A 72,089-nucleotide genomic window follows, 5' to 3' on the forward strand; every position below is an offset into this window, starting at 1 on the left:
TTCCCAAGCCTAAGTCCCAAGTAAAAGTATATTCATATTGTCTCTGTTTTCACATAATTTTTCCCAAGCAGAAAGGCCCATCTATTTCCTCACCTGCATCTGTCTTATTTGCATGCAGATGCTGCACTACTACTGCTTGTTTCACTCCTGTTCCAAGAGGCAGCCCCAGGTCCCTGAACACTCTACCAGCTGTCTTGGTGCTGGACACAAGGCTGGTTGGCCCTTCCTTCCTTCCTTCCTTCCTTCCTTCCTTCCTTCCTTCCTTCCTTCCTTCCTTCCTTCCTTCCTTCCTTCCTTCCTTCCTTCCTTCCTTCCTTCCTTCCTTCCTTCCTTCCTTCCTTCCTTCCTTCCTTCCTTCCTTCCTTCCTTCCTTCCTTCCTCCCTTCCTCCCTTCCTTCCTCTCTTCCTTCCTCTCTTCCTGCCTTCCTTCCTCTCTTCCTACCTCTCTTCCCTCCCTTCCCCCCTCCTTTTCTTTAGTCTTTCCCTCTCTCTTCTCTTTCACCCTACTTCTTATTCAGAATCCATCAGTGTGTTTATAGAAGATAAAGGACTAACTCATACTGATTTCCATGCCAAGTATAAAATTTACCAATAAAACTTAATTTTGTGCTCCCTTTCCCTAGGAGCATGGCACCACACATAGAAAATTAGGCCTTGAAATTTTAATTCCAGACTATAGGAAAATTCTCCAAGTATCCCTGAAATAACAGCTGTCTGGAGTGGGACTTTCCAAGTGCCAGTAAGATCATCAGTGGTACTTAAACACATGTTATTTATCCATTAGATAAACATATGGAAACTAAATTGCTGAGGCTGCTATTCCATCATTCCAATTGGTGCTCAGCTACGGTGTATGTATCATAGAGTCACAGAATTGTAGAATCATGGAGTGGTTTGGATTGGAAGGGGACCTTGGAGATCATTTAGTTCCACTTTGCCTGCCATGGCAGGGACACCTTCCACTAGACTAGGCTGCTGAAAGCCCCATCCAGGCTGGCCTCAAACAGCTCCAGGGATATAGGAAGTATTAGCAAAGGTATGTATTGGGACATTGTTAAAGAGTTAGGATGTTTGCCTTTCGGGACAAGAGAGATTTTAGTCTCTTACTGATAAGGTCATTATAAAGTATGTGATTTCACAGTAGCTGCAAGGAATCCCACTGACCTGCTCCTACCATGGTGCTAATTGCAGGATGATGAAAGGATGTGCAGGCTGCAGTGAAAACATCAGTGTGTAGGGAAACACCTGGATGCAGTCCTGGCCGTGTCTTTGTGGAATGCTGAGCTTACAGAATGAGCATTTGTACGCTATACATGTTGTCTTTTCATTACCTGAGCAGATACTGGCAGGCTCTGGGTGCATACATAATCCCCATACACACTCAGATGGTAAATCTGGCACACACAGACAGAAATTCTATCCCCTCCCTCTAAGTCTAAAGGGAAGTAATCAGGGAAAATGAGGGATGCCTCCTGTTCCCACATCCCTTATTGCACAGTGACGTGGCTTAGGAATGAAGGAATGCCGGGCAGCCCTGTGTCGTGTCGTGTTGTGCACTGGTGTGGTATGCACATCCACTCTGCTGATATGGACTGATTTATGTTGTGCTTTAGACTTCTGGGTTTATAGACTCTACCTACAATAAATGTATTGGATGCAACAACGTTTCCCCTTCAATTTCCAAGGACATAATACCATTTTTAGGGTACCCAGCCACTAAGTACAAAAGCAAAAGTGTGTGTAAAACAGAAAATATTTTTTAATAGAAGAGGTGGAAAAACATTCTCCTCTTAATCTAAGGAAATAAAACCTTGTTAGGAATTGTTATCAACATGACATGCATCTATTTGAAATAATGTACATTTGGAAGCCTCCTCTGAGGGCTCTGTTAAGAATTTATATTTCGTTATTAATAACTGGGAAAATGTAAATAGGATTTGCTAAGGAAAATAACAATACAACATATATGGCATGATAATCATGTTACCAGAAATGGTTTCACTATTGCTTCATACTCGGTAGGTCCTGGAACACATTAGTAACGGAGACTGAAAACAAGCGAACTATGGAAAGATAAGCATAATTCCATCTGTTAATGCAAAGGAGATTTCTTCATTACCTGGTGACTCAATACTATATAAAGGACTGCAATATGTGTTAGTTATGGCAGTTGCCATTGAAAACAAGAACTCACTAGCATCTCACTGACCACTGCAATTCCCAGGATATGAAGTGGTCTGAGGTGTCCCTTGCCAACTGTGAGGAAAATTTGGACAAGCATGAAATGAAGCTGAACTGTGAGAGGAGTTCCAAAGAAGAGCAAGTGTTTCACAAGGCTCTCCACATCCCTCTCAGTCAGAAGCTTGCTGAGAAATGGCACAAACCAAAGACTGTAAGTGTACAGAGTTCCACAGCTGATCCATTTGGGATAATTTTTCAGTGTTAGTTAATTCATCTTAGTCTACTGCTATGTTAGAGGTACAGAAATGTTGGAAGAGATGGGTACTCTTCCTTAGTATTCCTATATCTCTTATATTTCTGCAAATTGCAAAGATGAATTAAAAGAGGCCCTAGTTACATGCTTAGATCACCTCCCTTCCTCCTCCATAGTTTACCAGGTACAGGGAAAAAAGAAGTGGTGCAAGAGAAATGCTCTTTTCCCATCTTTACACAAAGACAAATACAATTCATAGCTGTAAACCAGTAATAAACTCAGAGCACAAACCTAGATACTGTAGGAAAATTCAGGAGTCTGTTCCTGTTCTGTTACAACTCACTCATGGCAACAGTAAAAAGGGTCAGTGGATATTTTTCTTGTCATAGATTCTGTAAAACACTGCTTTCACTTAGTTCAGTGCTTGTAGCATTCAGCAGAACATCTAGTTCACCACTGCCAGAGGCTGCCCTTGAAGTCCATGGTCATCGTGGTCTCTGCTCCTCCCTCTCTGCCATTAACATGCAGCCTCTCAGACACCTGTATCCTACAGGGAAAGGTTGAGGGAGCCTCTGTTCGAAGTTATGTCATGGCAGATGATGGTGGCTCAAGGAGTTGGCTGCTGGCTGCTCACAGCAGCAGCTAACACAAACCTTACTATGACCCAGATAGCAGCAGGAAAGGTGACTTGGCATTGTGTTGGATGGCATAACCGTGATGAGCTGTGTAGCAAATGCAGAGGGACACATGGAAATGGAAAGTGAAACTCTGTGCGAATATCAACTCATTAGGAAGTTGTCCAGTACATGGAAAAGTGAAAAGGAAAAAAACAGGGAAAATAAAAACTTGAAGAGAATTATATTAATGATAGTTTGAAACTAGTTTAGCAACTAGTTTGCTTCTTCCAAATAGCAAAGCTGGAAGTTAACTGCACAGGATTTCTCCTGCAGCTCTGGTGATACACACTGATGAGTTGAACTGTAACTCAGTATAGTTACAGTCTTTGGCTTGTGCCATTTCTTACACGGACAACAGGTTTATACATGCAAATAAGAAGTGCTGGACAAGAATGGCAGTAGGGGAATGAAACCAGGAGGGGAGACTTCTGTAGGGAAAAATATACAGCAAATCTGGATTGAAGACAAGCTCATGTATAGGGACAGGAAGCTCACTGAAAGTGTGAACAAAACCTGGCATCAACAGATACCTATGTCCCCAAAAATAAATTGGCAGCAGGGAATTTTCAAGATCCTGAAATGAATTTAGCTGCACTAGCAAACTCCTGAAACATTCTCTGTCTTGCTTTCAGCCTAAACCAACTGGGCTTCTTCCCAGCTGTTCTGAAGATTTGTCCAGGGAGTAGGACCCAAACACTCTCAGCCTGTCTTCATAGGAGAGGTGCTCCAGTCCTTTGATCACTTTTATGGCCTTCCTCTGGACCCACTCCTGTGCTGAGGTGCCAGAGCTAGACACAAGAGGGGTCTCATCAGAGCAGAGTAGAGGGGCAGAATCACCTCCCTTGACCCTCTTGTCACACTTTTTTTTGATACAGCCAAGGATACGGTTGATTTTTGGACTGCAAGTGCACATTTCCGGCTCATGTCCAGCCTCTCAGCCACCAGTACCCCCAGTACTTCTCATAAGGGCTATCCAATTGTTTCTTTGCTGAAAGATTGGATTCTGCAGAATCAAAATAAGTGAATCATACAGACACACAAATATGTCAAGTATGTGGAACAGGTATTTGACCTTCGCCCTGTTGCTCTGTCCTCAGACTGGCTGTATCTATACCAGGTTTAGTGTATGACTGATGTGAACTCATCAGGAATTACCTTGTGCACACCACACCTCAACCTATTTACTTTGAATAGGCCGGAAGCAGGGACCATATTACACTGTTTGTATTGATTTGGGAACCACACCTTATGATTACCTTATCTTTGGGCTATGATTGTGAAGCATCCTCTTGTATTTACATTTATGCCACTGGTTTTCTGTGTAACTGGGGACAACTTAAACATCCTATGGCTCCATTTCTTCATCTCTAAATTGGCAGCAATTCTTTTCTCATGGGATTGTTATGAAGACACATTAATTAATGTTGATAAACAGAGGATATCCTGGTGTGAATGAGATAGATACATGAAAAGTATTCTTGTTATTCATATTATGATAGCATATATTGCTGTACAGACACAGGGAATATACACACCAGCTCAGAACGGGTGAAGCTCACCTAAACTATACATAAGGAAGGGATTGATTTTCATTAGTCACCTATCACCTAATAGTTACTGTTCTAGGCTTTTTATATTATTGATAGAGACAGAAAACCTCAGGCAATGATTTTTTTTATCTAAGGGTGATAGCAAACATCTTCTGCAAGTATCTATTTTTCCCCCCTGGCTATGGAACCTGGAGCAGAAAATTTGCAAGTGCACAAAGGAGACTAAGCACAAATTTGCCATTTTGATCAAGCAACTGCCCCTATTTATTACTTATTCATTAGAATTATGAGGTTAAAATATCACCTATATTGTACCCACCATATCCTTTAAAGTCAAGTTGGACAGCCACATAGCAAAAATTATGAGTGTGCACCCAGCTTTATTATTGCCCATGTGAGTTCTTATTGCCCTGACACAAAACTGGAGAATCATCTGGAAACTCCAGAAACTTCAAATTCTGCAGGCATGAGCTCAGGTTTCTTCACTGAATGCATTGCAAGCCCTAGCCTCAGAAATTGAATGCAGCAAGAATCCTTTCAAACTTAACATCAGAGCTGAGCTCATATTTGGAAGAAGGAAAGGAGGAGTAGGAAAAGCTGAAGGAGGTGGACTCACCTCAGGTACCCATTTAAACATCAGTAAGATCAGTGAGTCATTGTTATAGGTCACTATACCTGTACAGGAATATTATCTTGGCTGCCTCTAGCCATAACATGGACCAGATGCCATTTCCCCTAGCCTTCCCTTCTATGGCCGAAGCATTTTTCATGCAGCCATATCAGAGTGTTTTAAAACTGCCAATATCTGACTTGCCTGCAAGATATTTTTATCTAAGCTTATTTTGCAAGGCCTTTATAGTAAGGGCTCTGTTCCTGCTATTTCTAGAATAAAGGTTCCAGTTCTAGTAACTGTGGCATACAGATAAAATATTACTATTTGCAACTAATAGAATATTTTCTCAACTTCCTATAATCCATAGTTGGGATACAATGGATGTATTCCACTCTCTCATAGGTGGAATTTCATTTGTACATGTGTTAGATACACAGAATATTCATATTTTGAGATACAATGCAAGATATTTCAACATTTTTTTATATTGTTATGGAAGTAAAATTTCTATACATTCATATGGAATCTGAGCCCACGTGGCAATAGAAGTTGCTGTAATTGCTATATATGGTATAGTGTTTGAATTTCTGGGAAAAATGGTCTTCCAAAATTCCTGTTATGACCATGTTGGATATTCTGGCTGCATTGTAACTGCTGTTATTATTATTAATCACGGTATTGCCATTCTTATAAGATGTGTGGTTATCATTACACTGGTACATTCACAAATATTCCTTTACAGTATGATTAATCTGTATTATTCATTAATTTGAGTAAATTTGGGATTATAAACACTACCCAATTATAAATCCTGTATGATGTACTGTGAGATAGCATATATTGAAAGTATAGCTCAGGTCATGTAACATTGTAACATGTGTCCTTTTGCATATATCAGAAAAAAGCCAAACAAACCAAAAAACCAAAAAAGCAACAAGAAAACTTAACTACATCTAGGAACAGATTTCATTTTTACTTGTCATACAAAAACTTTTCTGTCAATTCTGACACATTAAATGCAGTACACATGGAACAGGATACAATTTGCATCCCATCTAGCCACTTCACAAGTCGCCAAGTAAAGCTATCCCATTTGAAACACTTGAAGTAATATTATAATTTAATGGATGCAAATCTTTAATTATATTGGTAATATTAAAAAAACCCAAACAGCACAGAAATTGAAAACTCGGAGTCCAAGAGTAATAAAACATTAAAATACTTTGCCAAATGACTCCCTTAAATATTAAAGTTGATTTTTCTCTAATCTTGAAAGATTAATTAATTTAATGTGCATTAGAGAAAACATGTTCAAATGTTAAATTGGTTGATTTCTCAAATGAATCAGGTTCAGGACTCAATTAAAAAGGCAGAAATTGGATTTCATTAAAAGAAAAATAAAATATGTAAGCAATTAATGGCCACCAAAGGGTACTATGAAATACAGACTTTGTTAGATAGGCCCAGTATTTGAAGACCAGAAATCTGACCAATAAAGGTAATAGTACTAGCATATAAGATAAAGCTTCTGAAAGCATCTGAGTTATGTCAATTTAAAAAATTCGAGGTGCAAAAACTAGTCAATTTAATGTATATGGACTAACAAGTAGCTAATTGTCAGTAAGGGTAACTGCAAATGGACCATAAGCTGTATGGAGTACAATAGTTTCTGAGAAACCATTGGCAGATCTGGCATTCACATTTCTACAAAAATACTGAAAACTTGCAAAAACTTTGGTGATATAACATCTGGAATGCACCTAACACTAACCTTCAAAATAAAACTAATCTGGTTTGCAATCCAATAAAAAATCAAGAAGTTACTAAATGAAGAAATATTAATTGATTTCCTACCTAGAGAAGGGATTACTGACAATAGACTGATTTGTACAATGGGGCTGACTAAGTATAAAAGCTGCAACTGGAAATTCTGACAAGAACAAATTATGATAAGTAAATCTTATAAGAAATTAATTCAGAAAAAGAGAGAAATGGAAACTCTTGTATGCCACAGAGACAGAAGATACGACTTCTTTTGTGTGCTGCAGAAAGCTACATGGAAGCTCATAGGCAGCCAGTCTGGGCTTAAAGCAGAGCAGAGATGGTGACAGCAACCAAGAAGGATGTTTTATTTGCTTCTTGACACAATAACCAGCAGGTCTCAGGGCTGTGTCCTCGGTGCTGCAGTCACTGAGCAGCTCTGGGCTGGCTCTGGGTTATGTATGCATGGACCTGCACTTTGGCAGAAGTTGCTGGTGCACTCCCTTACCCGTGTGTCAGCAAAATACAGGAGATAGGTTTTCTTATAGTCAGGTACTGCCCTGCACTGCCTTTTTCTTTAGGTACCCCTATTGTACTGTGTAAAACTATAAAAAAATCCTAAAAGTATCATTTCCCTTCTGTAGTTAAATAGCCTCTATGGAGTTTGAATACAGCCCTGTACCTACAGATACCCTTCCTAGAGCATGCTGGTATAGTGAATCCTACTATATATCACATATACTGTATAGATACCAGTAGTGTTGCATGGTGTTATTCTGTCCAAGATGCAGGACTGCATTTGTTGAATTTCATAAAGTGTTTGTCAGCCCATTTCTTCAGCTTGTCAAGGTGACTCCTACAGCAGACATATCATCCAGCATGGTGACTGCTCCCTACATTTGGATAGCATCTGTGAACTTGTGGCAGATACACACTGTTCCATTGTCAAAGCCATGAATGGAGATGTTAAGTAATATTGCTTCCAATATGAATTCCCAAGGAATACCACTTGTAAACAGACACCACGTCATTTTCAGCCTGTTACTTCAGTCTTTTTTTTTAATCATATTAATATACCCAGCTAGTTAATTGAACTAATGAGTAAACCCACCTACCTGTCGAGTTTAGCTCTAAAGATGCTGTAAGAGCAGAGACAAAAGCTTGCCAAAGTGAAGTGCATCCACTTCTCTGCCTTCATCTTCAAACCCAGTCATTACAATGAAGAATGTAATTAGGCTGGTCAAGAACAATTTGCCATGGGTAAATCCATACTTTTTTTCCCAATCACTTTCTTATCTCTTATGTGCCTGTACATGGCTTACACAAAGATTTGCTCCTTAACCTCCAGAAAGATGGAAGTAAAACCAGGTGGTCTCTATTTCCCCAGTTCTTCCTCCTTGTCATCCTGGAAGATAAGTGTGACATTTGCTTCTGCAGTCACTGGGAACTTCTGATCACTGTAACCCCTTGAAGAGGTAGGGAACAGCCTTGCAGTGATATGAGTCAGGCTTCCTACTTGGCTCTGTGTTCAAGTTGCTTGAGTAATCCCTAACTCAGTCTTCCTCTAATACTCCACCAAACATATGGAGAACAAATTTTGCCAATAAAAACTGGGATGTAAAAACCTCCACCTTTTTGACTCCTTCATTACTACCTGTTCACTGGGCCTTATTCTTCCTCTTGCTGCTTCCTTCATGTACTTCAGCAAGTTTTACTCTGGCTAGTCCTTGGTTTTCTTAATTTAGTCAGTTCAGACTTGGGCATTCCTTCTGTATTTATCCTGAGCAGCCCATGCCTTCTTCTCTGTCCCATAGGATCCCTTTTTCCTACGTAAGCCCTGTCAGGAGTTCCCCATTCAGATAGTCTGGCCACCTCACATCTGCATCATGTCCTGCAGACAGAAGTTGATATTTCTCATGGTTTGAGACTCACTCTCCTGGGCTTTTTCTTCCAAAGGAGCAGCTCCTGGGAACTTCCACAACAATAATCTCCCTGAAGTCCTCTTCTTTTAAGTTCTGAGTTGATATCAGTTCTTGCCTCTTGCTTTCCTTCTTCAAATCTCATGGCTTACTAGGTCTAGACCAAACAATCCTGGTTCTCTTGTTATTAGAATCAGCTAGGCAGAAATAAAACCAAATTTTATTATTCAACAAGCTTATTTTAAAAGAATATTTTTTTTTTCATCTTGACATATAATTGAAATTGATTCTCAGAGTACACTACTGTAAACTTTTTATTGTAATCTTATAATCCAGCATTCTTGGCCTTTCTCACATTGACCACTTTCCCAATGAAAAGGCAAGTAGTATACTTCTCTTGGTGATTCTGCTGTAAACAGTATAAAATAGGTGTCCATAAAACTCTACTGAATTCAGCGGAGTCCTTTTCATTTACACAAGATCTGTTCCAAGTATTGATTCATGAACTCTTGAAATACAGATACAGTGCTATCCTTTTGTGTCCATGAGCCTCTCATTACTTGTGATTTTTTGGCAGGTATTACAGTATCTGACTGGCCTTTGTCATTTGGACATACTTTAATATTGCCTCTAACAGATAGATTCTCTTCCAATGTCAGGCTTCCCAGTTTTGGGTTTAAGCATCCTGCTCCATTACATAGATAAGACCTAATATTTTGAGACAAGACCTGAGGCAAAATAAAGATTTGTGGGTAGATGCAGAGTTCATAAAATGTGCACACAGATAAAATGTGCACACAGATAAAATGTGCTTATTTTGTGTACCTACTCATATGCAGTAATTATCTTTTAAAAACCACGACAGTTTAAGGTGTCAGCTTCCCCTGTGGGAGTCCGTTTATCTGCCACGTAGAGCTGTGACTCTTACCTTGGGGACAGGTGACTTCATTCCCACCAGAGCTTTGTAATCCTGGTAAAATCTTCCTGAGTATTAATTGCCTCTTGCGCTAAGAATGGATGGCTCAGAGGCTAACACCAAGCCCAGTGCCACAACACCCTGTAATGGGCAGTGCAAATCACAGCAGGAAGCACGGTATGCCTGCAGAGCAGCCCTCCCTGGGGATTTCCCTGCCTATCCCCAGGCAGGACAGATAAATGCATGGCAGCTTGGGCTGAGTGTGAGCAGGATGTGGTAGAAGATGATTTTAAGGTCCTTTACAAGGTAATGACTGTATTTCTGATTTCAACAACTGAATATTCATGTGTTCTACTATCTTTTTCTGCTCTTGCTTTTTCTCTTGAAACACCATTGTCTTACTTACACACACACACACACACACACACACACACACACACAGAGACACACACACAACTACTACAAAATTTTCTACTGCGCATCCTGACAACTAAAAGAATTACAGCAGTCACTGCACAAAATTTAGAGCAAAAGCTCTCTTATGTTTAGTAAGAAATTTGGAATTTCGCTATACAAGCATAGGAAGTGTTATGTTTTATATGTGTCTGTCTTGCCTTCAACTACTTGGTGGAGCTTAAGGTTCTTTCCAAGTAGTGTCCTGAGGCTCATGCCCATGCCTGCATATGGCACTGGAAAGACCAGTGAACCATGGGTTTATACCAGGTTGTGGCCAAGACACAGTAGTTTAAGGGACATGCCAAAAATTTCTGCTCTATTCCATTCCAAACGGCTGGAACTGGCATCACTTTTCTCTAGGCTTGGTTTCCCCATACATAAAATGAAATTAATAATGCCAGATTACCTCAGTAGGGCTATGTGGCTAACCTACTGTTTATAAAATGTGTAAGCCTGTGGCAAATACTTTCACATGATTTTCTGAGGATAAGACAACAAGCCTATAATAAGGACTGGCACTCAGGCTGTCCATCCAGACTGTGCAGCTCCACAGTGCATCCCCCTGGCAGCGTGAAAGGCAGAGGTATGCCAGGTCACACCAGTTCAGAGGCCCAGGGGCTGACACAGCCTTTATGCAACTCCTTTACCACAATTTTGTCCTCCACACACCACATAGATAAAGGGTATGGGCAGCACCATCGTTACCACCCATGCTCACACAGCTACAGCCAGAGAGAGCACAATGGCACCCAGCTTGCGTAACCAACGCCCTTCCACCGACTACATTGCTATAAGCAGCTTCTGCAGGGGACTGTGCCCTACATTTCAGGCCATTACTAGTGCAGAAGCAAAGGTGCAAGATCATCCCTACAAACAGCCACACGCCTTCAGGAGGCTGACACACCCAGTGAAGTGGGTGCAGTAGCAGTGACACACACCTATGGAAAAGGCTGGATTTGGTAGTTAGCGACTTGCTGCAGATCTGACTATACATGTTGCTGTCATTTCAACACAGTGCCTTCAAAACATCAGCCCATAGTTTAGCATCGTCCTTCTCCAGCATGTACACATATGAAGCCCTCATTGCAAAAGCGTGCTTGCCACACCTCACAAATGATAGATGCTGTGACAGATATCACTGCAGATAAAAATCTTAGCTGTGTAAAAGTATGAGAAACCATGTAAGAAAAGTATCATTGAGGCAGAGTGAGATAGTATATATGCAGGTTTTTATCATCCTCATGTCTGTTGAACACTCATTTTTAAAAGGAAGCTGAAATGCAGGTAAAGCTATGAATGTATGTGTACCTGCTGGGTACACAACACATCTCATATACTGGATATGCACATTAGCTTCATGGTTAGTGACATCTCCCACACAGGAATAAATTATAAATTAATCTCTCAGAATGGTGCTGGGAAACACTGAACTAATGGCACCTCTTCTGAACCAGTGCTAAACAGCAGCAGTTTCAGCAGAATGCAGCCCAGCACTGCAGGCCAACACTTCTAGTCTCTGCCTGGACTGCAGTAAATAGGGTTAGTTCTACAATTTAGAAAAAAATCTCTAAATATAATGATCCTGAGTCAAACCACAGTTATATTTACTTGAGAGTAAAGCCTGATATAGCTTGGGAGAAAGCTGCCCACCACTTCCCACATCTTCTTCTTGGCACCAAATTTTTATTCAGAAAGATGAAGAGGAAATGTCAATAAGTGTAGAGAGCCCTTTGGAAACAAAACTTGCATTTACTTCACTGGGTGTGCTCAATCTGGCCCTTGACCATCTAAACCAGGATATTAAACATACTTTAATTCTCATATTTCTGTGAGAACCACAGTATATATGACTGATGTTCAAAAATGAAGTTGGACACATACGAGAAATCCAATTCAATGCTGGTGACAACAGTGAGGTGGAACCTTGCGGGAACTTACATCAAAGGTAAGTTCTGGCTAAAGCCTGCACTGAGCATTTGCATCTCTGGACACTTTCTGATGCATCACTCCAATATAATTGGTTTGGAAAAAAATTCTTTTGATGCAGTTAAATGTATGAAAGAACAGATGACATCTAGCAGATGGTTTAGAAAACAAAAAGCAGGATCTGTTTCAGATCCTATGAAAGACATTCTGTGGTATGGAATACCTGTGCGCAGTTACCCCACCTCAAACTATGGAATTAAGAGTGTGTTACGTAATAAACAAAAAAATTAATTAGTGCTGAAAGACACATTGTTGGTTTAAATGTTATTATTTTTAAAAATTATGGTTGTATGAGAACAGCTTCTTTTAAGCTTTTATAGTATAAGCCTGCCTTAAATCAGCCTCTCTATTGAAGCAGATAGCAATTGTACTATTGTACATGAACACACTTGAGCCTGTACTTTTTGATTCAAAGATCAAATTAGCTTTTTTTTTGCTCAGCTAGCAGTCTTTATAAGGCATATCAACTTGGAAGTTTTAATGCAAGGAGCATATCAATCGGACAGGCTGTGCAAGAAAATCCCATCCATTGCAAATTAATGTGCTAATTTATTTAATCATTTTCCCTCCTAAGACATTGATGGAATCAAATTTTAAAAATATGAGAATTCAGTAATTAATCAAAACACATTTCTAAAATTAAACGTATTTTCAACATTTAAATTTGATCATGCTCAACACACATAAGACTTTATATGCCTCCTTTACTGATAAGTGAATAGGTTGTCCCTTACCACAGCATGCGACATTTAGATCTGTAAAATGTGTTGATTCAAGCAATTTTATGCTTTCCCATCAGGTAAGTTCCTGGTTGTGGTGATTTTTTTTGTAGCAAGGCAGAGTTCTTTTACTGCTGTTTTTGTCTTTTGTTGAGCTGCCTGGAGGGCTCACTGTTGGCAACATACAAAACTCTGACTTCTTTCTTCCTACTACACCTCGTAAATATTACCAAATATACCTGCATTACATTTTCCCCTTACAGCAATTTCATTGCTAACCTAAAGCAAAACCTGAGTGGGAATACTTTCAACTAGTGCAGAAGCATCTGCTGATTCATCAATCATTATGCTAGCGTATACTCCACTAAAATTAATGAATAAATGTGTTTTTACAAGCATGACTAAAGGTACTAATCATGGGGAACTTGTAACATTTCCATCCTATTTGTTTATTTCACGAAGAGGCAGAAAATGACTTGAAACAGTTCTGAAATGAGACATCATTGGGGGTTTTGTACAAAAATATCTGGAAGAAATACCAATGGTTTGTATCTGGAATGGGAACTGGGAGGAGACCTTCCTAGAGCCACCTGTCCTACAACTTCCTGTTACCTTCTGCACCCTTCCCAAAGCGCACAATTGCCTGCTGCCAGCACAAGCACCCTGGAGCACTGGGCAAATGGCTGGAGCACAGCTGGGACTCTGTGTGTTCCTCTGGGATCAGGTGCCACAGATCTGCCTTTTCCTGGCAGAAATTTACCCATCTGAGATGTCCAGGTTTTAAGAACATGTAGATTACCAAGCAGAAGATGTCAACGCTAACTAATGATATTGAAAGATCATCATTTTCTGATTACTGTACTGGAGATTTCCTTGGATGATATTTTGATACTATGCCTTTGAATATCTTCCTACTTCTGCTCTCTTTAAGTAGAAGACATGGTCTCAGCACTCTTAAGGCAGCATATCCTGCTGGATGCACAAATGTGGAAAACTAACTGGGATATGCTTGGAATACAGACACAGACCTAAGCACATCCGCATATTTTCAGGTTACAACTTAAACTAATGAAAATTTCAGCATACTTTTTAAAGGCAATGTCAAAGCACTGTCAAAGCAATGTCAAAGAGGAAATTACTCTGGTTAGATAGTTAGTCTTCTCCCTGTTGTCCAAACTCTGCACTCAGCTGTGGCTCCTCTCAAGCCATAATGGCTCTGTAAAATTATCTATGTACAGTCATATTGCTAATATAAAGGATTTCATTGCCATCAAGAAAAATTACCTAATTGGAAATAGCTGAAACAGTAAATTGGATGATATAAACATTTTATAAGCAATAATTATTGGTGTGCAAAAAGGACTTCCACAGAATAAATAGGCATTCTAATAAAGAAGTAAGTATATGTAGACTATAATATAATTATTAACAGAAATATGTATTCATATTGGTAATATGTCTTTTTCCTTTTTCGTTCTTTGGTAGACTGTGCATCTTCACTCCTAGTGTTGGTGGCACTCTCCTAAGTCCCCATCTTGCCCAACAGGGCAGAGGAGTGTGAACCTTTGTCATGTTGATTCACTCAGCAGAGTTCTGTTTCAAGCTATGGCCAACACAAATGGCCACATACCAATTTGAGGATTATGACTCAATCTCCTGGTTTCCTTTTGATTTAAATGATAATGTTACCGAAAGTTCTGAAGCTGTGCTTTAGACAATGCTAACCACATATCAAGATACTAAATGTCCAACAATACACTCCAGTGGTTTCTCCTATTGGAGGCACAGGAAACACAGCTAACGCTACACTGTCTGCCGGCAATTTGAGAAGCAAGTTGGTGTTCACCTTGCCCTACCCAGTGACAAATCCACTGCAGAGCTCTCACCAGACCTTCTGCCACCAAAACAAGGCATAATTCAAGTCACTGTAATTCATGAAGAATTTTGATTGACTCTTCTCATGTGAGAGAAGTAGCGGCTGTCCATACATCCACATGTGATAACCTCACTTCGCTCCAACTTTCAGCCAGCGTTGGGATAAGTTGGACTTCCCTGTTCATCAAGGCCTCCAAGTCTTGACATAGCTTCTCTTCCTTTTCCCAGCATAGGTGATCCCTACTGCCAAATGCCTGGTGCAGTGACTCTGCTTCCAGTGGAGTAAGTAGTGATGGTCAGTGTGCCTCTCCTGTCTATAGGGTTGGGATCGCAGCAGCCAGAGCAGTGCGGGAGCTGAGCCGGAGGTGACTCACCCTGGAGGAGGAGTGCGAGCTGTGCTCACCAAGACCAAGTGACAAGTGACAGAGGTGCTGCTGCACTGGAGGAGGGAGCAGCAGACACCATCTGATCTGCTGCCTGCTAGAAGGAAAGCTTGCAGCTTGGGTGGAGCAGGTCCCCTCCTGCCTCTCGCTCCCAAGGGTGTCATGTAGCCATCTGCACCATGCAAGATCATGGGACAGACAAGCTGTCAAGGAGGAGATAAGAAGCAAAGGGTGTGAGGAGCAGCTGGGACGAGGGTTTGCTGGGACTGAAACACAGGGTGCAGAATGGATGCTTCTCCTGCAGCACCCAGCAACACTCCGGGCAGCTGAATCTCTCTGCTCCATGAAGCGACCATAAAGGCCTTGGTCCAGGAGACAAGGGGAGGTGTGCGAAGGGCGCCTGGAGCAGGCTGGCCAGGGAGGTGCCACCAGGTGGTGGGGCAGGGAGGTAGCGAGGTCCCGCTGCGGTCGCTGGTGTTACTGGGAGGAGAAGGGATCTTAGCGGAGGCTCCTGAGAGCAGCACAAGAGCCTCGGTACGCACAGACCGAGGTAACGCCAGCACCGCTCACGCCGGACCCTCAGCGTGTTTGTCAAGGGGTAGCAGCAGGGGAAGAGAGAAGAAAAATCCAAACTGCTACAAAGAGAGAAGAAAGAAAGGAAACAGGAGTTGGCTCAAAATATTAATCCCCCCGCCCCCCCGATGAAAACCAAAAATAAAATAAATCCTATCTGAACATAAAAAGCCAGGCTGAGAGAATAAGCGCCTCCTCGCCTCCCAGGGAGGAGGAGGAGCAGCGGGGTCCCCGCACCTGCCCGGGCCGGGCCCGCGGGCGCCTGCGCGGCCGAGCCGGGCCGTGGGGCCGCGGGCGCCGCCGGGGGCAGCGGGCCGGGGCCACGTGACCGCCCCGCACCGCGCCGGGCGCTGCACCGAGCGAGCCGGCAGCACCGAGCGGCACCGAGCAGCTGCGGAGCCGCGGCCGCCGCCGCGCCGCCCCCCGCCTCCGCGCCCTCCGCCCTGCCCGCGGGGCACGGGAGCCGGTGACGGGAGCGAGGCGGAGTCTGGAGGGAAGATACGGAGAGATAGAGATTTAAATCACATCCCCGGCTGTAGAAGGGGCAGCAGCAGCAGCAGCCCCGGCGCAGAGGCACGGACGCACGCGCCGAGATAGGTCTGCCGGCTCCGCCGCTGCTGCTGCTGCTCACCATGGGTGCCGCCGCCGCCGAGCCCCCCAGCGCCATGGGCCTGGTGTCCAGCGTGGTGAACGACACCCTCGAGTTCTACCGCTGGACCTGGAGCATCCGAGGTAACGCGCCAGGGCGGCCGCGGCCCCGCCATCGCCGTGCCCGGCGCCCCCCGCCCGCTGCCGCTGATGCGCAGCGGCTCAAAATGGCTCCGTCTCCCGGGAGACGCGGAGCGCGCTCCGGATCCGCGGGATGGGGCCGCGGCGGGAGCCAGACCCCCCCGCTCCCGCCTGCCCTCCTCGCCCCTCCGGGCGCGCTCGGCGCGCTGTTTGTTTATCTGCCATAATCCCGTGCAGCGGCGCGGGGTGCGCGGGGCATCGATCCGCGGCAAGGTGAGCGCGTCCCCCCGGCGCCCGCGGGTGGACGTAGCGAAATCCGCTTCCCAGGGCCGTGGTTCCTCCGGTTCTCTGCCACCGCGGCGTGCCTTGGGGTGGTCATACGGGGATCTGATGTCGGAGGTAAGCCAGGCCCTCCGGTAAATCGTGCCGGAGCTCAGGCGGTCCTTGGCTTCTGCGTCAGGTGGGAGCCCCGCGTCGGCATCGCGTGGAATTCAGAAAAGAAATGAGGAAATGGTTGTTACCGCCAGTGCAGCAGCTTTTCATTTTATATTAAATGTGTTTGGGTCAGTTCTGCTGTTTTCCGTTTTCAATATGCTCCACTCCTGTATTGGCACTCCACGACTGCAATGTGGCAGATGCTGAAGGAAGAGTAAAGCTCTTGGAATATGTGTGGAGAAATGTGCAAAAGCAGCTCTCGGTGCTGGGACGGCAAAGAGGTGGTACCTTGCTGCAGTGACCGGTAGCTCTGGAAGCGTTATTGGTCAGCGTGAATGGTTCTGTCTCGTGTGTCAAATGAAAGGAGTCGCAGCTTTCACAGTTGCTATTGTGAGTGGTCACGGGCAGCTGGCAGAAGGATCGTTTACTCCTCTGGATGTTTTCTTCTTTTTGTCGTTGTCCACACAGCGATGAGGTTTAGCTGTTTTGAAAGACACAGAGAAAAACTGGAGTGCATGCAACTGTGGATGTATTCCGTGGCAGTGGGATAAGTGGGAAAGTGGGGCCTTCGTTACAGACGGGAAGCTCACTGCATCAGCAGTCTTTGCTTTTCCACCCCCCTCCCTTCTGCCATCTGTCAGATAATAAATTAATCTTGTGTTATGGATGGAAGGAGCTCACTTTTTTTTCACAATTTGCCTTCCCATAACTTCAGTGTTTTGTAATATTTTAAAAAATGAACCTGCATGCATAGTTTTCTCTTCTGTTTTTAAAAACTGCCAGAATATGAGAGCAAATAAAAATGCTTGCAGCAGCACTGCATTGTAATCTACCAGTGTTTGCTCTCTTTCTCTGACTCTTGCAACGTACAATTGTTCGTAGACTGCCAGGTAATGAATGAAAGAGATGCTATTCTAGTCAACTGATAGCATTTTCAGATGGATATAAAAATAGATATGGGTACAGAGTTGATAACCTTAAGGTTTACTTCATTTATTTGAAAAAAATACTTCACGTTCTGATATATATCCTGAATTTCAAACATGTCATTTAAGTCTGTCAATAGACCCTGTCCATCGTAAGCAAAAAATTATCAGAGGAAAAAAGTAAATATAAAGAATGTAACAATAAGTAACTGACAGTGATAATACCCATAGAGCAAACTTTTTTCTTCTGCTTCTTTGAAGGATATTAAGCAGTAGTAGGATGACATTGTTATTGCCCCCAAAATATGTGTAAGCCTTACTGATTTACTAATGGAAAAATCTAAATTTTTGCTTTAAGTTTGGTGGCATTATTGTTAAAGCAGGATTCCATTGCAATGAAGTAATCAGTCCTATTTTGTGGAGAGTTTCTTATTCAGATTTTAGATTACAGCAGGTCCCTGCAAGGCTATTTTGGGTAGAGCCTAAGTCACGTGAAAAACACATTAAGTTCTTATTTATACCCAGTAGTATGTGAAACAAGGGTCTCCAGTAGTTTTTACAGTCAGGTAGGGAAACGTAATATGTCACATTGTGGTTACAAGGTAGCTCAGGATAAGAAAGTGTAATTCATGAGGCAATGCTGTGTGGCTGTTCAGTGAAATACTTTTCAATGCCCTAAGCCCTGCAAAAACACCTGCTCAGTTTGCTGCTTTTCTGCATGTTTCTTTGTTCAGACAAAAATAATTGTCTCCATTTGCCATCTCTGAGTGAACATAGAGCATCCTTCCGGCACCTGAAGGGGGTGGTGACAAGAGAGCAGGAGAGGGACCTTTTACCTGGGCATGTAATGATAGGACAAGGTAATGGCTTCAGACTGAAAGAGTGGGTTTAGATTAGATATTATTAGGAAAAAATTCTCTCATGCAAGGGTGATGAGGCACAGGAACAGGTTGCCTAGAGAACTTGTGGATGCCCTATCCCTGGAATTGTTCAAGGTCGGGTTGAATGGGGCGCTGAAATTCTAGTGGAAGATGTCTCTGGCCATGGCAGGATAGTTGGAAGTAGGCGATCTTTAAGGTCCCTTGGAACCATTTTATGATATGTTAAAATTGTGAATTCAGCACTGTTATGAATTCATGCAATTCACCTTTGTGTTAAGAGCTATGACAGTGATGTTGCTCAACAGAAAACACAAATTATGGCATGCAAGACCATTGCCTAATGTTCAATATCATTAAATAAAAAACTATACCACGCAGCAAAGTTGCTCAACAAATGATGCTATGCAATAGCGTTACACAATAAATCATACTGAAACACTACTACACAGCAAAATTACACAACAAAATGTGAAGAAATTTTATTCCCACTACTACTCCTACACTTATTCTCTCCAGTTCCCACTTCCATTTTTTATTGAACACCTGTGTGTCTTTAGCTCTGTTCTCTGTATTCAGCAGGATTGTCCTGTCAGCAGGTGTTTTCTCCTGCTACCTCGGACTCCTGTGATGAGACCTGTGTAGCACTGTGCCAGAACATCCCACTGAGTCTTGTGCTGCTTTATTTTCACACATTAAAGACCTGATCATTTTCCTCCCCTGCTTTGTGCTATTTAAAAATCAACTGACCTTTTATGAGACCAAAAAAACCCCAAAAGACCAAATGTATCATGAGCCTAAATGGATTTTGAGTTGATGTTACAATTTCTTTTAGCATTAAGCATGCTGTCTAAAGCTGATTTGTTTGTGGTTTTGGTTTTTTAATTCTTGCATTTGGGAATAATAGCAGTGTTCTGTGACTTTTTCCCCATATAAATTATCAAATACATTTTCAGCTTTAGCTTAATGCTTGAAAAACTACGTTTTTTTTTTTTTTTCTCTCCTCCCTTGACTACTTTTCAGACCCCTTTCATGAAAGCCCAAAATCCATTGTAACCATATAGTCACCTAGAAGGCTGAAGGACGTAATTTAGGAAGCCAAAGACTTCAAGAAGAAATAGAAGGGTCAAAAATATATTCTTAGCGGTCATCAAGGGGATAAAAAAGGTGGTCGGAGGAACAGTTACTATCAGGAAATATGATCTAGGAATTCCATGCCCTTATTTCTGTAAGGGCATGGGACCAGCTCCATGTAATTGCTAGGGCAGGGCTTCCTTCTTTCTCTCAGCTCGAGTAGCTGGTTGGGGTTGGATTTGCCAGGAAGGATTAAGGGTATGATTAGATGACTGAGCAAGTGACTTAAAGGGAGGTTCCAGGCTGAGTCCAGGAGAACTATTAAGATGAATAACTCAGGACACAACCCAGGAAAGAAGAGTGTGGAAATCTCAAAACATGGGTGAAGAGACCATTGTCATTTGGGGAGGGGGAGTAAGAGACTGACTTGAAAAGAAGACTTGTGAAACACTGCACAAAAAGTTTTATTTAGAGGAGCTACTTAATTTTAATGTACTGACCTAAGGAATAGAAGACTTTACTGACTTTGAGTGGGAATGATTGTTCTTGGTGCTCAAGAGTATAAAGGAGGCAGGGCCATCCGAGGCCACGTGGGACTGCTTTGGAACAGCAACTATTTACAGCTGTTGCAGTTAATAAGATTACAGACTTTTTCCATCAGTAGGAAAGGAGAGAGATGCAAACTTTCACTTTAACATAGCATCCTGTTCAGGAGCAGCATCAATTGTAGCTTTTATCAGTTGAGTCAGTCTTGTAAGGCAGTGAGGATGGAGAAGATGGGAAACTTAAAACTGGTTGCCCAAAAAGTGAACCAGTGGAGAAGCTTCCTTGACAACACTGATTGCCATGAACACTTTTGTTAGGGATCTTGAGACTAATTTAAAATTGTCCAAGAATTTCAGGTTCATTTTCTTTTTCAGTCCAGGGAACAGAACCAGAATAAAACACATTTCTTTTTCCCTTGTACCTTCCCCCATGGAGAACCCAAGTATGACCAAAGGATCCTAAGTGATAATACTTGAGAAAAGTTCACTGGGGTGCTTAGCAGAACACTCTGAGTGCAAGCAGTCCCTTGTAGCTGAGGATTTGTGCCAAAACTAGAGGCAATTAGAATCCCAGTGAAAGTGCTTCAGAGGGTGATGATGGAGAAAGAGAATGAAGGGTGAGATCAAGAAGTCTGTTTCACAGAAACAAAGCAGAGCATGTTCCTAGACTTTCAGAGTGCTGGCTAAGCATCAGAGTTGGTGATTTGGCACAATACTTGTCTTACAGATACAATTTTCTTCTCAAGGGAACAATTTTTTTCAATCTGTGGCCATGACTGGGTAAAACACAAGGATTAGACAGGGAGAAACACACTGGAAATGGAAAAGCTATCTAACTAGGCTGGCTTATGGCAGAAACACTTGGAGAAACTGATTATGGAAGTAAAGAATGTTAATGCCTAGATCATATGAGACTGCTGTCAACTAAACTGAGCAACAGGAGCATCACAGTCTACTTGATTCATTTGACATTTAATTGCCAGTTAGTGAAGGGAGGGGATTTATTAGTGGAAAAAAATAATGCTTGGTATTGAAGGTAACTTGCTGAGTGTTTGAGGGAAATTCTACCCTGTATTTCATCATCAGGAGATTTTATCAGATTGTACAACACAAAAGACATAATCAGAACTACACCGATACCAAGCATTTTTGGAAAGGGAAACATCATTCAGAGAAGTACATTAGTGAAGGGGAAATGTCTGCTTAGAGATCTTGGGTCACTTAGTTTCAAGACCTTGGTCATGAGGGAGTAGCATCAAACAAAATAAACTCTATGGATGAGAAGCTGAATTATGAGTGGAAGACTTCTCTTTCCTGAAATGAAGGAGGGGAAGTTGTAGGGATGATATGCAAATCTCAGCTCCAGCAAAGAAATGAAACAGAAAAAAACCTTCAAAGAGCATCAGCAAGAATGTGATACAAACTTCTGTTTGAACACTCATCAGAATATTCCAGAAGGAAAAGGAAACATGTAGACAAAATGACAAGAGCACAACTGAATGTTTGAAAATTCATTCTGAAACTGTGTAGGTAGTATGTCTTGAAATCTTTGAAGGAAATAAGTTGAATGCACTTAAAGGGGAATCCATGAGAAAAGATTCGGAAATGGCTGTATATCAATACATGGTAAATTGCTGTTGGGGAGCTCTCAGCAAATCATGTTTTTCAGCTGAGGCATCATGAGGTGTAAATCAGTATGTGATCCTGGAGCCCCATACTGCACCCAGAGGTGAAGAAGTATTGAGCAGTTGAAATACCCTTGGCATGAAGCACTTGTAAGTTATCCTGGAGACTCCACTGGTTATATAGATTGAAGTGGCTGAACTCTTGTTCATAGGTAGCTGTCTCTACTTGGAGTACTTTGCCCAGAAGTGTTGGTAGCTGTCACCCTGCATTTATGCTGTGCTCAGGGTGAAGAGGCATGTAGCCACAGGGCTGTGGTTGTAGATCTGAACGACCAGAAGAGGTTGTATTCAGGGCAGCTGTGCTGTGCTGTCCTGTGCAACCAGGGAAGAGTGTCAAAGGCTGCATAAGGACAGGTAGCAGAGGAAGCTTAGGGAACATAGAATGTAGTTCCTTTAAAGGTGTCGTAGATCAGGAGTCATGAGGAGTGGGTGAGGCAAGACTCCACTCTTTCCTCTGCCAGTCCAGACAGGTTTTTGGAGTTACTTGATTCAAATGGATTAGGAGAGCATTTAGATAAAAGGTGAATGAATGACAATACTCCAAACACTTAATGAGGAGGACTTGAAGAGGAAGAATTTGCTAGGATGCAAGACTGAGGGAGGAGAAGAGACTGTTGTGTGTACTGAAGAGTTTTTTGAGGTAAGGCAAGTGGGGTTGAATGAATGCCTGAATGGCCTAAGAAACTGGATCCAAATGAGAGTTCATTTATCTGAAAAGAATCGACCATTAAAAGAATGACAGCTTTGGCTTTTAAAGGGTGTTGGTATGAGTGGAGTGTTCCTGGAGCACAGAAGCTGTGACGGTGTGATTTTAAGGACAGATCTGATCCATAAGGTAGGACTTCTCTGACTGGTAAATATATGACAAGGCTTCACTTTCTCAGGCTGTATTTGGAAACCAAGTTGGAGCTACCATTGCACTTCATAAGGAACTCATTGTGTGGGACTGTCTGACTGACACCTCATTTAGGAGGATGTAGATGCTGAACACAGTTACTGGATCTTGTGTGGTGACAAGTGGGTACAACTGTGCTCAGTGTTGTCAAACTCAAGTGCTTCTGAGTGTATGAACTTCAAAGTCTTGTGGAATGTTAAGGATGTAAATGAAGGCAGCTCTGAAATTCAGGCTTGGCAATACTTAGGTGTTAGCCCTGTTGGGGTTTTGAGTACTGCACCCTAGCTTGTAGGCAAAGCAATAAGTAGCTGCAAGGCAAGCCTTGTGATGAAGAGAGTGCAACATGGTTTGTGTTAACTCCTTTTGTGTGTACTTGGATCTCAAGATAAGCAAGAGCTAGATTACCTTTCTGTCATGGAAGGTGAGGGAGAATAAGCTACCTCAGTTTGGTTTACATTTGATACATGATAGTGACGTGCCTTGTGGGCATTAATTGCTTTTGGTTTTGTTTTGCTTGTGTGCCCACAACTCCACTTCTTTCTTCAGCTACTTGAATAATTCCAGTGGTTTGATCCTTAACTCCTGTCCTGGAGTGTTCACTCTCTCTGTGGCATTGTGTCTGCTTGTACTGTGGGATTCTTTCCTTGTATGGTGTTTGCATGGCAAGATTTTGGTACTAGGGGAGCTATTCTAGAAGCTTCTTCCATCTCCAACAGAGCCAATACCAACCCATTCCAAGATGGGCCCACTGCTGGCCAAGGCTGAGCCAATCAGTAACAGCAGTAAAATCTCTGTGACAATCACACCATCAAAAGCAGCATGGCCAGCATATTGCAGCAGGTGAGTCTGTCCCTCTACTCCACTCTTGTGAGACCCTACCTTGAGTACAGCTTCCATCACTGGGATCCCCAGCACAAAAAGGACAATGACTTATTGGAGCAAATCTAGAGCAGGGCCACCAAGTTGATTAGAGGGATGGAGCACCTCTCCTATGAGGAAAGGCTAGGAGAATTGGAATTGTTCAGCCTGGAAAAGAGAAGGTTTTGGGGTGACCTAATTGTGTCCTTCCAGTATCTAAAAGGAGCCTACAAGAAAAATGGAAATAAACTTTTTTACAAGGGCATGTAGTGAGAAGATAGAGGAAATGGCTTCAAACTGAAAGAGTGGAGGTTTAGATTAGAAATTTTAGAAAAAAATTCTTTACTCTAAGGATGGTGAGATGCTGGAACAGGTTGCCCAGAAAATCTGTGGATACTCTGTCCCTGGGAATGTTTAAAGCCAGGTTGGATGGGGCTCTAAACAACCCAGTGTAGTGGGAGATGTCCCTGTTCTTTACAGAGTTGTTTGAAGTGGGTGATCCTTAATGTCCCTTTCTAAACCAGGCCATTCTGTGAGTTTACAATAATATACTTAAGAAGAGGAAAATTAAAATGGCACAGAAATAATTGCGGCAGAGAAGAGAGTGAGCATATGTGAGACAAACCATTCTGCAGACATGGAGGTCAGGGAAGGAGGGCAAGGAGTTGCTCCAGGTGCTGGAGCAGAGATTCCCCTGCAGCCATGGGAAAGACCATGGTGAGGTGCCTGTGCCCCCAATGCCTGTGGAGGTCCATAGGGCTGCAGAGATCCATTTGCAGCAAGTGGAGGAGCCTCACACCAGAGCAGGTGGATGCCATAAAAGGGCTGTGACCCTATGGGAAGCCTGTGCTGAAGCAAGTTCCTGGCAGGAAGGATCCCACACTGGATCAGTTTGTGAAGAACTGCAGTCTGTGAGAAGGACTCAGGCTGGAGAATTTCATGGAGGACTGTCTCCTGGGGGAGTGACCCCAAGCTGGAGCAGGGGAAAGACTCTTCCTCCTAAGGAAGAAGCAGCATTAGAAACAACATGTGAACATCAGAAACAACTGACTCTAATCTTTATTCCCTGTCTCTCATTGCCACTGGCAGGGAGAAATTAGAGAATCAAGAGTGAAGTTAAGCCTGGGAAGGAGGGAGGGTTGGGGAGAAAGGTGCTTTTCAAGTTTGTTCTGTTTCTCATTATACAGCTCAGATTTTGATTGGTAATAAAATCAAGTACAGTAATTTCACGAATACAAGCCGCACCAATTTGACTAAGATTTTGCTCCTAAACCGGAAATGCGGCTAATAATCAGGAGCGGCTAATACAACCTCAGAAGTGCCTGCCAGAGTGCTGAGCCGAGCAGCTGCAAAGTCGGTATTTTGCGATTGTTACAAATCGCTACTCCGTTGCACCGCGGGTGGAGCCTGGCTCCCTGTAGGCAGCACGGGGGGCGGGGAGAGAGGCGGGAGAGCTCTCTTTCCTCCTCTGCCACAGCCCAGGGGAGAGACGGGGGGGGCCCGGCGCCGCCATTGCTGCAGCTCGGGGAGGAGAGGGGGGACCCGGGCCGCCCCTACCGCGGCCCGGGGAGGGGGGGGGGAAGCCCGCGCCGCCATTGCTGCGGCCCGGGGAGGGGGGGGGAAGCCGGCGCCGCCATTGCTGCGGCCCGGGGAGGTGGGGGGAAGCGCGCGCCGCCATTGCTGCGGCCCGGGGAGCCGACAGGAGCCCCACACAAGCCATTGCTGTGGCCCGGGGAGCCGACGGGAGCCGCGCGCAGCCATTGCTGCGGCTCGGGGAGCCGACGGGGTGCTTTGTCCCCGCCCGCCGCCGCCGCGGCAGGAGCAGGGAAACTCCGTCCCTGCCCGCCGCCGGCGCCACGGGCGCGGGAAAGCTCCGTCCCCGCCCGCCGCCGCTGCCGTAGGAGCAGGGGAAGCTCCGTCCCTGCCTGCCACCGCGGGGCAGCGCCGACCCGGGGTGACCGAGCCCAGAGGCAGCGGCGGCCGGCCCCGAGCTGCAGCACCGTGCTGGACCACCTGGCCCCGTCAGCGGCCCCTAGCGGGCCGAGCCTGCACAGCCTTAGCTCAGCCAGTAAACCCCGCCCTCCCGCGGTTCTGTTACTAATTGCACGCGGGTCCTCGCTGCGAACGACAAAGCGGCTTATATTCAGGTGCGGCTTATCTATGGACAAAAACCGAAATATTTGCCAACACCCAGAGATGCGGCTTATAGTCAGTGCGGCTTGTATTCGTGAATTTACTGTACAGTAATTTCACGACCATAAGGCGCACTGGACTATAAGGCACACCCCCCAGGAGTCAGCAAAATTTGCAACTTTGTAGATCAGATAAGGCGCACCGGACTATAAGGCGCACTTTTTTTTTGCAGCGAGGCTCCGCCCCCAGCTCACCCTGCACGGTTGCTGACCGAGGCCCCGCCTCAACCCGGCAGCCACGAGCCACCGGGCCCACCTTCACCCAGCAGCCATGGGCCCCCAGCACTGCCGGCTCCTCTCACAGCTCACACTTCGGTTTGGCAAATTTTGCAACTTTGTCCATCAGATAAGGTGCACCGGACTATAAGGCACACTTCTGGGTTCGAGGGAAAATTTTAGTCAAAAGCCTTTTAATCATGAAATTACTGTAATTTCCCCAAGTCACATTTGTTTTGTCCATGACAGTAATAGGTTTGTGACCTGTCCCTGTCCTTACTCATGAGCCTTTTTTTTGTTTTCTCCACCCTGTCCAGCTGAGAGGGGAGTGATAGAGCAGCTTTGCTGGGTACCTGACCTCCAGCCAGGGGTCAAACCACCACATCCCCAGTTTCACTCTCTGTTTCAGCAAAATCATGAACCCTTGGTTCTGCTTGGTTTGTTTCCATCATATTTTCCTATTCCTCTTATTTCTTTCTGCTGTATCTAAAAAGTGTTCATCCTCCAACTCTTGCATATATTATGCTTAATTTACATGCTTGACTATGGTGTTCTTCTATTTTCTTTTTTTATCTGCTTATAGATATTATCTTCATGATTCCTCTCAAGAAAAATTGTTTTATTGTTTTCTAAATGTTCCTGGAACATTTAGAAGAAGTGAATTTGTAACCCATGTCTTTCCCTTTTTTTGTTGAGCCAGCAAATCTTCCCTCTGACGTGATTTTGTCTTTCTATTCTGAGAATATCATTGTAACACCTTGTTTTTAAATGGTTTGAGTTAGCATAAAGAAAAGAAGAAAATAGTTAATAGTTAAACTGACTGGGCTGTAAATAGGAGACTCCATATTTTCTGTGGTTTAATATTTAGTGTTTACAGGAACAGATGTGTGCAATAGAAATACATACAGAGTAGCTCAGAATGCTTTGATAATTAGGTCAGGGCTTTTTTTCCTGCTCTGTCCAATCTCCATTTTAGTGGTCCCTGAATTTTTTACCAAGACTGAGAAACTTTATTGCAGAAACCATTAGGGAAGCTTGGGAGCCGTACGTTACCATGGAAGGTAATGCAACTGTAGAAGTGAAAAGACTTAGCTGTAGCAGTTGTTTGAACATATTATGTAGCTTCCAAACTGATGATTTTGCTGCTATGTACTTGTGAATTAAAGATTTGGGCACTGATCATCCTTTTCATCATTTTTGGTTTAAGAACATTTTGTCATTTACTTCATATTTTGAAAATCAGAATTTCAAAATTAGTTTGTTTTGGTTTTTTTTTTTTGGTGTTTGGTTCCTCACCCCTGATTTGTCACTTTTGTTGATGTTAAAGGGATATTGAGGAATTAGGTTCTAAATGTTTTAGTATTTTGTTTTTCCTTGGAGGTTTTGACTGATGTATTTGTGTTAAGCTAACAGAAGACCTAATGTATCTCACAGCTGTAAATTTACTTCTGCCTCTGCACTTTGAAGAGCTAATGCATTTCGGTAACTCCTTTTGTAGTTTTTAATCAAAACAAAATTCTCATCTCATTCATCCTTCTGTAAAACCAAAGTGATGAGGAGCATCCTTGTGATAATGCAAACAGGAAAAGCAAGTAGTTTATCAGAGAGCTTTCTGTTCAGCTTCTTGCAAATTTTCTCCAGTAGCTTTCTGGTATTATTCTTAGGTAGATTTCACTTGCCATAGGTGGTTTTCATACATGCTTAAGCACTGCATTTAAAACTCTCTAAATGTTACAAGAGCAGCAGTGTAAGTTGCTTACATCTGCTATGTAGTTAGGCATCACTGTCCTTCCAGTGTAGCACATTAGCATGACACATATCAGTGCTGAATTTACTGTCCCGTGTATGCTGAGTATGTAACACTTGACTCCGCAGTGGAAAAGACCTTGCAGAGTTATTATTGACCTGATATTAATAATCTTTCACATTTTTCAATGAACTTACTTTTAAACTGAGGAAATCCAGTAACAATTCTGTTTATGGAGAAGGTCATCATACCCTAAGATCATCCCCTTCAGCATTATAAAACTCTGGGTGGGCCAATAGACTAATCTGCTATTGCAACATTGAATGTGGATAAATCCTGTGTTTGTGTTACTGCTAACTGATACCCCTACAACTGTTTTCATTGTGCCAAAACCCAGCACTTTTGTGTGAAGTTATGACAGGTCCAGTCTGAACTCTGAAAAATTTTTGGCAAAAACCACAAAGGTTTGAATAAAAGTTTCAGTAGAAGAAAAGCTTCATGAGATGTGTTTTGTGCGTTACTTTTATTGCTTTAGAAATACAGAGACATAGACTGGTTCATAAAGTCTGCCACAAGTTTATAAAATTACATTGTGTGGTAGGGTTGGGGATTTTGTTTGCTTTCATCTTTTTACTCCATAACTTAAAATATTTAAGAAAAAGCATGCAGATATCACAGCACTGGGAATGCACCTTGCATTTGTGATGTTTGGAAAAGATTTGGCAACCAGAAGAATGCTTCACGCCTCGAGGGCTTGTATCTTGCAAATCTTGTGTAAGCTTCAGTGAGGATTATATTTTTATTATTCCTTGAAGCAAAGCATTTGTACTGTCCCCACAAGTAATCATAATCAATGGAGGAGATAAATCAAATATAATTTAAGCAAGAAGTAGTCTCTTTGAACTTGAAAATCCTGGGACTTGATGGTAACTTGTCTTGTGTCCTGAACTGCATAGTAATTGCATTATTATCCTTGCCTTGAAACACGTGTTCATGTGATTGCTGTATATAGGCACCAAGACAATATGGTATTAATGACTTAGTGATAGCAATACTGAGAAGACTAGAATGCTGGTCAGAATAATGGGAAGGCTAGTTAAAATACATCTGGCCTTTTAACAGCAAATTGGGATTAGGCCTTCCTGTTACTTCAATGGGAGTTTATGAAACACATGCATGTTAGCTGCAGGAAATGTTGCTCTTAGCTGTGTGGCATTTTGATTTTATGTTGCTGGATACAGCTTTCAAGAAGACTAAGCAGTCAATGACAATGCCCTGAAATTCAAAACAGAGGCACAACTGGTTATGACTGGTACCTCTTAGTCTTGCCTTGTAGTCCTCTTGATTTTGGGGCAGGCATCTCTCATTTCTGACCCCAACAGGATTTTGTACAGCAAACTTAGAATATGTGGGTTTCATTGTTTTGATTTTTAAGGTATGTGGTCTTGTGCTTGAGGCTGAATACTCTTATTCTTCACCTTAGTTTTATGTTTTATGGCTTGTTAAAACGACAATGCTTTCCCATAAAATGTTGATGCCTCTTGTTCTTGACCTAAACAAATGATGGGTCTAGGAAAGAAAATTGTAATGAACTAGTAAAAGTTTAATTCTAATTTCTTTGACTGTAGAGAGCAACTAACTCTATGCAATGGGTCCAGTTAACATTTTACAGCAAGCTGCTATATGTTCTACTGGTCTTGCTGCCTCTGAAAAGACATATCCTGTACTAAAATGGGAAATTCTTCTAAGAAAGTGCTCAGCTTATACATGTGTCAATGAAAGCTTCATGACCTTTGCTTTGTAGATGACACTAGATTCTTTCTGAGTTAGGTACAGGTAACTTTGACTCTGTCAATCCTTAGAAATTCCCATAGTGCCAAAAGACTGCAGACATTGCAAGTATGATAGATAAGAAAGAAGCATAAACTGGCCATTCTTTTTTGTCCCAATAATTTTGCTTCCCTGTAGCAATCAGTCTGCACAATCCCTCCTAAGAAGCCATGGATCTTTCTTTTGACTGAAACATGGATGAGGCTATAGGGTTAGCATTTTCGTTCATGAAATAGCTTCAACCTACTATTACAGGATTTTTCATTAAAAAAAAAAAAAAACCAACTTTAGAAACAGATTATTAGCAACAGGACAGGAGGAAATGGCCTCAAGCTGTGTGTGGGGAGGTTCAGGTTGGATGTCAGGAAAACTTTCTTCACTGGAGGGGTGTTTAGACATTGGAATTGGCTGCCCCAGGAAGTGGTGGAGTCACCATCTCTGGAGGTGTTCAAGAAATGATTGGACATGGCCCTTAGGTGCTATGGTTTAATTGACATGATGATGTTCAGTCATAGGATGGACTCGATGATCCTGAAGGTCTTTTCCAACTTTAATGAGTCTCTACTTCCATGAATTGAGGATTAGAATGCAAGTTGTGCAATGAATAATCAATAGCAAAGCAGGTAAATTAATTCAAGCAATGACAACCTAAAAGAAAAATTTGTTTGGGGCCATATGAACAGTTCTATTAAAATAATAGTAAGTGAATAGAAATTTTTTAATTCTGTAGATTTTCAGTCTTATATACACAATCAAAAATATATGGCCCCTCAGTTTTCACTCTACAATGCTGCTTCATTATCAGTCTCGAGTCTCAAACTGTGCAGCCCATGCAGTTGTGCACTGTTTTAAAGGCTGATTTTATAGCTTTAGCTGTTGTTGTTCTGAGATGTTAGTCAAAGACTGAGCTTTTTTCTTGAAATTTCTACAAAGTGCTAACAGTAAATCTACTTTTAAATTATTCTGATGCTGTAACTTAGTTTTACAGCATAATCAGGTAGATGCTTATTCAAGTTTACTTTCAATGGATCCAGTCTGCAGTGGTTGTGTAGCCAGAGTGAATCTTACATTCACTTGTAAATATTTACATGACTGAACCAGTACTTCTAATAAAAATGTTGGAGAGAAGTATATTGTGCATTTATCTGTAGCCAGAAAGAAAAGGGGGAGGGAGGGGAGCACTAAAGCACTAAAATCACTGAAGGAATCTAGTGTGAAAACTTTGTGAACATTTTAAGGTGTGTGAAGTCATCTTTCTCACTTGTTTTTTAGTATGATACATTCTTTCATTTTGTAATTATGTCAGTTATAGTGGTAGTGAAACTAACAAGATGTGGGAAATTCTTAGATAATTAAAACACTGTGGTTCATGGAATAGTACTCCAATTGGGTAATACTGCTTTGCCTTCCTTATATTGTGGAGTTAAAAATTGACTTGATTAAGGAAATCTTTGTTAAACTTGAGGTTGACGTTGAGAGTACGTTTGTTAAAATAAAGGTGATCTGCAGAGAGCTCTCACAGAACCACTTTTAAATGCTCACCATCCTTTCTGCAGTCTCTTTAGAAATGTAATCGGACAGATGGATGTGCTGGATTGGCACTGTAAGTGTCTTTGCGCTGAGAATAGTATCAATAGCTATTAATAACTTTGAAAGTCTCTCCAGATAAATTAGTGAGTAGTGACCTTATAGCTAAGAAATACATATGTTAAACTTAAAATAAAGATTTTTCTAAGTAGTTATTTTGAACCCAACATGATCGCAGGGAATTGCAAAAATCATGTGCTTTAGTAATGTAATGCTTTCTCTTAAACTAATTTTAAAAGCAGAGATGATCACCATTGTACTGTTTCAGGATTTCTCTAGGTGAATGTCAAAGTGACTGTACTATGCATTTGTTCATTTATTTTTAAAGTTTGTACTTCTTAGGGAAAGAAAAAAATTGATGGTAGGCTAAGTAAAATGCAGGAAATTGAACCATCTAAAATCTTCTCTATCAGAAAGAAAATGCTGAACCGTGTTTAACAGAAATGCTTGCATATTAAAACAATTACAGTATGTTTCTCGAAAGTTTCTTGAGATTTTTAATGCTAGAACACCATCACTGCAACCTTAATTATTGAAATTCATCTTCACTTGCCATCCATATTTCAGTATAGGTTAATTATGTTGTCTTTGGACATTGCCAGGCAGGATATTCAGTCCTTTTCACTGTTCTTCTTGCTTTGAAGGAAGAAATCAAAGGGGTTTATGTGTGTATTTCTTGTTAATTTATCCACAAAAAGAATTACATCCTGCCCAGGTAGATACCTCAGGGAAATTTCAATTATTTTATATATATATATATATATATATATATATATAAAATATAAATACTTACATATAATATATATACACACATATAAATACATAGATGTAAGTTCTGGTTTTTGTCTTTGCAAGATGAAACTCCAGAATGTATATACAGAAAATGACAGGAAAGCCTTGTGTGTATGCATATTTCCTCCTGTTTCCTTACATAATGGTAATTTTCTATCAGGCACATGTTAGCAGATGCCTTGGTCTAAGCTGGATTCATTTTTGCTATAGAGTGCAACTTTAAGTGTTTGCTCTAAAACTTTTCCCACCTTACCAGGAGAGCACTGTACTACAGGCTGTGCCATCACAGCAGACATTTTATTTGTGATGGAATTAGAATCTGGGTCTTGGGATTTGAAAGACAAACGCATTAATCCCCTGAAAGATTCAGTCAATCTCTGTCAATTCTAATCAGGTAAAGGCATTGCTCTTTTTGCTTCACAGCAGTTGGAGGGATTTTTTTAATTCAGGGAGCTGGCCTTTTTATTTCAAGCTTATTTCATCTTTGAGGTAAAAATGTCCCTATTCTGTGTGAAATACTGCAGGATTTAATGGACTCGTATGTCCCCTTAAGCTATCACAGTTCTCTGTAATTTGCAGAAATCTTTTGTGGTCATCAGCACCAGCTAGTAAGCAGGACACAAAATTATGCTGGTTTTGCTAGAACAGGTTGGGGGATGGGGGGAAGGAAGGTGTTGGAGTAGCTTGGAATGTTTGTCACTTGAGCAGATGACTTAAGATAGTGAATTTATCTTGGTCTGAAAGAGACCATCTGAAAAGAAGTTTGGAGCAAGGGTCTTCATGTTACTGGATTTTCTGTGTAGAACATGGACAAACAGGCTTGCCAGGTAAACTGAGATTAAATTGGTTTTGTCATACCCTCTGAGCTATAAGAATGATACATGGAGTTGATTTATGATGCAGCAAGTTACTTTGCATTAGCCAGGAGTGATGAAAAAAAGTTCTGGGATTAATAGTATGTTTTCTGATGCCACACTGTGCAGAAGCTCCTAGATGCCCTTAAAATAAACATAAGATGTGTTCGTAGTTAGCACTATAGAATAGACTTTTACTCTTTGGCCAGGATGTACTCCAGAACTGAATTTCCTACTATGTTCCCTCTCATAGAAGCATTTCGTGTTTGAAGTGTAATTACTTGTCCTAGGAGAGGTCAGCCCCCAAAACGGCAATGCTATATTCCCTGGGCTGTGTGTCACAAGATGTGTATCAGTAATATATGTTTTTCCTGTAAATACTACAAGACTTCTCTGGGATATAGTGTCTCACTGTCCAAAAACCCTTTCAGAGGGAAAGTAACAGGCTGAAGCCATGGTTTGGAAGAGTAATGGCAGCTTCTCAGGTGCTCTTATGTAGTTGTCAGAGTTAATAAAATATATCTCTTGGTTTTCTCCAGTGAAGTTCTTCAATTTATAGTATTTGTGGAAATGAGGTGGAAGAATTATTTACAGCACTGATGGGGTGTGAGGAAAAGCCTACTTGCAGCTGGGTTTTAATAAAAGTTGTCCCTTTGTCTTTCACCCTCTGGTGAATGCCCATTCTTCCATCTAGAAGTCTAGAAATCTTTGTCTCCTGACACAGAAGGAAATCTGGAATAGGTCATGGTTTCCTATTTTCAGCACTGGGTGGTAATGTTCACTTGCTGGCTAAAATTCATATCTACCTCTTTCACATTTCTTTGTATTGCCACTTTAGAGTGTAAGATTGCCATGAAACACTGTGTTAGAAAATAGAAAATTCTCTAATGTGTCTTTTCCTCTTTATCCTCTTTGTATTGCCTATTGCAAGAAACCTGGGAAAGCAACTGTGTTTCTTGCCTCACCTGTTCTTAACTCTTGATACACTACAGTGAAGGGATTTGATTAAAGCATGTCACTCATTGACTATTCCCAGAGCTGTCTCTTAACTGACTCATTTCTTCTTGTTTCATGATGACTCCTTGCCTATTACTTGGTACCAGGTAGATGATGATGTTCTTTTCTTTTTTTAATCTTTTGTTTTTAAATTCAGATTGGTAGAGCAATCCCTAAAGGCAAGAAGAAACTAAAGAGTAAAGGATATAAGAGTAATAATTGCAAGGCAGTAGTGATTTCAACTTCAATAGGTGGTATTCTGTGTGGTTTCAGGAGCTTGCCAAAAAGTTAAGTGGTAACTGTTTTCTCTCACTCTGTGCAGGTCCTCTTTTATTGCCTGTGTTTCTACAGCTGATCTATCTGATTTTTTGACACTCCTACCTGTAGTCCTTGCCCTATCTTGCCTTTGGCTTCTTGTGCTAGCTGTGGCCACACGGTTGAATCCCATCATCCTGGCAGCATCAATGTCCTTTCTTGAAGTTTCCATGCATTAGGATGAATTTTCTCGTCTTGTATTAAGAGCCATGATGGAAGCAGTTAGGTTTCTCTTTCTTCTTTTCCACTTATTTTTAGGCCTCCTAACATCTCGTAATTGTGCAGATCAGTTATTGTTAAATCATCTGAAGTAAGAAGAATCTATGTTATGCATGCTCCCTTTCCCTAGTTCACAGTATTTGTTGATTATTAGAAATAGAGGGCCTCATGAATTTTGTTCCTGAAATTAGGTTCTAATTTATGGCCTTAAGTACAACAAAGGAAACAAGAATGAAGTGTAGGAGAAGTAATGACAGCACTGTTCTGTACTTCCCTAACTTTCTTGATAAAGAAGCATTTTCTAACTTGCTGGTTGTGTACCTGGGATCAGAAATTAATTTATGGCATAGGGATTTTTCATGGTGTTTCACGTACAGTTCTCTAAAAGAAACTCGTCCTCTGGGTAAATCTCTGGGCAGCTACATTTGTGAGTTTGCCCACACTTGACTGAAGGCAGGTGTTTTGGATATTTGAGCTTCCCAAGGAGCCCTGTGATGTGTTTTCCATATGAACTGCAACTGGCTTAAGCATCTGGAAAGTAATCCAGTTAGTATCATAGAGCTGTGCAGTATCTGAAGTTCTGATAGTTATCTCTTGCTACAACTTGATATTAGCCTTCAGGGCAGGGGGAGGACATGGCACATGGGACAACACAGGCACTAAGTAAGGAGGTGTCACTGCAGTCTCACTTCCCTCCTCTAGCAGAGCTGTCTTCTAATCCTAGATGTCACTGGTTCATCGGGCTAAGACTGCTTTTTTCACACTGATCCAGAACTTGATATGGCATATTCTCAACTCTGTAATATGTGTAATGTAACTGGATCCTGTGAGTGACTGATGGAGACTGTAAATAAAACCTTTGTTTCCCATATGGCAGCACGACTGACTAGAAGCATCCCTTTAGAACTTTTTTTATTTGGTTTTTTTCTGGTAACACTGTTAGTATTCTGTCTGAAACATGGCACTGACCTACATCAAATAGCAAAGGTTATCATCATACAACTGTATAAAATTGATAGGAGACTTTCTAGTGCCTAATTTTAAACTAATAAAACCTATTGGTTTTATCCGTATTTTGCCATATTTGTGTATCTTTCATTTGCAGTGGTGTTGATTATTTGGTTATACTGCCACTGCAGTCACTATTCATCATAAGCAAAATTCGTTTGGAGGGATTAGTGGGTTGATTTGTGTTTGGGCTCATGTGATTCTGTTTGCTTTATTGTTTTGGATTGTAGAACCAGACAACAGAGCTTGAATGACATAATGAATCTCTGTGTGTGGTAATGTGATTTTTTTAAAACTATTTTCTTTAACCTTCCTAGAAAGAATGAGTGCATTGTGTTTCTGATGCAGCATACTATCTGATGCAGCTGTTCCAGGAGAAAATAATACTTAACAAATTCAGTGCTCTAAGTGATGATGGAATATATTTTATTCAGCCCTTGTTGACTTCTTCTCTTTGCTTCACTCCCCTAGACAAACGTGTTGATGACTGGCCCTTGATGCAGTCTCCATTTCCAACCCTGACTATAAGCACTATTTATCTCCTCACTGTCTGGCTGGGCCCCAAATGGATGAAGACGAGAGAGCCCTTCCAGTTACGCTTCCTGTTGGTTGTTTACAACTTTGGAATGGTTCTGCTCAACTTCTTCATTTTCAAAGAGGTGTGTATGCCCTCTTGCAGGAGGGAATTCTTACTAAGGTTTGAGGATGTCAAAATTAAAATGGTGTTGCATATTCTTGAAGTTGGCTGAGAGTGAATGTTTTGCACAGACTTTTAAAGATGAGTTTGCCTTTGAGGTAAGCATTTCTATGAATAGGTAGTTTCTGTTTGAGAATAATTGCACCAAATGAGTCCATAGAGAGAATTGGTGTTTGAGGTATTCCAAGTTCTTCTTAAATTTATGTTAGTCTAAATACTGGAGAAAATAAATTCTGTAGATTTACAACCTGTAACTGATACTTCTTTTCATCTTAATAATTCTAAAGGGTATAGAATGTATGTTGTTAGAAATTGAGCTGTTTTATTACACTTTCAGTGTGTTTACAGACAACAGACATCTTAATTTCTAAATACTATAGTGAGGAAAAATATCTTGTCTGTCAGTTATCTTTAAGAACAAAAATGAAGTGAACTATATATTTAAATAAAAATAAAAGGATGCAGACGTCTAATATTTGATTTGCAATGTTCTGAGTGTGTTACTTGTAATAAATTTCAGTGTTGCTGCATTTTTCCTTTGCTGGATTTTCTGGACAGAGGAAATGAGTAGTGACACTGCAGTGGATCAGCTGTGTAGCAGTAGCTAACAGGGATTACTTGACAGTTTGGTAATTATTATCCAAGGATAGCTGGACAGAATATGGCTGATGCTAAGTTTATGCTGCTGTGACTGCTTGTGTGGATCAGGAGTTGTCTTCTTGGAAAACCTCTGATTATAAATCTGCAAAATCGGTTTCCAGAAGAGAGCAAATGAACTGAGCAGTTAAAATTACAGCATTGCAGAACTGTCTGGTCTGTTCTCTTTTTTTGCCAGGAAAAGATGGTAAATCTGATGATGATCTGCATTTTGATCCTTTCCCTAGCATAAAATCCTTAATCATAAAATGATTTCTTCTTTAAGACATGGTTTAGTGAAATTTTAACCATCACACCTTAGTCATCATTTTGTCTAAATTGTTTTCTTGTGCTATTCAACTAAATAATAAAGCGTGACAGGTACAAAAGAATTTAATGCTGACATGAAAGCATAGTTGAAGGAAGAGATTAAATCCAATCATCTTGGCAGGCTAAAACTGAAACTCCTGAAATTAATTCTGCAGTGTTACTGCCATGCCTGTCCTTTTCACATATTCTTTAAATTTGTTTGCTTTATCCATAATCTGCATTATACCAAACTTGCAGTCAAATAATTTTCAGACCTATTTTCCTTATAGGATATGTGTTTGTAGCATTTCCAAGTAGCTGAATTAACATAAAAATTAGTGGGACTGCAAATATATATTTATTGTTAATACGCTGAAAGCTCATAGCTTTATACACAGAGGTTCTAGTTTCCTGCTCTCTCCTAATGGTAAGTTGTTATTCAATGGATTTTAAGGCAATGGATACAGCATTACCAGCAAGTGTCTTTTCTTGATTGTAGAGACTGATAGGAGGAAGGTGTTCAAGTTTCAGTTGTTCCCTGTAACAAAGCAATTTCTACTGCTGAAGTTTACAATAACATTGTGCCACTATTGTAATTCACATGAGTTTTTATGTAATTGTTGTGAGTAATAACAATTTTGTGAGTGATTGTAAAGTTTCCAGACACTGCTAAGAACAGAATTTGAATGTGAAATACCTTTAAAAGTTATTTAAATAGCCATCCTGATGGCAACTCTTTTGTTCATCTGTGGTAGCTTATGTTGAATAGTAAGTCATAAAGCACTGCTAGTCTAGTGCAAGACTCATACACTGAATTCAAATTCAGGTCCAAATCTGGAGCAAATTTGGCTTAGAACATGCAGAAGTCACAATGGAATAGACCCTGTTTTGCCACAAAATCATGAATTTCTTATTCTACTTCAGGGCAGTCTGTTGAAGTCAATTTGCTGCCTTTTACCAAGGGAACCTTGGTTGAGTTATCCAGTAGGTCACAGTAGAGATTGGTTGGTTTCTGTAACTGCAAACTAAACTTTCCCTGCTCTTCTCTATTAGTACTGGATGTGCTTTGTGCCTTGTGTGGGACCATACTGGAGTTCCAGTTTGTTACAGCAGTTTGTAAAGCGATTTAGATGATGCAGAAGTAGTTCAGTTTCTTTTCTAGGATAATTTCTGTGAAAAGTTCTTTCATTTACCTCCTTTAACACACATGCAGAAAATAAGTCCAGAGGTTCAGAAGGTTTTGTATGTTGTTTTTTTTTTCCTGCATAACACTTATTGTTGCATTTGACTGCACTCCTAGTCTGTATGCAAGATGAGACACCAAAGTATACTCAAGTTCAGTCTATTTAAGGATGAAGTCAGGTTAGTGTAAGAGTAGTCAGTGCCTATCCACAACAGGATTTTTGAGATCTTTTTCTATCACCCCAGTTTATGTCTGCTCCACTGCTGTCTCTCTTTGATCCTTAATGGAGTGGGATTACTTGGCTATAAACATTCTTAGTTCGTAACATTTATGAATGTCAAGATTAGGAGTATTACTTGAACTTTGTACAGCTCTAGACTGTACACTGAAGGTGTACTTCTTTCCAATGGCAACTTGCTCAAATGTCAATTTTATCTTCTCCTGACCGGGTTTTTGCAACCTGCTTGCTTTGGAGAGGCCCCACAGAAGCACTTCAATTGCTTTAGCCATTTTTGATGGCACAAAATGGGAAACTTTTCTCCATCCTTTTTTCCTCACTTTGTTTAGCAGTTATTCAGCTTTGACTGTTCAAAGTTGGGGGGGATGTTCTGGATTTTGATTGTTATACTGTGCTAGGAACTGTAGGTCCAAATTATCTAATACCTGGCTCTTGAATAGTGTTCTCTTAAATCCATACTGGAAATAACATTTCTGTCAATCATAGTGAAAGCAATTAGTTATTTTGTGTTTCTGAAGCTAGTGCCAGAAGAAAGAATAGTCATGTCTGAGTAGCTGAAGGTCATACTGGAATTTGTTGTACAAGGCTTTCATTATCTGGGCAGGGAAAAAATGAGTACTTTCTTTATAATTTATAAGAAAAAAATAAATAGTCTGTAACAATAGATTGTTGTACTAAATATTGGCTTTCTTCAGTAGTATTTTCAGGACTAATAAGAATATTTTAAGTATTTTTGTTCAGGTAAGTTTGATGTAGCAAGAAATTTGTTGATAATTGTTATAAATATGCTTTATGTATTATATTTCCCCTCATGTGTGACTTTAATATTTTCAGTTGTTCTTGTCATCAAGAGCTCGGGGGTACAGCTATGTCTGCCAGACTGTGGATTATTCAGATAATGTTTATGAAGTTAGGGTGAGTATTTCTTTTTTGTATTTGTATATAAATGTGTGTAACATATAGCACTAGCTGATGGTTTAAGCCTTTTCTGAAAACAGTGTTTCCACAGCTGCTTTTAGCCATGCCTGTATCCCGTTACAACCTCGCTTCAGGTTTGACTACATCGTACGTAGCAGGTTTAACCAAAGTGCATCAGCATATTTGTGCTAACTTTCATCTGACTGCTACAAGTAAGGGGAGTCTTAAAGATACCATCCTTGGCTTCATCCACACTTGTACAATCCAGGGTAAACTTTGTGTACATGCTTTGGTTCCTAGATTTGCTGAAGGTTGGGGTACCAGGGTAACCGCAGTAAAGGTGGTTAAATGAAAGCAAGTGAGATCTGTCATCTTATCTTGTGGTTGCACTTCACCCATACTGGTGAGACAACTCTTTGTCTCCTTTACTCATGTTTGGCTTTATGAGGTCTTGCTGGCATTTGGTAAATGTGTTATCAGTACATTTCATTGTATAATCTTAGATTTCAAATATCAGGGTTTTGGAAAACACCCAAATTAAAAGCAAAGTGCAGATCCCTGTTCATTTTCGTAATGCTGTTAATTAGCTCATGTACTAAACCTTATCTTCCAGCAGAGCTGACACTTGAGAATCTCTCAGCTGTTCTTGCAAGTTTCATGTACAGATTAGGACATGTTCCTGAAAATGCAGTGAAAGTATGTGTTATGTATATAGTAGTTTGAAAAATGTTTGTCTCTGAGGTGGCTTTTCATGGACAGTGTTAGTAAAAGCTAGTGCATGTGGCAGGGTTGATAGTGCGAATGAAAGAATTGAGTCTTACACTGTGTTTGTAATGGCAGATATTGCAGAACAGCTCCATGTGTAGATTTTTACTGGCCTTACTTTAACTGCCAGTCTTTCACCTCTGCCAATACTGTGCTCTCACTATGTCAGTCACTAGATTCTGTTAAAAATTTTGTTGAGAAACAAGATCTAGCAAAGTATAGCAAGTGCTTGACAGGTTTGAGGTTTTTAATAGATGAGCAAAATAGAATGCCCTTGTACTTAGCTGAATGACTTTGAGGACTGGTGTGGTATATATTGAAAGAATTTTTATATTAGCTAAATACAAGCAGTACTCTGTTTCATGGCCTCACTTTTAGGTGCACTTATTTGTGGGAGGCAGAGGAGAGGTCAGACCTGCTCAAAAGAATTATCATTTATTTTGTTTGTTATGACAAGGACAGCATTATTATACAATGAAATAAAGGCAAAATGACCTGAAGAATGTATTTATACTATAAAATATGTCCAGAAAGGAAGAGTTGCTCTAGCAATATATACTCTTGTAACGTCCTGACTTTTATTATTTTTTTTAATTTAAAAAATATATTTCCCAGATTTAAAATTAAATCCCAGATTTGTGGATTTACATAAAACTTATTCCTGAAGTTGTAGCATGTTCAGTTTGCAGCTGAGGGAGTTGAGGAAAATAGAGTCCTCTCAAGTTGCTGCAACAACTGTATAGTATGCTATCAATCAAGATTCTTATCTTGATCATTTTCTGGTATGAATTCTGAATGAATTCTCAGTTTAGGTAAATAAGTTGCAAGTAGAAAATTTTACTTTCCACAAGTGTGCTTTGTCTAACTGAGGATTCTGGAATACATTTCTATCCTGCTTTACAGTATATCATGCTCTGGATTTAGACGGTGTGTTGGTTTTTGACACTGTCTGACCAAAAAAAACCCAATCTGAGCCTCTTCAAGATTTCTTTCACCATAGTTTTTGATAATATAAGCTCGCAAAAGCAATTTTAAAATGTTTTTGCAGTTTTGAGTATAAAATTGATAAGCATTTCAGCACATCTCTCACACCCTTTTAATAGATCTAGATACTAAATGTCTAGCATTTATTGGCACCAGGTTTACTCTGCAGAGAAATGCTGCACTGCAACAGTAGAATCAATTGCAAATGCAATGCATTTTCTGGGGAATGAGTAAATAAATTCAGTGTTCCTCAGATAAAGGAGACTGGGAGTAACTCACATGGAAACAGCACTGAGCCCAGAAGGCATTATGGAACATGCTCGGAAAAGCAGAGCTTCATATACGACTTTCATTTGAGGCTTTGAAATTTGGAACAAACATTAAGAAATGTGAAACTAATTGTATATAGTGGTCTAAATGGCAACTTAGGAACCTTTGTAGTGCCTCTGTTTCTGTCCTTTTGGGAATGTGCCACTGTGATATTGCCATCACCTTGAGTGGCCTCTTTTGTGTGAAGCTCTTGATCAAAATAAGGGGTCAAGAAACCATCCTTTGTCCTTCCAGAGAGTACAGAGCTCTCAGAAAACAGTTCCCCCAAAAAATAAATAAGTTTGGCTATCCTGGGTACCAGAGAATATCTTTTTCTGCCTCTCCAACCCACATCATGTATCAAGATGGTAAGCCAGTGATTTTAAGGGAGCAGTGTAAGGGCATGTGGTGGCACTTCCCCTGTACAGCAAGCTGCAGCTCAGAGACCTCTTAAGTCAGACATGGCCTCTTTGGTTTTGCTAGTTTTTAGGAGATATATTTCCATATATTTGTCCATATATTTTCTTCAACTTTGTCAATCTTCTGGCTTCCACTGATGGTTAATTGTGTAGGTAATTTACACAAAATGTGAAGAAGCTGGTCCTCCTGCTTACTATTTTGAACCTACTACACGTGTTAGTCTCATTCAGGCTCCCCTGACTGCTCTACAAGAAACAACAGGGACAACACTGGGCCATGCAGGGATGAAAATTAAATTCCACAGAAATTCTGCAGAAACTTTTGCAGAAATCAACTCCTTTGTGAAGGACTTACATGATGGATGTAGTAGGTAGCCACCTTACTGACTGCTGGCAGGAAGTTGAATGGTTTTGTTATAAAAAAATAAAATGTTCATAGTAGACAAGAAAAGGGGGAACAAACCTCTAAGAAGATATTTAGAGGGATCTACACATGCATCTTGCAAAAACTTTTTTGGTTATAGCTTAAGAGTCAAAATAATAAATGCAAAGGGCTGAGATGTTAAATCCATGCTTTGTAGTACTCCCCTGGGTGCTTCAGTATTTGAAGTGAACGATTTTGTAACACTAATTTAATGTATGCTGGTGTCTGTGAGTAGTCATTTACCCCCTCTGCTTACATTTGTCTGTCCTTGTTTCCCAGGTCACAGTTCATCTATTTTGTTAGCATTTCTGAAGAGCTAAGAATTGTGGATATGGGGCTGTGTGAATTAGTTCTTATTTTAAATGTGCTGATTGTGATCATGAAGCTGAGCAATGGTTGCTTTCTGTATTGTAATTGTAATCAGCATTGCTGGTATTTATGTCTCGAACTTGAGAAGTTTCCTTTTATTAAAAAGACATAATGGCTTCAGTAAACTTGATTTCACAAGTTCTGTAAACAAAATTGTAAAACTGAAAGAGAGAAAAGAGTTCACTATAAAAGCTATTTTAATTTTTCACCTTCCAAGAAATACCTGTCCCTTCATACTCGTTAATGGATAAATGTCTCCAACCCAAATGTGGAATAATTGTGCTGAAACAGAATCCTGTGATAAAACAGCCCTCCAGTCAAACACCCTGCAGCAGGCAGAGGACATGGGATTGGACCTCTTGTTGACCCCCTTAATCCTAGGCTGTAATGTAATCTTTCTGTGCCATCTGGTGTTTTAACAGAATTAGATTGATACATATGAAAGTTACCAGAAAATGCATAGTTGTGACTAATATTGTTCATTACAAGAATGTGCCTTTTTAGTGCATGTTTCCTTTTCTTTTCAACTAAATCCTTCTTGCATGCAGTGTGCAAAGGCTACAGGTTAGGTCATGATTTCTGATGCTTTAATATCTTAAATTTAATAGTAGCCAGCTGCTCCTGACATAGCTTAGATATCAGTGTATTGTTCTCCTCTATTTGTGTCCTTTTTCACTGAATTTATGCATGGCCTCAGGCAAATGACTAGACGTCTGTTTCATTTTTTTTTTTTCTATAAGCTAATGATGAAAACATCTGCAGAAATCACTGGAAGTACTGAAATAGATCATCAGTGCACAAAACCTATCAGGTTTGAGAGTAAATGGTAGAAAATTTGATGATAGTAAGAGACCAAAGAAGCTGACAGGCAAAAAAATCTACTAGAACACAAAATCAGCAGGTTAATCCTTCAAATAATCCTGTTGTTTTCCTTAAGTGAAGAGGAGCATTTTGATCAAAAGTTCAGATTATCTTTACCCATGGAGTGTAATTGCTTTCTCTGCTAGGTGGAATTCAAAAGAAGAGCAGTGAGATGTGTTATGTGACTTGTCCAAGAACATATACTGAACTTGTGGCACTTTGGGTACAAGACAGAAGTATTTGTGTAGGATTTTTATATTTTTCTCTGTGTCACAGTAAATTGGCTATTTACTTATTAGCTATTTGACTTACTGTTCCCCTATTTCATTAACAAAAATATCCATTTACTTTATAAAGATTTTATGGCAGTTTGCTTGTAACTGACCCCCTGGTTCTCTAAAAGTTGCTTTGAAGGGAGGACCTCCAAAGAGCTAAAGAAATGTTGGGCTGGATTGTCATTTTATGGATATACAGTCCAAAGTGTTTATTGTTACCTTATGAAATGAAAAGATGGTTATCTTAATTTATTTCAGAGATGCAGCTTTAGCAAAGACCTGTAAAAGATGCTGGACTGTTATTCTTAACCCACTGGGTGTGAGACAAACCTTGATGTGGGTGTTATTAAATACCTGACTACTTGTCCCAGAGGCAGTACTGGATATTGAGCAATATATATATATATGTTTATATGATTCTTGCAGCTTTGCTGTGTGTCTGGGAGCTCCAAGATCTGTGAGAGTTACTTTTCTGTCATTAAGCCTCACTCCAGCTCTTTGTGTAAAAGTGAAAAAATCTGCCTCCTCTTCCCAAAACCTGAAGTCGGCTAAATCACATCCAGAGAGTGAGAAGCGTGTTCATTAATGGATACATAGAAGGCTGCAGTCTGGCATCAGTAAGATGTGCAGTGCCTCTGGGAAACTGCAGAGCCTGCAATGCAGATATGCAGCACTCTTCTCCCATGCTACATTTTTGCTTCTACTGTAATATCTCCTGAACTGTTCAGACCAATTATGGCTATGGCAAACTCAGTCTGTGGAGAGATGTTGTCCTTTCCCACTGGTTTAGAAAGGTGGAGAAAAACACCATGCTGGGCTATAGCATTGCCCTCTACAGCTCTTTATGATTCCCCTTTATTTCACCTAAAAGTGTGTCTGTAGCTGGGAAGGTAAGCTACTCTGTGTTAATATTTTTTTTCTTCTGCCTTCCCTGGGGACTGAGGGGGTGGTGGGGTTATTTCACACCGTATTAAGTTGAGAAAGTCTGGTTTACCATCAACTGAGTCCTGAAAGACAAGGGCAACTTCTTACAAATAGGTGTGTTGTGACATTGCCTGCTCTCCTTGCTGGTGGTACCAATTCCAAGTCTTTTTTTTTTCACTCTCTGTGTGAGTCACCAGCTGGTCCCACCCTTGCATAACAAGCTAGATGACTTGCAATGCCAAAACTAGACTTGTTGCTATGTTTTGGGATCTGGAAGGGAGTCCCAACCACCGCCATACTCCCATATCATAGCATTAGCATATTGCTACACACAGCTTCTGGGCTTTACTTGCTTTGACAATATCCTAATTTCAGCAGGAAACCCTGTTTGTGTTGCATCCTGGGCAAGATGCACTTGATGGGTGGATTAGAAAAAGAATTTTGGGTGTGTAGCACTTCTTTGTTGGGTAGATGGATTATATCTACTCAGTTTTTATGGCTCCTGTGGTCTCTTTTTTTATACTCCCTGAATAGCAGAGAGCCATTGGGGGGATGCTGATTTACAGAGGGAGTTACTGAGCAGGCCAGAAGAAGCTGAGGGAATATTGCTATAAGGAATGTGAAATCTGTACTGCATCTAACTTTTTTCTTGATATCTTTCCGCCTGTGGTACTGAAGGTTTCACCTCTGCAACTTCATTTAATCATAATGTTTCTCCTTCATTTTTCTGACCACATCAAAGTGTTACCTCATTAGAAGGGGAAGCCCTTTGGGAGACTTCTTCTGCAAATCTTAGGAGAGAATGAGGAAACAAACTTCCCATGTTAAACTGGTAAACTGTTTAGATATGACAAAACTTTTAACTATATCAGCTCTTTTTTACAGATGAGACTGGTGAGCAATAGGCTCAAAATAATCATCTTCCATAAACTTCTTCCATGTCCAGAACAGATGAAAGGAGTATTTTTCTGTTGTTCTCATACTGTCAAATATTTGACTCCACCTCGACATTTAACCAGGATTTAGGGAAGGAAGAGGTATCCTTCTCACAGAGCAGATAGATGGGTGAGAACTTTGTTCCATTCTGTTTGATATCACTAAAACTTGTATATTCTCTGTTTTTCATTGCAGATAGCTGCTGCTTTATGGTGGTATTATGTCTCTAAAGGAATTGAATATTTGGATACAGTATTCTTCATCCTGAGGAAGAAATTTAACCAAATTAGTTTCCTTCATGTCTATCACCATTTCACCATGTTCACCTTGTGGTGGATTGGTATTAAGTGGGTTGCAGGTGGACAAGGTGAGTTCCTCTCATATGCTTTTGACTGGGCAGAAGAGAGAATTATTATTGTTTCAGAGGAATAGAAGAAAGTTTTAGAGACTTGACTTTATAATATACAAAATTGTTTATTAATGCATACAATCTCTCTCTGTGGGAAACATGGGGGAGGAAAAGATAGCAGGGCAATAATCTAATGAATTGCAAAACTTCTTTTCTTTTTCTCATGGGCATCAATTGCAAGCCTGAAGTTCTGCCTTCAAAAGTGTCTGTATCTGTGTGAAGCAGAAAGATGTATGCATCTTGCTTAACTTTAATTTTTGCAGATACAGAGAGCTGCAAAATCTAATTGTGGGCCACATTCCGTGTGAAAATTTAATGAAGTCAATGGAGATGTTATTTTGGCATTGTATATGAGTTTGAGGTTTGCTTTTATTTTTATAAAGAGGCATGTATAAAATTCTGAAACCTTCACTCAGAGGTGATCCAATAAATCTGTCAATTCACTTTTAAAACCTATTAATAATGACTCAAGTCTAAATTCATTATCAGCCTTTTTATCCCCTTTCTTCCTTTCTAAAGCCTTCATCAAATAATTCTATTATTGCTTATTGCACTTGCCACATCCTTCTTTGCCTGCATTATACTCTTGTTCCTGCTTTTAGCCTTGTGTCTCTGAAACTGAAAGCTCTGCAGAGCTGAGGGTTCAGGGAAAATGCCCTGTTTTGTTTGATGTGTGCTTGTAGGCTGAAAATACCATACAGTAAACACAAAATACCATATTATAAATACCAAACTAATATTTTGGGTTTGGTGTTTTGTTTTTGGTTTTTTTGAACCACACTAATACTTAATTCATGGGGGTTTATGCTCCCATTTACTATATGTATTTTGTCCCTAGTGACCACTTACGTTGCAAAGAATAAATATGTAAATTTAGTAGTGACTACCTTTTAATTTCTCTTACGTAATATGCAGGAAGCAGGTACTCAACCTGATGTTGAGATGTTTCATGATCTTTATGTGCAGCTGCACCCATAAAATAAGATTATTGGGGACTGCGTGGTTACTTGTAGTCTTGCTTAGAAACTCCCTGGATATCTCAGAAGGCGCTCTCCCTTGTTGCCTTTTCAGAATTTCCATACTAAATATCAGCGGTTTTTAATACAACACTTGCAACTATTTCCAAATTTCTTTCAAGTTTTGGTGTTCTAGCACTGCCTCTTAGTTCCTAGAGCCTGCGAAAGGAAAAGCAGCAGTTGCTTTTCTGCATTTTTGTAGCACCACTGCATAAATGTGGCTAGATCTGTGTTCTGTTTTCTAGTTGATAACACACTGCTTACATAGACAGGTCTATTATAAACTGGACCCTATTATAACAATAATATTGTGGGTCCAGACCACATGGGTATCTGAGCTGTTTGATGTCAGCAGCTGTTGTCTGTAGTGCCCTAATCTTATACATTAGAGCATTTTTGAGCCTCTCTGTCAGTGTAAGAGAACCTTAACAAGATATAATGTGTTTCTGTTAAATGGCTGCTAATCTTGACAAAGCAGAGAGATCTTAATGCAAATGAAACTGTCAACATGGATCTAATGTGGATCATTCTGGAAAATATTCTACCATACACTAACATATTTAAGACTGCTGGATATTTTAAATCATAAATAAAGAAACTAAAGATGATTAATTTAGACAAACTCACCTGGCAATGCCTTGAAGTTCTTATAAACACCAGTCAAGTTTTGCTTTGTATGGGCTTTTTTGGCCTATTTAATCAGACTTCCATGTGAGTTTCTTGACTTCTTGCTGAGAAGTGAACCTTTTGCCTTTTAATGTAATTTAAAAGATTCAACTTCAGAGCCTGGTACTTTGTACTGTACATTGTCAAATAAAGCTTTTAATAATCCTTTAGAAAAACAGTTGCGGTTACACTAAAACAACTAATGTGGAATAGATGTCATTTATGTCTGTTCAACAAAAATCTTATAAAAAGCTTTGGCATAAGTAGTTACATGGAAGATGTGACATACTACTTGCATTAACATATGTTTCTGTCAGCACATGTTGACAGACAGATCTGTATTATACTATCCAATATTTTGGAGATGGAATCCTGACATGTCCTGTGCTTTGTAATCTTTACTATTAAAAATAATGGTACAAATAATACTAGAAAAGAATCTTCTTTTTTCCAAAATTACATTATGGTCTTCCCTTCTGTTCCTGGACAGCTTTTTTCGGAGCTCAAATGAATGCGTTTATTCATGTCATTATGTACATGTATTATGGATTAGCAGCTTGTGGCCCTAAATTTCAGAAATACCTGTGGTGGAAACGATATTTGACCATATTGCAATTGGTAAGTAGACTTTCTCCTTTTGGGATAAAAGGTGTTGCTTCTGTGTGGATTTGCATTGGTAAAGTTTTGGATTAGATGCTGCTCCTTCCAAAAGTTCTTCTCTGCCTGACACTCCTCAATTAGAATACTTCCTGGAGATGGAAGCATTTATTCAACTTTGAGAAAAAAGTACAGCATAGATCTAAGAGTTGTGTGAGTTAGTCTAATACTTCTTTGCTAGTTGTTTTAACTGAATTAGAAAAACATGTTCAAAATGTAGAGAAAATCCAGATGGCATATTATCTTCTCATTTTCCTGTTTCTGAAAACTGATGCCAGATACTACAATAAATTCGATGTTCCTGGTCAAGCACAGATGTACCTGCATGAAGCCAAATACAGCTCCCTGTACCTCACAATTCAGCAGTTTTCATTACTTAATGAATTGGTATAAATTGATGTGCTCAGACCTACAGAATATATCCAGATGTTTTTGATTCTATATTTTCTGTCTTTCAGGTGCAGTTCCATGTGACTATTGGCCACACAGCCTTGTCTATTTATATTGATTGTCCTTTCCCTAAATGGATGCACTGGGGTGTCATTTTCTATGCTGTCACCTTCATTTTCCTGTTTGGTAACTTCTACTATCGGACTTATAAGCTGCCCAAGGAACCTGTAAAGAATGGCAAAATAGCAAATGGTGCTGTTGCAAATGGCGTAAGCAAACCAGAAAGTAATGTGGTGGTGGAAAATGGAAAAAAGCAGAAAAAGGGAAAAGCAAAAGGAGAGTAACTTGATCCAGGCCTTAACCATTGTTGGCAGTGAGGAACCTCCAGTTTGGTTTATAAAAGGAAGAAAAAAACACTATCTGTACCAATTAACCTTAGGTTACTGAAGAGCTAGAACACAGATATTTTCATTATTTATGAAGATTGTTTTAAGAACAACACTAAAGTTGAATTTCTATTGTAATTATGTAATTATCATGCATATGGTCTCTGTGTAAACTTGTAGACTGCTGGTGTTGGTGAATGTAAGGAAGAATTGCAGTTGATTCCGTGTTTAGCAGTCCAAAAGTTAATACTACCATTGATACAGGCAGTTGTGTTGGCACCCACGTTTCTCGGGGGGTGGGGGGCGGGGAAGGAAGTAGCATTTGAATACTTGTGCTTTCTTTCCAGAAAATTATTAAATTTCAAATTATGATGTATTATCTAATCAGGATGCGTAACTTTTCTTGTCCTCCTTGGAGAGTACCTGCAGACAAAATACGTCAGAACAGTGTTTGACTTTTCAGACATTACTTGATTTAATTGAGTATCTGTTACAGTTTGGATTTTGTTTTATTATTTTTTCTTGTGTGGAAATATACCTACCTCTTCATCTGCTGAAAAAAATTTTGAGCATTAAATAATTGGTTTCTGAAATATGGAGTCCTCTAATCTAAATATCCATTAATACTAATTCAGGAGAGCATGTGTTTCCCTGTGGGAGTAAAGGGATTTTTGGTGGTATCCTTCGATCAAGTAATCATTTTAATGTAAACTGAAATTTTGGAATGGTACTTTTAGTAGAGCCAAGCCAAGAGTATATTTTAAGAATGTATAAATATAAACAAATATATTGGTTGAAGCAAGCAGTAAAAATAGACCTGCTGCTTGTTGTCTGTGACCTGCATTAAATCTGTGGCTCTGACTGAAACTCAAAATGGTAAGAAAATGCTATGGTGGAGAAAAAACAGCAGGTAATTCCATTTAGAAATGTGTGCATGGGTAGGCATGCTAACTACATGACCAACCATCACTTTACTGGGAGAGAGAATTTAATTTAAAAGTACTAAATACAGCGAACATAAAACGTTGAAAATGTTGCTATTTGCTTGATACCTGTCAAAACTCTATTTGTTAGACACTTGCAGACAAAGTACAGTTGATAGACAGGCCACCATTATAAGTTAGAACTGCTAAAATAAGTAGAAACTTTTAGATGGATTTTCATTTACATGTTATATAAAGGGCTTTTTACCATTCCTTTTGTGAAGAAAAGAGGAAAGATTTATACTCCTTCTGAATAATGTGATTCTAAGAGGTGCATTTTGAGCTGCTTAGCATGCAATGAGTAGAAGATGGGTGGAATTAGAAACTATATCCTGAATTACTGTGTTCCTTGGCCATCTGAAAGAGCTAGATTGTTAGTGTTCAAATGCATTCTTCCCCCCAGCTCTGGTCAAAAACATATCCAGAGGTAGCAACAAACATATCTGGCAAGTGGCACCATTGGTGCAGAAAGAGTACACAGCACTGTGAGCATAAAGTGAGTGACATGTTTGATAGATTTTTGCATCCCTATTATCCATTGACTTTATAATATGCAAGCAGGTCACATATTCTGTGTCTCAGGTTTGTCTTGTCTCTATAAAAAAAATCTAAACCCAGAAAACAGGTCCTAGGAAAAAGAGTTTTGGATATAGTCTGTTGTATTCAAAAGTAATTCCTAATGCTGGAGTTGGTTCAGCTGGAAGGTGGCTCATCCCTAATCACCACCACTGTGGATTTTTGGTCAGAATATAGAATTGTGAAAAACTGTCTCTGCTGAACTCAAATGCATGTGACCATTGAGTTTCTTATCTGCTGTGTCTTCTGATTCTTCCAGCCTTTGTAATGATGCTTTTTGCATTTGCATAAATGCGTAGTGTGGCATGGGGAAGAGGGATGGTGCTCTACCCTTCTTTCTTGGACAAATGCCACTACCCTTAACCAAGCCAAAATCCTGGCTGACTCAGTAACTTTGGAATGGCTAAAGGAGTAAATAACTATAGAGCAGATTTACAGCACACCTGCTACTCCAAGGTAGTGGCTGGTGTGAATACAGTTACCCTGGTGTAATTTCAAGGTCATTTACCCCACTTTGATTTAAGGGTAGCTTCTTTCTATTCGCTGTGGGATGTGGGCAGCTAACTGTTAAATCTGTATTATTTCTTGAATTGTGTTAAATTGGTTGTTTGCTGTCATTCATTCAATAAGCCAGATCAGCTAAACTGATACTCGTAATGTGATCTAACTCTGAAACAGCATACCAGGGAGTATTCCAGTATTCCAATTGTGTCTTTGCTACACTTTCTGAGTTAAAAAGTATGTCTTGCATGATGGTAAATATTTAAATAGCTGAAAGTCAAATTTTTTTCCCCCTCATCATGCATGGAAGTGAATTAAAGTTGATTGCAATTTGAACACAAGAACAGAACTTGAGTAGAAGCCTACTGTCAAATTTTGGGGTAATTGTTAAATTCTAAAAAAACCGTGAAAAAACTCATTGTGAGAATGCAAGTGTACATACACATCATGTTGTCTGGCCCTGTGCATAAAACCAGATTGAGAGATTACCATTTCATGGAAAAAACCCCAGTTATTAAATTACTGGAACACTGCTGTTTTGAGTACATCTTTTGCAGTATGACTTTCCTAGGTCTATTTATGATATATTTGATTGTTTATGTAATTCAAGTCCCATTACAATCTTGAATATAATGGCCTTATTAAATGTGCATTTTTGTAGGCATGGTCTTGAGTGCAATATTTTTGTTTCTGACTATGCAGCCAGATTCACAGAATACAAGACTGAACTTGTACAGCTTTTTGTTTTTCAAAATATGAGGCAATAATGCACATGTGAAATACTGACAGATTCATTAGAGTCATCTTTGAGTCTAAGGAACCTTAAAATTTTGCCATGAAAGTATGTATAAATATGTGTATTTTCTATACACAGTACTGAAATTCAAATTGTACAATCTTTTGCAGTACAGTTATTCTTTACAGGTTTATTGGGGTATTGTTCTTCTAAATCCTTTCAATTTATTGAAAAATTAAATTCAAACCATTTTAAACTTTTCTCTTTTTTTTGCCAATGAGTGATTATTTTTTTTGCTAAGAGTTCTGAAGCTCTTGAACCAGAGTCTAAATATTTGATGCCATATAAGTAATACCATTTCATTTAGCCTCATCTCTAGCAGTGACAGTTGTTGGATTATTTTAGCACTTTTTCAGTGTAAAATTAAATACAAATTATCTATACGTGTGTATATATGTGTACACATACATAGTGTATGTGTGTGTGTATATGTATGGGTTCTTAGCAGATTCTTTCAATATGTGAAGTAAATTATATTTCTTGAATGTGAATTTGGCAGGAGCTAATAGAATGATTCCTGCAGCTCCAGCAGTAAAATGAAGCAGTTTTTGTTCCATAGATCCAATATCAATCTTGCAAACATAAATAGTATTTGTCAGTCATTTTAGACATAGAATGGCAGACAAGACAGAGCCATTTCTACCAGTGTAATAAATATTTTGAGGCATCGGTTGTAGATTCTGAGGGGAGGGATCTCAACTCAGGGTAGCTCGGGAATTATGCTGAATTATTGTAGGGATCATTTTAGTATGAGTAACTTGCTCCAGGTGAGTCTTTGAAATCATTGCAATCATATTCTCTGTTTAACAGAAAACTTCTAAAAGTAAATCATAGAGTCATAAAGCCATTTAGGTTGGAGAAGACCATTAAGATAACTGAGTCCAACCAATAAACAAATGTTTCTCTGTATGTTCTAAAGCATGGCCTATTTCATAACAGGACCATCAATTACTTCCAGCTCCAGATCAGGAGAAAAAGGTGAAGGCAAAATGAAAATGCTGCACATTTTTTTCAAGTTAACCTAAGGGCACATTTCTTCAGAGTAAATACTTGAACTGCATGTGCTGGGAAGGGAGGTAAGCAAGGACAAATAGCTTTTGTGATGCAAGATCTCAGTCCTAATATAGCTTACAAGCACTAGCTATCTCTTAAAAACTTGAATAAAACTGTTCATGGTGCATAAAGTTAAACCTTGCATGAAGCTAGTGTGGGCTGAGAGTTGTATTTAAAATGAGATCTATTTCAGTTCAAATTGAAGAGAATGGGGAGCAAATTAATTACCTGGATAGTGTATTTATCTTGGTTAGAAACAAAGACTTATCTAATTTGATACCTAAAGCAAGACACCCATATGACATCTCATTGCACTGCAGTCTGATGTGCTGGCCCCTTTGCTAATGTAAGCAGAGGGAACTCCATGGAAATGAGTGGGTTGGTTCCCATTTACCTCAGCAGAGTATGTTGAGCACTAAAGAGCAGAGAAAATACTTGCTTTCTGCCAATATCCCAGGAGGATTGAGGGAAATGTATGGTTCAGGGTGCTGCTTTTGCATAAGGTGTTCATGCTTTTGTAAACATCAAAAATAAACATTACTTTTTTCATGCTGTTTGAGTTTGGTTTTATACATTCTGTAGTATGTTCTTCTGTGTCCCTCTTGCCTCAAGATGCCTGCTAACTCTAGTGTTGTGCAGATCGTGTGATGTAATCTGTTTTGTTGCCCAGGAGTTTGAGAAAACCATTTTTGTGACACATCTTCCCATTTTAAGGTTACAGGGACTTCCTAATTTTGATTATTATTCCCAAATAGTAGTGGAGTGGCTATGAAATCACACTCCGGGAACTGACTGAAAATAGGTTGCCTGCTTAAAACAAACAAAAAAATCCCCTAAGTTTCCTTATTTTTTCTTGAAAGTGTTAACAATTAGGAATACAATTAGCCATGAAGTTTAGTTTTGCTGCACACTGTGTGGTGTTGATGAAGTCTCTCATCTCAGAGAATCTGGAGCACTTTTGGCATTAGGTGCAATTCATGGTTACATGTGCTGGGTACAGCAAGTTCCTTCATTGTCTGCCAACTATGATCTCTGTAATCAACCTTATAACATCAAGTTGCACCCATGTTGCACTCCTAGAACCTCAGTGCAAATAGCTACTCCAGATTTCAAGTAGTAGAGAATCAAGTCTGCCACCACAGCAAAATATGATGTGGTCAATTATGTCTTGCATAATTCTCAAGTATTGCTTCAATCCACTGCTTACATCCTCCCTGGAACCAGAAAATACACCAAGTGTTCAGAACAAGATTTGTCCCTTAGATGATTAACATTTGCTGGGGTAGGCTCTCTCTGCAGGCATCTTTTCTCTTAACTATTCCCCACCAGTAATTAAAAATAGGAACGTGATCAAATCAGATTCATCGGATGATTGGATAGAATAGACTGGATCCTCTGATGGTCGATTTTCTTTTTTGTATCACTTGCTTCTTAACATCTGGGAAAGTGGGGTTTGGTGGGAGTAGGGTTTTATTACCTGTTTTCTTGCTCTGCTCAAAGCACTGGGTGAACGTGGGCTACTCTCAGACACACATGAAGCACGTACTCAAAGACAGCTTTGAAGGCAGTGCCTTCTATGGACTAGTGCCTCTCAGTGTCTTCTTATGCTTGGGACTGCTAGGTCACCTCATGAATGCTGGCACACTTTCCTGTTGACTGCCTGACAAGTCAGTGACATCACATTTGACTTAATTACAAAGATACTTATTGATGGGTAAGTTTATGTCTCTTGATCATCCGGGCCCTGATTAATGCGCACTATAAAACAGTGCTGGTAGTTCCTGCCAGAGAACCACACAGTCAGTGCTGCTTTGAGGGAAAAAGCTATTTGCATTTTGATTCAGTAGGTGGGAATTGATGTAAGCTCTTATGGCATCACTGCTATCTGCCAAATCAATATCAGGTAGGTTTTAGTCTGCTGAACAAAAAGAAATCTTTGATTTTTGCAATGATTCAGAGTGTTTTCTGTCCTTACCTTTAGCTAGAGAGCTATTGTTCTTGCAGTGGTATAACCTTTATTTGTTTGATGAGGAAACCACTGTTACGCTAGTATTTAATGGAGTGTGTTTATGAGAGAAAAATAGAGAAATATAAGAAACAACTTGGGCCAAAAGCTAGAGAACGTGAGGCAATTGCTCCTCTAGTTTTTGCTGTTGCCCCTAGATGTTGCAGGAGTTAAATGGCTGCTCTATAACTGTTACTGCTGTAATGGTATACAAGTATGTAATGGTATTCCAGATGCTGTAATGGTATACAAGTCGTGTACTTGTGTATAAGTGCATTCTGAAGTACACAGAAGTTTGCTTTGTCTTAAATAACAAATAAGAGAGTGATTTATCTGACTACAAATGCTTGGAGTGAAAGTAATGACAAACATCATACTCTTACATTGGCAGGACTCACTGTATTTTCTCATTAATAATCTTCAGAGCTTCTGAATAGCTTTGCAGTAACACAAGCCCTCCAAAGCTGAAAATTGCTGTATAACTGCAAAAAACCTATTTTTGTGGAGATTCTGTTACTGCTTTGCTTCTTTTTTGTACATGTATCTTCAGGTAAGGTGCTTGCTTAACTGAATTATTTCAGAGTGGGATGTATGTCATAGAAAGATCTTACAGTAGCTGCAAGTGAGTAAAATGTTAAAATAAATTTTGGAGTGCTTTACAGTCAGGGGTTTCAAGTCCATGGCATCATTTGGTACATTGGCTTCACCTCAAAGGGTGCTCTTGGGCACCAGGTAGAACAGTCTGGCTCTACCCAGACTGGCAGAGATTTTTCTTGCTGAACAACAGATTCTCACCTAGAAATTGGTGCCTGACCTGGTTTCCACACATTTGGCAGATGGCACAGAAATCCCTGGGCCAAGGAAGAATGGGATTTTTTTGAAGTTTACCTATTCTCAAAACATCAAACTTGGCAGAGGGTGTTGGAACATTTTCTGCTAACAGAGTGAGGTACGGAGTTTGAAGAAAATGTGTGCCTGGATTCAGTACTTGTAGAGAGCCTAGCATGCTTTGCAGTTGTTAGTTGCTTGACATAAAGAAATATGCTGGAAATACTCCAATTAAATAGAAAAACCCATCATATTGTTAGGGTTTACTGAGAAAGTGAGATTTTAGGTAATACCTAGTTCTTTACTGAAAAATTCCTCTTTTTTCCCTTTGCCCTCTTCAATCACTGTGCATGCCTTTCTGTTCTGCTAGAGTGGCTCCTTAGATGAAGACTGTGATGTGTCTTCAGGGAATAGTTTACTGCTGTGATTTGTCACTGGGGCACATGAAGTGACTTTTCTTGCAGTCTGAAATGCCAAATAGCGGCTACACAGTCCAAGCAGATTGAGTAGTAACAATATTTTTCATTTAACAATCTCAAAACTGGGTGTTCTGGATACAATAAACTAATAGAAGTAACAGCTTTTTATTAAATTTTGCATTCCTGCTTAACAAATTTCTTAACAAATTTGGCTACAAGGACAACATCAATTTTCTTTTCTATGATATGAAGGCACACTGTACATTCATAACCAGGGCTTTTGGCTGTGAGAAATAGAGAGTTTACTGTGCTACAAAATCACCTTGGTAGAGATTTTATACTGAGCTCTTCTGTGATGACAATTTAATAAATACCAGATTTCTATATAGGTCTTACTTTTGGGTATTTTTATTTTAAAGCCAGGTAAGTTTTCTTGCACAGGGAAAAATCCCCCATTGTGACTTTTGATGCTTTTTGGTATTCTCTAGGAGAAGTTTCACTTACTTCAGTGAGGATTTTCACTAAGGACAGTCCATGATGCTAACAGAATTTTTAAAAGTTTGATTACCATCTAGACCTCACATTGCACACTAGGAAATTTGGAGTATAATAGAAAAATAAAGACCAAAACCTTTAATTTTTTCCCACTTTTTTTTTTTTTAAGACTTTACAGTAAAGGTGTAATTACTTTTGTAAAATAGTAGAAGTGGCAGCGTATTTTGAACTTACACAATGTTAGCTGTGGCAGAATTCTTACTGAGAAAACTGCTTTGTGCTGTAGACTGGTGCATGGGTGTTTTTTTTCTTGCTTTATGGCACTTCATTAAATCTGCTTTTGATAAGGGATGAGATATGAGACTTATATGTGCAATGCTTGTAACTCACCCTCTCCTTAATGCCTCTAGTTGCACCAGCACTGTGGAATACACCTGTAGTATCATCTTGATAAGCAGTTGGCATAAGTTGCCTGTCTCACAGGTCTATAAAATCTCTTGGATCCAGAAGGTGTTTTTTGAAGCCCATTGAAAGCTACAAAGGGCTTGATTCACTAAAATCCTTGAGCTGAACTATTAGAAAAACAATTTCAATTCCAAATCAAGCAAGCCTGTAATTTTTTTTTCATTCTCAAACTCACAGAGTACCTTTCAAAATATATTTCAGCACATTTTTGGCAGTGAGACAATTTTTCATTCTTTCAACACCTAGAGTCTGACTTTGCCAGCCTCTGGTCCAGCCACTGGCTACCAGGGAGCAGCATTGGGATCTCTACAATTCATGGCAAGTATTAGAAAATTGCTGCTCAGCTCAGTAGGAGACGCATTAAGTAGAAGGAATCCATTTACTTTGTAATATGTTTTGTTAGAAATTTTAACTGACTGGGGAATAAGTAGGTATTTTAATCTGAAAAAAATATTTTTGATATTTTCTTCACATTATCTCTTGATGCATGTTTTCATGGGGAGTAGGAACATGCGCTGTAGGAACAAAGAGATGCACAAAGCATTAGTGGTCTGCTTGTTTTTGCATTGCAAGGATGCTGAAAATAAAATGATGTTTTAGCCAGACAAAGGATTTGAGACTGTTCTCCATTTAATTTTTAGTCTAGCAATTTTTGCAGCATGACATCTTGAGGCAATGGAATTCATTCTTTGTCAAAACAGCAGCAGAATGCTGTGCAGTGCCTCCTTCACTGAGCAAAATTCCTATTATAAGCATAATGCTAGATACCAAGATTAGTTCTTGACATCATTGTGACCTGGTGAGCAGTGCATTCTGGATCTAAATTACAAATTTCAAAGAATTCCATAATTTGCCACAAAATCAATATAATCAACAGCTTTTTTTTCCCAGCACTGTGGCTTGGCCAGGATATAGAGCTTATTGACTGCAAAAGCTATGTTTAGGAGCTGGGAGTTCAGAAAAAGAAATTTAAAAACAAAACACATTGTTTGTGCTCTACTTCCTTTATTTAAATAAGTTTTAAAAGTCGTGGCATTCAATACAACTTTGTCATATCTTTCTTCAGCATTGAGGAATAAGGTAAAGAAAAGAAAAATCCCTGAACTGTGTTCATTGAGGTTTTTACTTACTGTTCATTTTGTGCCCTCTTCTATTTCAGTAGCTAAAGCAACTGAATTAAGAAATGCCCTCATTTTTCTTATTAAAAATATTTATTTTAAGAAAATCAGTATCAGGTTTAAATCCCCAGCTGGAGCCTGTTTCTCTTTGATGCTTAGGTAAAATAGCTATTACAGTTGTGAAGAATGCTTTAGATTGATAATACACTCAATAAGGAGGAGTAATTAACTATATTACTTAATTTCTTTTTTCCAACTGTTATAATGCAATATGAATGTCTATGCCAGAATTTCAGGTCTTGAAACTGGAAATTCCAGAGCAAAAGGAGCATTTTTTGTTAGCAAGAAGGGATTCATCCACACCCAGCGGGGTGACCTTGCTGTCCTATGAAAGTTGAAAGAATAAGAAATCATAACAATATTCAGTTCTGACCCACTTTTAAAATTGCAACATTCTCATCACTGATGAATCCTATTTCATGGGACTGGCTTACCTTAGAGGACTTCTGGGATTGACTGAGCAGCAATTTAAATATGTAAATAAATAAAAATAGCAGATGTAGAATATCTGTTCCAGGTGATTTAATGGGGAAAGTGAAAATTCCCATAGCTGGAAACTGTATCCACTTGCAAAACATTTTTGGGTGGCACTTGAATTTAGCAAGTTTGCACAACCTGCAAGCTGACACCAGATTGCAGGAAGAAGGGATGGATACAGGTGAGTGGTGGTGAAGGCACAGACAGCTGGATGATGCATTTCATTACAGCGTTTCCTTAGGAAAGTTGGAGCCCTTCCTAACTGCTGATGTTTTCTAAGGAAGAACTAAATAATGTTTTGGCATCAATAGGAAGGGCGTTTCTGCAGCTCCACCTCCACGGCTTTAGAGCTTTAACTGATGGGCAAACTTAAAATGGCTTTTCTGGCATGCACCTACCACAAAAGCAAAAGTTGCTCTTCCCAGAGCACCTCAGTATTGGTAAAAGACCACTTAGCTTTGGGGTATTCCTTACCTTAACAGGGGAAGGAGACCAAAAGAAGACTTATCATTTACCTTGAATGGCTACTGTGTGAGCTGTGAGAGGTTTGTATGTTTTCTGGTGGTTTACAGGCAAGGATGAGAAGACTATACAAGTTCTGAGCAGAAACCCTTTCTGCAGTGTGGTGTCATGCCTTAACAATAGTATTATCCGTCCTGGCAGGGCTATAAAGTAAGGAGATTATTAATTCAACAGTAAAAAGCAGAGTAGGTAATTTGTGTTAGTCCTAGATCTTTGTTCATATTTTTTTCCAAGGGAAAAAAAAAAAAAGAAAAAAAAAAAAGAAACATTTACAAAGCAGTTGGAATACCTGGTAAACAACAAGAAACAAGACTTGCAAGAACTTGGGTAAGGATGACTCTCTCCTTTGATCCTGTTCCTTCTGCAGCGTGGCAGGCTAATACAGGGCTGGTGCTTCATCTGCAAGCTCAGTGCAGGACTTGTCACACTGCAGGGTTGGAAATGAGGTCCTGCAGCCACTGCTGCCTCCTGGGACATGGTGGTGTGGAGAAACACTGAGAACTGGCAGAGCTTTTGCTCTCCTGCCCATCCCCAGAGCACCCTGAATCTTCTCGTGCAATGAATGTGCTGCAACGCGTGATTTGTACGTCACAGCTTTTGCAGTTTCTGGTCTGGGATAAGAGACTGAATTAGTTTGCACAGCATTAAACGGGAATTGTGCTGAATGCTGAAATCAAATGCCAAATCCCAGTATCTTATTCATTAATAAGGTAGTTTTTAATTTGGGATGTAATTAGCTTACATCATAAAAATACTCTAGATAAGCATTTTCTAACAAACAGCTGAAAAGGAGTCACATGGAGATATTTATAATTGCTGGAAATAGAGCTAAAACCATTTTGCTATAAAAGCTTCTAGCATAAGAGCAGTTGTATTAGAAAATCAGAAAGTGTTTATTTTTGCTACATATGTCTAGGTATACACACACAGACACCCATCTTCCCAGTCATGGTGCAGTACTTTTTACTTTTTCTACTGCTCTTGCAAAGTAAATTGTAAAATGCCCAGCATCCTTCTGGTGTTATTCATGAGCTTTCCCAGGTACACCAATTTAGCTGCCTGTGTGTAAGACCTAAAGCGTTTGTCAGCTGCACAACAGCTCTTCCTCAGCTTTGACTGTCTGTGAGCCACAGGAGGGAGAGTTTTATAACATCACAGAACTCCTCTGTCCTGAAACACAGGAGCACTTGGAGTAGTACAGTGCCAATGATCAGCTGGCTTTATGAGGAGTTTTTATACAAAGTATTTTATTACCCTCTAATGAAGATTAATGATGTGACAGTAACATAGCCAGCAATAAAAAATACTACATATGGAAGTGTTTTGAAAAGCCAAGGATGAGCACATGGGGATCAACCCCTTCACCTTGTCCAGAGGATGAATGTCCCCACAGGGCTGGCACTCACCTCTCCACTTCACCCATTTTTTGTGTTTCCTCATTCCCAGTCTAACCCTCAGCTCATGCCCATTGCTTATGGAAAGGAGTCTGGCTCCTGCTGCAGCAGTGCTGGCTCAGGCAGGAAAACATGCCAAAACCTCACCAAGCAACAGGGAAACAAGAGCAGGTTTGGTCTTGGTGTTGCCCAAGTTGCCTCTGAAGAGCACTGGCTGTGCAAGGCAAGCCTGCCCCTCGCCTGCTGACAGCCCTGTGTTATCTCCACTGCCATCCTTCCCATCAGCTCGCTCTGCTTGGCTCTACCAGTGACTCAGTCTATTAAATGGGCGTCATATTTTATTACAAACCTGAGCTGATTAATTACATGCTGTTAGGCAAAAAAAATGCAGGGCAGCTGTAGAGGGGAGAGATGATGCAACGGAGGTGCAAACAGAAAATATGTCACTTCTGGAAAGGGAGAGAAAAGGATTAAAGAGCTAAACGTAACCAGAAGAGCTGCTTTCCTAAGTGGATCAGTCACTGGAGGTGTTGGGAAAGCATGGCCTCACAGGGCTGCTGCCATGGGAAGCACTGCCAGTGCCTCACAGCTTCACTTGCAGGCCTGGGGAGATGGGGAGCCCTTTGTGCCTTTTCAAAAGTAGTCATTGACATCAATGCTAGTCAAAGCAAAAAAAATGGTGATGCATTTAGAAAGGATTTTGGAAGTTCTCTGAATGGTGAGCATCTGGGCTAATATGGGGGGATCCAGAAGAAGGAGACTTCGGAAAAATGGTGCTTTCCTCCTCTGCCCAGTAGTACAGCAGGAGGAGAAAGTGTCCACTCATTCTGGCTTTCTGTTTGGGTCAGCATCATAAGTATGCAGTCTTATCAGGAAAGGGCAAGGCGCCTCTTCCCAGGAAGAGATGGAGAGTTCCTGGCAGCTCTGTGTCTCAGCTGGTGCCTGTGGGTAGGGAGGACACACTCCATCCCTTTCTGGGGAAAAGCAAGCATGAGGGAGATGAGTAAGGCCAGGGAGGATGGTGACTTTCCACTGCCAGATCTGTCTTTTGGGGCACAGGCTGGGGTTGCATGTGTTTCAAAAGAAGGCTCTCACACACACACACACACACACACACATACACATGCATGCATATACAAGCACCCTTTAAAAACAATTTGGAAATTTTTGGTCCAAGGCAAACGGTTAGTAGTGTGGTTTATGAAGCCAGGAACATCAGTAGATGAGAGCATGACTCATTCAGGAGACCTTTTGCAAAGGGGAAGTTGGCAGGTATCACATAGAAATTACCATGGGTGGCAGCTCACACCCTTTGAAGCACTGGCTAAGCCAATTTATTTTTTCTATACACATTTGTTGCTCATGCTTGGAATCACACAGGAAAAAACTCTTCTGCTTGCTCTGTAAAATAGCCTATCTGCTTAATGTTTGAGCTGGCACATCCCTGAGTGGTGGGCTCACCCTGGCTAGATGCACGGTGCCCACCAAAGCCGTTCTATCACCCCCGTCCTTCACTGGGGCAGGGGAGAGAAAATACAATGAACAGCTCATGGGTCAAGACAAAGGCAGGGAGAGATCACTCATCAATTGCTGTCATGAGCAAAACAGACTGGACTTGGGGAAATTAGTTTAATTTATTTCCAATTAACACCACAGTAGGGTAATGCAAAATAAAAGCACATTTGAAAAGATCTCTCCGCAGCCCTCCCTTCCTCCCAGGCTAAATTTCATTCCTGATTTCTCTACCTCCTTCCTCCCAGTGGCACAGGGGCACAGGGAATGAGGGCTGCAGTCAATTTATCACAAGGTTTCTGCCTCTCCTTCCTCCTCAAAAGAGGGCTCCTTACACTCTTCCCCTTCTCCAGTGTGGGATCTTCCAGGGGCTGCAGGTGGATCTTTGCTCCAGCCATGGACCTCATGAGCAGCAGGGACACAGCCACAGCCTGCACCACAGGCTGCAGAGAAATCTCTGCTCTGGCACCTGGAGCACCTCCTCCCCACTTCTTCACTGACCTTGGTGTCTGCAGCGTTGTTCCTCTCCCATATTCTCACTCCTCTCTGGCCAAAATTTGCTCCTGGGCAGTAAACTTTCCCCCTCCTTAAATGTGCTATTGCAGCAGAGCTGCACCATCCCCAATGGTCTCAGTTTGGTCAGCACCAACTCCATCTTGGAGCTGGTTGGCATTGGCTCTGTTTGGAATGGGAAAAGTTTCTAGCAGCTTCTCACAGAAGCCATCCCTGTAGACTCCTGCTACCATAACCTTGCTGTGCAAACAATACACCTTGTTTTCCAATGCCACATGAAAGTGAAGTGAATGAAAGGGGGAAAAAATCCTCCCTTATGCACCACTACACTGTCAAAGCCAAACCCATGGGCTCACTAACTCTGGAGAGGCAGCACAAGCCTCCTGTGTGGTAGATGTGCACTTCTTGCAGAGACCTCTGACAAGCCAAGGCTCTGTACAACTTGGGGCCAGCTCCTTTGAGCAACATCTTTATCATTTGCTGATGCTGGATTACTTCCTCCTGTGGCCCCACACTGTCTGGTAGGTGTCCCAGAGCCCTGGCTAGAACACAGCCAGAAATGGCACAGATTTTGAATGTATTATTAGCAAATGCAAGTGACTCACTGCTTTCAAAACAGCAGTGTTATCACTATTTCACTTACCAGAGAGGACAGGTTCTGTGTAGCAGAAGAGTCCACAAAGAAATGTACGTCATAATGGGTGCATCCCTGAGCACTAGCAGACTCTCATCAAGTGAAATCCTTCAAAACAATTAAAAATATAATTGGATTAGGGAATATAACTTTTTTTAAGAATAGTTACACATTTCCCACAGACTTTTTATTTCAGGAAATAAAATTTAAAAGAACTAAGTTTTTTTTCAAGAATGTAATTATGTCATGTGTCTCATCCTGTGCCCTATCTTTGCCTCTTTAATACTTCCAACTAGCTTACTAAGTGATGTACCATATTTTTGCATAGAATTATAGAACAATTTAGACTAGGAGATCTCTCTGGCAACTTTCTGACCCAATTTCCTTCTCAGGTCAGGACCAATTTCAAATGACCAAGAAGCTCCTCAGATATCCCCTTCCTATTACCAAAAGCGTGCCTTTCCAAACATTCACTCTTTGGACACCTTGACTAAGCCAGGGATTGGGGAGAAAGGGGTTGGAGGTGTCTCAGCCGGTAGTGGAGAAGGTGAACCACAGAGGGTTTGAAATAAGTGGTTAGGGAGAGGCTTTGAGGCTCAGTTGGCCCATCTGTCACCTACCTGCACATAGAGACAGTCTGAATTTCTATTAAAACATGACAAACTAAGAGCCAGCTGCTTTCTGGAAATAATGGCAAAAAAAGAGCAAAACCTCACCCAGCAGGATGGTTCAGAAATTGAAAATTCAGAATTTGGCATAAGAACAGGTCATATGAGGCTCAACTTCAGGAGCCATGGCCAAAATCTCCACAAGAAAAGATGTTAAAAAAGAAGGTGAACTTACAGCATACCACCAGGAGAGGCCCTGAAGATTTTTAAACTGTGTACACAGAGGTCTGTATTTTTTATGAAATATCCAACAGACCACCACAGAACTTGTGTTCCACAAGAGAAATGAGGCATACAGTGGGGAAAGACTGATAGAAACCTGAAAAACTGCAGGCAACAGCAACATCCTACTAAGGAAAAGGGTAAGAAATGGCAGACAGAAAAACAGATTTCTCTTACACATTTAGAAAGAAGCAGGATGGTATTTTCAGGCATAATGAAAGAAGTGACATGTTTTTAGCTGCTAAGTTATAAGTGAGGACATTAAGAAACTGTATGAGATGCAAACAGGTTTAAGTCTTGCTACATACTCAGAAGGCCTGTAAAAATCTGCTAATGGTATAATCGGCCTACTCATTTTCATTTTGAGAACATCCTGGTGTACCAGGGAAATTCCTGAAGTCTTACAGGGCATTAGGATTAAGCCAATGATAAAAGGCATAAAGACAGGCATGCTAATGGCACACCATTTAGTCTGACATCAGCTCAAGACAAGACTGCTGACTGACAAGACTGGACTGACAGATGATGGGAACAGAAACTAATACTGCTAACATTTCAGCGAAAATGTGTTAGTGAGTTGTATCAGAAAGGGCAGATAGCTCTGGATGGGCAGGGGAGGAGGTACTCCAGGAGCTGAAGCACATAATCCACTGCACTGATGAGGATCCACCCCAGAGAAGGTTTATCCTGAAGAACTGTAGCACAGGGAGGACCCTGTGCTGGAGCAGGGGAAAAGCATGAGAGGGAAAGAGCAGCAGTTCTGGACTGACCCCAGTTTCCATTCCCACATCTCACTGTGCAACCTGGGGATAAAAGGAAGTAGAAGAGTTGGGGATGAAGCTGAGCCTGTGAGAAGTGTGACAAGAAAGGTATTCTTTGATTTTTTTTATCTTTGTTTCTCACTACCTGAATCTATTTTAATAATTGGCAACATCTTAAAATATTTCTGCCCACCTCCATCAAGTCTAGTCTGCCTTTGATGCTAACAGGTAAGTTACCAAGCTCCCTGTCCTTGCTGTGACACAAGACCTTTCTCACACATTTTCTGAGGATGAGGGTGAGTGACTGAGCAGCCAGGAGGGATTTAGGCTGTTTGGGAAGGTTAACCCACCCCATACAGATTGTGGGAAGCAAGAAGCAAATGCATTAGCTAATTTAGAAAAAAACACCCAGATGATTAATAAAGCTAATAAGTAAAGAGTAAGGAGGCCAATCATAGGGATATATTCTTGCTTCTGCCAGGAGCCTGTCCTTGGATGCTTAGGTTGGGGGCTCATTGCCATCTCAGGCTGTTCCAAAAACTGGAATTGAATGCTATTGGCAGATTGATTTTCCTTACAGGTATTTTTGGCCTCGTACACATCTACTAGATTAAAAAGAAATCAAGCAGTTTGTCTCGAAGTATTGATTTTTAATCTTCTTTGCCCTTCATGTTTGATTTAACTAAAAAGAAGGAGCTCTTGTAAGGGTTTGCAACTGTTTGCACGCAGTGCGCTTTCTGTAATCCATCCCCTGTGTACCTTAAATATAAACATAAGGCTTTCCAGAGAGCTGCTGCCAAGGCTCCAGGGGCCAATAAAGAGCTGAGATATGTTTTCCAGAATATCCACTAGAGGGTACTCAATGACCTCCTAGTGGAGACAGGTTTGCGGTCTAGCGACTGGGAGAGGGAAGCCAAAAGAAAATGTCCCTGATCGTTGCAATAACAATGGCAGAGCACAGCGCAGCACTGGAAAGCACACTAGGTAGGATTTTAGAGGAAAAAAATGTTGGATGATCCTAAATTCATCAGGACCATATCTGTATCACAGCTCCAGTGGCCCCAAACTGCCAGATGAAATGAGGCAATTGGAAATGAGGGCTTGTTGTCCTTTCCTGGGAAGTGTGAGCCTGTATCCAGCCCTACTGTGCTGGATGTGGGGCTGGCTGGAGTCCAATTCACATAACTGTGACAGCACATTGCTGAGATTTCTTCCTTTCTTCCCTTCTTTTGCTGTCTGACCTGCATTTGGGGTGACGTCAGTGCAAGTTGGTTTGGCATAGATGAGGTTTCCTGGAAATACAAAGTGCATTTTTTCATACTGCTGGCCATTGAGAGAGTTGATGCCCATGGGATACTGTGGTATAACCACCCATCTTATAAAACAGCAGTGATTATTATTCCATGGTGATCTATTTTTTTATTTTTTTTTGTTAATCAGCCATGATTAGTTTAAATGGGTAGTCAATGACTGTTCTTTTTTGCTAGAAAATGAGATAGTTTTACCATGCAATTAAGACACAAACAGAGGCTTTATAAACCCACCAAATTCCCTGGTCACAAATTTCTGCTTGTTTTATTCCAGACTTTTATTTCCCCATTAAATGCTACAAAGGACATGTAAAATGCTAGGCATGGCCTCAGAATGCTGGCCCTGCAAGGATATGCCATTCATCTTTTGCCTTCTGCTTCCAACAAATCAATAATAAGCATCTTATTTCAGTGTTGAAAGAGAAGATTTTTACTATCCAGCAGGACATCTGAGTTACTGACCTTGAACACTAATCAGTATGTTTGAATGCTCTCACCAGGTTTGGAGCTGAGGCTAAAAAAAATAATTAAATCAGCAGGGGGCACAATTTCTTCAAAATATCACAGGATTATCCAGCCACGTGCTGGGTATTCTTTCTGTTTCACAGAGCAGAGCTGCCCACCAATGCTATTTCTAAAGATCTAATGTTTTTTCTGAGTTAACCTGTTCAGGCCCTGAACTTTCCTACAGGGAAACCTCAAGTCTTTCTGACATAGTTCATGCTCCTGCAAAGGGATCCTTTGCCCTAAGCAATGGATTAGTACTCCAGGACTAATGCTTAAATCATCTTTTTTTCCTTCTTTTCCCAGAAGTCTAAATTTCCTGGGGACAGCCCAAGCCTTACCTTCTTTACCATTAACCTGCAGAATGCTGAAGAAGTGCTGATCCACTGCCATGGGTCAAGAGGACCAAGCCCAAAGGTCCTGGTGGGATGCAGGAGGCTTGCCTGCACCTCTGAAATCCTTCTTAGCAATAAGCAAACAGGAAATGCTTCACCCCAATATTTAGCTTGCTCCCCATTATGTCCCATTCCAAATACTCTTATTGAAATGCACCTTTAGGTAAGATTCAAAACTCAGAGATGAAGCAAAGGTATGGTCAAGGATAACTGCGGGTGAATAGATTTTATCTACTTTTAGTTCAGGATGATGAAATTTCCCCATTTCTCTAGCACACTGCCTGTGTGTATTTGCCAATTCTTTACCAGTTACACCTCTGGATGATTTTCACAGGCAGGGCAAAACCAGTGAACATCCAGAGGGTGGTCAGTGGGATGGTGTTCTAAGGTAGAACACTGTCAGGTCTGATGACCACAGGACTATGGAGATGACAAAAGAAGCTGTCTAATATGGATGTATCCTTATTTTCTGTGTGTTGCCTTGGATACTTGATCCAAAGGCTCATGCCGTTTTCATTGGAAATTCTCATTCAGACTCTGTCTCAAGTTCTTGGAAATTCAAGTTTACTTTCAGTCTTTGATCAACAGAGAAGAGGATTCTCTCCTCAGCATCAACGATTGTACTTGTACTTAGATTTGGGGGCTCAGATTGACTAAATCTGCTTTGCCTTGCTACAAAAATTGGCAATAAAGACACAGCTATGTAAGTCAAGCAAAGTTTCAGAATACAGAATAACCCTAAATGAGTGGCTCGTCATGGTTTATAAAGCAGCATATTAGTTATTTTAGTAATTACACGGTGTCTTTTTGTTTCATGCAGATTCCCTGCCTTCTCCCTAATTAGGTCCCCTTGCTTCAGCATTAGTCGCCTTTCATGTGCTTCTCCCCCCTTCTGGCTTTTTGATGCCTCAGACAATGAAATGGGGCTGGTTAGGGGCCTGTTTGGGCTTTGTTGCACAAGCCTGAGTGACAATACAATATTTTGGTTTCTGCTAAGACTCTGACAGAAGGAAATCTGCACAGCCAAGAAGACTTCCCAGAAGACAAAGTACTTAATCTTTGCTGCTTCTCCTGTGAATACACAGGTGTGGATTAATGCACACCCACCCTTTTCCATTGTCAGGCATAAATCATGGCTCGTGAACTGGACATACCTTACTGCCGGTTGCTAAAAAGCCTTAGTGATGCAATTTTAAAGAGCTATTAAATGCTGAGAAAAAAACTATACAAACAAGTATTTTCCACTTGGGAAATGTTTTCCAACCATGTTTAATGAAAAGGCAGAGGGGATGGAAAGCGGGCTGCGAAAATCTCTTTTTACTTTGTCCCCAGTGTCCCCAACAAATGCACATGCAACTCCCTCCTACAAATATATGTGCCAACAACTTCCTTGGGACAGCCTCTGTCTCCTCACCAGTTGAGAGCTGCAGATCAGGCAGAGGGATGCTTATGCCTGTCCACAGCCCCTCTTCATTGTAGACATTTGTGCTAAGTGGGCTGACAGTGCTGGATTTCTCAGTAATGTGGTGTGAGCAAACAGGAGGAGCAATGGCCCCAGCAAGAGTCAGCTGTCCCATCAGCCAGCATTGGCAACTTACTATCTGGGTATTTCCAAGAGGGGAATAAATGAAGACAACAAACAAAACACAAACAAAAACCAGATTTTTTAGCTTCAGGGTTAAGGAGAGAAAGAGATAGTCGATGTTTACCCACCATAAAATCCATCTATGGATATAATAACGGATATAACATAAGGGCAGACTCTGGCCTCCTCTCTGTGGTGACAGTGACAGGACCCAAGGGAATGGCCTGAAGTTGTGTCGGGGAGGTTTAGGTTACATAAGGTTCTTCCCACAGAAGGTGGTTGGGCACTGGAAAAGAATCCCCAGGGAAGTGGTCACAGCACTAAGCCTGATAGAGTTCAAGAAGGATTGGGACACTGTGAATATTTGGGTGTTCTTGGGAGCTTTTGGATATTTCCTTATATCCAGGGCATTGCAGTTTCTTTTCTAAGGTGGTTTTCACCAGTACACAATCTCACCAAAGGTTGCACAAGCATTTAAACCCCTTATCTCTCCCTGGCTGCTGCAGCTGGCTTACCTGTTTTGGTGTCTCTCTTGGGAGGCTGCTCAGAGTAGTGCTCAAGGCTGCTCATACTTCTGCAAGGTGGAAGAAAGGTCATTTTGCGATCTGCAGGGTCTCCATGACATAGAACAAATGTTGAAAGTTGGACTGTTCTTTCAAGAAGAATGGAAAGCCTCCAGCTACTTCTACCTCAAGGCAAAAGAAGAGATTTTCCCTGTGTTCATTTGTTTGCTGACCACAACTGTCTAAAGCATTTAAATACAGAAGTACTACTGACTCATGAAGTGTCATTTTCTCATTTCCCAGTCCTTTCTGTGTTTTGCTGAAGATGCCTAGATCAGAGCCGAGTGTTGGATTATAGTCCCAAAGATTGCACACATTTTGTCCAAAAAAGGCAGATTCACAAAGAGATGAAAAAGGAGACAGGGCAGCTCAACATATTTCTGTGAAGGCTCATTATCTCATACTGACAAGAACCAATTTTCTCTTTTATCTTGTTTCATAAATGCCTTTCTTTTGCAAATTTGTTCTGGAGTTTCCCTAGTTCAGGAAAGATAGATTTACCTAAAAACATGCTGCCCCCTTCAAATTTTTAACTCTGCTCTCTGTACTTTTCAGGTCTCTAAATGCATTTTAAAATGGTTGACAGGTTTGCATTTTTCCTGTCTCGTATTTCCATTTCTGCTTTTAGTAAAACATGTGTCACCTTTTTCTGTTTGCTTCAGTTTTGTTTTCCCCTGTAAAGAGCTTAAGAAATCTCCTCTATATAGCCCCAGATCCTTAACCAAAATCATAATTGGTATGTGATATATGGGTGGATATACAAACTCTTGAAAATCCCTGTAACTTGTATCATGTGAACTACTTCAAATTTTACTCCTTATTTAGCAAAATTTAATAGCACTGCTTGTTTTTCAGTGTTTCAATATGTTTCTTGCTAAATGTTATGTACAAGACGATTATCATGTAAAATACTCAAGGAAGTTCAGATCTATGCTCAAAACAAGCCTGGCACCAGTATTTGGTATAAATATATACATATATACTTACACACTGTGTATGTACAAAAAGAGAACCACCACACCCAAGCTGTCCACAGGAGTAATGCCATTGGGAGCAGCAGAGATTAGCCAAGATAATTCCTGGCAATGTCCTTGCTTTTGTGGGAGAACGAGTGTGTTGAGCTGGAGCAAACCCCAAGCATTATACCATGGTGCTCACACCTCTTTCACATCACTCTTAGGTGTCACCCACACATCTTAGCCACCAGTTTGGCAGTTCAGGGCCAGAGCTCCAGGATCTGGAAACAAAAAGGAAGAACAGCACAGTGGGGAGGGGAGTTGGGCAAGCTGAATCTCATGGGGGCTCCTCTTGGGTTTGGAACCCTGCAGCAGAACAGCATTCCCTTAGATATATTTTGTCCCAGTTTTAAAACCTGAGGCTGTTAAACTTATCTCATCTTATCATACACACCCATTGCACTGAATTTTTGAAGCAAAGCGAGTGATATTACAGCAGAGATGGGTTTCTTGCTCTACTAGATTATGTCGTCATATTGATGTATGGACACCCAGGAAGGCATCTGTCTTGATTTACTCATTCCTAGTGGGCAATGCTCTCTTTGTTTTCCAACTTCTCAGCAGTGCAGGCCATTAATTAAAATGTATGGCTCTCTCAAGTGCTATTTTAATTGCATTTCAAGTCCAACCTAAAGGGCTGGCAAATAATAAAACTGGGTATTTTGTCCATTTTGAAATGCTGAAAGATGTAGGAGGAACAGATAACTCCTGCAATTAATCTGCATCCCCACACTGCTCAGTTCCTGAGTGTACCATTTGTTTGATTAATGGCTTTTTTTTTCTGTAAAAATCAACAATTTTAATATTGTTTTCTTCCAGAAAGTATTTGTGCCTTGCTTGTGGATTAAAGTGAAACTTCTTTAGCATGTCTCCCACATGCTGGTGATATCATTACTCAGAGCAGCCTCTCCTGACCTGGAAGGACAGGAGCTGTTCCAGGCACTTTGCATGCCTGTGGCTCAGTTGCCTGCTCACTTGTGGCTGTTTTACTCCATTGCTTGCCCTTCACTTCCTCCTCAAGGAATGTCTCCTGGCTGCCTCTCCTTCCTTCTCCCCTCACTTCTCCTTCTCCCACCCATTTTGATTGGATGGGCAGTGTGGAAAGCCCGTGTGCCCACCCTGAGGTGCTGCAGGAGAGCTCGGACAGCCAGCACATGGCCAAGGTCCTCCTGCCACCTCCTCCTGCCCCACAGATGCCAGGACCCACTCCAGAGGGTACATCTCTACAGGGAGATAAGCCCCCAGAGGCGTGCAGAAAGACCTTGATGTCACTGTCATCTCATGTGGCCCCTTCCATGGG

At 40.6% G+C, this 72,089-nt stretch overlaps 1 protein-coding gene and 1 long non-coding RNA gene across 3 annotated transcripts; one reads left to right on the forward strand and one right to left on the reverse strand.

The window, feature by feature from the left end:
* Nucleotides 1-9,405: 9,405 nt before the first annotated feature.
* Nucleotides 9,406-16,580, reverse strand: LOC116993468. The gene is made up of 2 exons (XR_004417301.2): nt 16,494-16,580; nt 9,406-15,924 (listed from the first exon to the last, which is right to left on the reverse strand). It is a non-coding gene; the product is annotated as an uncharacterized LOC116993468 (long non-coding RNA).
* On the forward strand, nt 16,278-53,875 carry ELOVL4 (ELOVL fatty acid elongase 4). 2 transcript variants are annotated; one of them, XM_033054059.2, is made up of 6 exons: nt 16,278-16,594; nt 36,115-36,302; nt 39,541-39,621; nt 46,086-46,257; nt 48,472-48,599; nt 49,097-53,875. In XM_033054059.2, exons 1-6 carry the CDS (start codon nt 16,495-16,497, stop codon nt 49,370-49,372), a joined length of 945 nt encoding a protein of 314 aa, XP_032909950.1. In that variant the 5' UTR covers nt 16,278-16,494; the 3' UTR covers nt 49,373-53,875. The 2 variants fall into 2 exon arrangements, with proteins under 2 accessions (XP_032909950.1, XP_032909951.1); XM_033054060.2 differs by lacking the exon at nt 16,278-16,594 and adding an exon at nt 16,653-16,864.
* Nucleotides 53,876-72,089: the final 18,214 nt, after the last annotated feature.

The sequence above is a fragment of the Catharus ustulatus genome, chromosome 3, assembly GCF_009819885.2.
Source record: "Catharus ustulatus isolate bCatUst1 chromosome 3, bCatUst1.pri.v2, whole genome shotgun sequence".
Lineage (NCBI taxonomy): Eukaryota > Metazoa > Chordata > Aves > Passeriformes > Turdidae > Catharus > Catharus ustulatus.

What these genes read in the sequence shown, in the direction of transcription:
- ELOVL4 (XM_033054059.2), top strand. Translation starts at nt 16,495, where the DNA reads ATGGGTGCCGCCGCCGCCGAGCCCCCCAGCGCCATGGGCCTGGTGTCC. An exon ending in ACTTCTTCATTTTCAAAGAG is followed by an intron (nt 36,303 to 39,540) that starts GTGTGTATGCCC and finishes TAATATTTTCAG; the next exon opens with TTGTTCTTGTCATCAAGAGC. An exon ending in GTGGGTTGCAGGTGGACAAG is followed by an intron (nt 46,258 to 48,471) that starts GTGAGTTCCTCT and finishes GTTCCTGGACAG; the next exon opens with CTTTTTTCGGAGCTCAAATG.